We start from the raw sequence: 72,089 nt of genomic DNA, 5'->3' as shown, positions 1-72,089 counted from the left end.
AGAACTAGCATACCCCCCGCAAACTTCCGGGGAATTCGCTAACATTTTACTAAATTACTCACGATAAACGTTCACAAAAAGCATAAGAATTATTTTAAGAATTATAGATACAGACCTCCTCTATGCACTCGATATGTCCGATTTTAAAATAGCTTTTTGGTGAAAGCACATTTTGCAATATTCTAAGTACATAGCCCAGGCATCACGGGCTAGCTATTTAGACACCCGGCAAGTTTAGCACTCACCATAATCATATTTACTATTATAAAAGTTCTTACTTCAATTTCTCAAACATATGACTATTTTACAGCTATTTAAAGACAAGACTCTCGTTAATCTAACCACGCTGTCCGATTTCAAAAAGGCTTTACAACGAAAGCAAAACATTAGATTATGTCAGCAGAGTACCAAGCCAGAAATAATCAGACACCCATTTTTCAAGCTAGCATATAATGTCACAAAAACCCAGAAGACAGCTAAATGCAGCACTAACCTTTGATGATCTTCATCAGATGACAACCCTAGGACATTATGTTATACAATACATGCATGTTTTGTTCAATCAAGTTCATATTTATATCAAAAACCAGCTTTTTACATTAGCATGTGACGTTCAGAACTAGCATACCCCCCGCAAACTTCCGGGGAATTCGCTAACATTTTACTAAATTACTCACGATAAACGTTCACAAAAAGCATAAGAATTATTTTAAGAATTATAGATACAGACCTCCTCTATGCACTCGATATGTCCGATTTTAAAATAGCTTTTTGGTGAAAGCACATTTTGCAATATTCTAAGTACATAGCCCAGGCATCACGGGCTAGCTATTTAGACACCCGGCAAGTTTAGCACTCACCATAATCATATTTACTATTATAAAAGTTTGATTACCTTTTGTTGTCTTCGTCAGAATGCACTCCCAGGACTGCTACTTCAATAACAAATGTTGGTTTGGTCCAAAATAATCCATCGTTATATCCAAACAGCGGCGTTTTGTTCGTGCGTTCCAGACACTATCCGAAATGGTAAAGAAGGGTCGCGCGCATGGCGCAATTCGTGACAAAAAGATTCTAAATATTCCATTACCGTACTTCGAAGCATGTCAACCGCTGTTTAAAATCAATTTTTATGCCATTTTTCTCGTAGAAAAGCGATAATATTCCGACCGGGAATCTCCTTTTCGGCAAACAGAGGAAAAAAATCACAAAGACGGGGGCGGTCAGGTCACGCGCCTAAGCCCAGAGTCCCTTGATCGGCCACTTGAGAAAGGCGATAATGTGTTTCAGCCTGGGGCTGGGATGACGACATTCAGGTTTTTCCCGGGCTCTGAGCGCCTATGGACGACGTAGGAAGTGTCACGTTAGAGCAGAGATCCTTAGTAAAAGATAGAGATGGAAAAGAAGTTCAAGAAATGGTCAGACAGGCCACTTCCTGTAAAGGAATCTCTCAGGTTTTGACCTGCCATTTGAGTTCTGTTATACTCACAGACACCATTCAAACAGTTTTAGAAACTTTAGGGTGTTTTCTATCCATATGTAATAAGTATAAGCATATTCCAGTTACTGGGTAGGAGTGGTAACCAGATTAAATCGGGTATGTTTTTTATCCAGCCGTGTCAATACTGCCCCCTAGCCCTAACAGGTTAAAATAGAAGCCTGAAACAACGTTCTAAAGACGGTTGACATCTAGTGGAAGCCTTAGGAAGTGCAATATGACTCCACAGACACTGTATTGGATAGGCAATCACTTGAAAAACTACAAACCTCAGATTTCCCACTTCCTGGTTGGATTTGTCTCAGGTTTTCGCCTGCCAGAAAACCAGCTAAAATTATGCACTAACCTTTGACGATCTTCATCAGATGACACTCCTAGGACATTATGTTAGACAATACATGCATTTTTTTGTTATATCAAGTTCATATTTATATAAAAAAAAAACATTTTACATTGGCGTGTGACGTTCAGAAAATGTATTCACCCCAAAATTGCCGGTGAATGGGCACATCAATTTACAGAAATACTCATCATAAACGTTGACAAAATATATAACAATTAATTAAAGAATTATAGATAAACTACTCCTTTACGCAACTGCTTTGTCAGATTTCGAAATAACTTTACGGAGAAAGCACATTTTTCAATATTCTGAGTACTGAGCCACATCATCAATCCAAGCTATACAGTTAGTGGTCCAGCCACGGCATCCACAAAACTGAAATATGTTTAAAATATTTTCTTACCTTTGCTGATCTTCGGCTGAATGCACTCGGAAGGACTCCCACTTCCACAAGAAATGTTCATTTGTTCGATAAAGTCCATCATTTATGTCGAAATAAATCCGTTTTGTTGGCGCGTCCTGATCACATTCCAAAATGCATGAAGCGCGTCTATCCACCGTCGACGAAAAGTTATAAAGTTCCCTCAGCGTTTGTAGAAGTATGTCAAACCATGTTCACAATCAATCTTTAGGTATTTTTTTTACGTAGAATTGCGATAATATTAAAGCCAGACAATAGCACATTCATTACAGAAGAAAAAGAAAAATGGCTAACCCTTCGTGACCGCGCATGAGGTAATGAAGTGACTCCAGCCAGACCACTTACTGTTCCGGGTATTATTAAATCAAATTGCATTGTAGAAGCCTCAAACAAGGTTCTAATCACTGTTGACATCTAGTGGAAGCCTTAGGAAGTGCAATATGACATCACAGACACTGTCATTTGAATAGAACATAATTTGAAATGACTACAACCCTCAGAGTGCCCACTTCCTGGCTGGATACCTCTCAGGTTTTTGCCTGCCATATGAGTTCTGTTATACTCACAGACAGCATTCAAACAGTTTTAGAAACTTTAGAGTGTTTTCTATTTAAATCTACTAATAATATGCAAATATTTGACTCTGGGCCCGAGTAGTAGGCTGTTTAATTTGGGTACGTTTTTCATCCAGCAGTGGAAATACTGCCCCCTATACCACAACAGGTTAAACAATGATGTATACCGGTAAAATAGTCTACCTAGCTACATTTTCAGATATGACACATTTCTAATTTTGACAGAAAGTGGTTTAATTTCAAGTGTACTGTTAGCTAGCCAACGCTAGCTAACATTGTGTATGATCGTATTCTTCATCTCTCAGACACATTTGCTTGACTAGTTATAGCCATAGAACCTGGTTGGTTACCCACCTGCAGATTCATGAGTTGTGATTATGGTCCATTGTTTAGCCTGTTAGCTTGGGTGCTTTACTGTCATTGTGAGGTCAGAGCTTTCGGAACAACCCTACTTATTGGTCAGAGCATACGGTGTGCGCTCTGAACGCGAAACGCTCTGAATTTACGAATGGAAAATCTGACAGCACAGTCACTAACCCTCTGAATAACATACTGTAACAGCCTAACCAGCTCTGCTAGGGCTAGTAATGTTCAGTGAGCTGTCCTCGCTCTCTTAGATGTCTGGAAGTAGCTGGCAAGTTGGTACGGATCAACCCTTAAAAGAGATGGGTGGGGCTAAGGCTTAAGAGGGTGTGAACAATGCTGAATGGGTGTAGACAAAGAAGGGCTCTCCAATAGTAGTATCAAAACATTGAAAGACGGTTTTCTCAAAAGTAAGTTTACAACTTGATCAACTTTCAAAGCAGAATTATTTTCCCATTGTTTCCTAAAATGCAGTGTATGATATACCATTTTGTAGCTCTGAGTCTCTACCTTTAGCCAATGTAAAAACAGAAATTCAAATGTTGCAACATAAGACCAAATCCACGTGGTGAGTCACATATGAGTTTAATCACAATATTTGGTGTATTATTTGTTCTGTCTTTTCTGGTGGATTAAACTGAAATTGTAACCAATCATGTCCGGTTGTGATACAGCCAACCTAACTAATACATTTGACGATAGAATTCTCCCCCTACCCTCATTCTAGGCAAGTCTATTGTCCTGCTAATAGCCCTGCTAATACCCATAATGGCGCTGTACAACGTGACCGTGTGTGTGTTTGAAAAAGTATTTTCCAGTAAGCAACAATTTGTTGACCTTCATTAGCCTACTTTGTTCCAATATTTCCGTCATTCAGTGATATTTATTCCCATAGTAAATTGTTATGGATCCATAACTAAATAAACATCTGCATTTTGAAAGAGGGTTTTTATCATCATTTTATTTTAAAAAAGAATAAAGATGCTGATGAAGAAATACAGTAAGTATATGCTTTATCCGACATTTTGTGGTTGCATGAGTTCACCCACACGGACTTTAAACATTTGGATAATATAGCATTTAAAACATTTTGAAGGTAGAAGCCACCTGCATTTGTTAATTAGGCTATTGGCAATTAAGATGGTGCCGGAGAAGGCGGCGGACGTTTTACGTGCCGCCAACCGATTGTGTTTTTTTTTGTTCATTTATTTGCGTTGTTTGTAACTTATTTTCTTACTTATTTTGTACATAATGTTACCGCTACCGTCTCTTATGACCTAAAATAACTTCTGGACATCAGGACTGTGATTACTCACCACGGATTGGCAGAAACCTTTTTTCTTTTAACGAGGCTGACGCGAACGATATACTGCTTTCTCGGGAACAGGCCCACATCCCCGTGATTTGCATGAAGAGGAGGCGGAGAAAAAGAGGCCGGAGGGTGGCTGCCTTCTGAGAACTCGTAGGCAATCGAATAAACCCCCACTTCTTTCCATTCTGCTAGCAAACGTGCAACCTTTGGAAAATAAAATAGATGACTCCACGGAAGATGAAACTACCAATGGGACGTTCAAAACTAATGTCTTATGCTTCACGGAGACGTGGCTGAACAACAACACTATCAACATACAGCTGGCTGGTTATACACTGCACCGGCAGGATGGGGCAGCAGACTATGTATTTCTGTAAATAACAGTTTACAGTTCAATTTTTTCAAATGAAGCAGATGATAAACTACAGGACTGTTTTGCGAGCACAGACTGGACTATGTAATCTCATAAACTTCTGAGATTACTAATGAACACCCAGAGGTTCACTGGTAAGACACATTTGCCTCTGGATCCATCCCAGTTGGTATTCTGTGTCCACTCGTGGTATCTCTCTTCGGTTACACATCCTTGGAATAGCAGAACAGCATAACGGTCCAGACAGCCCTTGCTGTGCATCGTGAGAAGTTGGTCAAGTTGTGTTGTCAGAAGAGGAATGGAAATATCAGGGTGAACTGACTACCTGACGAACCCGCCAGGTACAGTGAGGGAAAAAAGTATTTGATCCACTGCTGATTTTGTACGTTTGCCCACTGACAAAGAAATGATCAGTCTATAATTTTAATGGTAGGTTTATTTGAACAGTGAGAGACAGAATAACAACAAAAAAATCCAGAAAAACACATGTCAAAAATGTTATAAATTGATTTTCATTTTAATGAAGGAAATAAGTACGTTACCTGTATAAAAGACACCTGTCCACAGAAGCAATCAATCAATCAGATTCCAAACTCTCCACCATGGCCAAAACCAAAGAGCTCTCCAAGGATGTCAGGGACAAGATTGTAGACCTACACAAGGCTGGAATGGGCTACAAGACCATCGCCAAGCAGCTTGGTGAGAGGGTGAGAAGGTGACAACAGTTGGTGCGATTATTCGCAAATGGAAGAAACACAAAAGAACTGTCAATCTCCCTCGGCCTGGGGCTCCATGCAAGATCTCACCTCGTGGAGTTGCAATGATCATGAGAACGGTGAGGAATCAGCCCAGAACTACACGGGAGGATCTTGTCAATGATCTCAAGGCAGCTGGGACCATAGTCACCAAGAAAACAATTGGTAACACACTACGCCGTGAAGGACTGAAATCTTGCAGCGCCCGCAAGGTCCCCCTGCTCAAGAAAGCACATATACATGCCCGTCTGAAGTTTGCCAATGAACATCTGAATGATTCAGAGGACAACTGGGTGAAAGTGTTGTGGTCAGATGAGAGCAAAATGGAGCTCTTTGGCATCAACTCAACTCGCCGTGTTTGGAGGAGGAATGCTGCCTATGACCCCAAGAACACCATCCCCACCGTCAAACATGGAGGTGGAAACATTATGCTTTGGGGGTGTTTTTCTGCTAAGGGGACAGAACAACTTCACCGCATCAAAGGAACGATGGACGGGGCCATGTACCGTCAAATCTTGGGTGAGAACCTCCTTACCTCAGCCAGGGCATTGAAAATGGGTCGTTTATGGGTATTCCAGCATGACAATCACCCAAAACACACAGCCAAGGCAACAAAGGAGTGGCTCAAGAAGAAGCACATTAAGGTCCTGGAGTGGCCTAGCCAGTCTCCAGACCTTAATCCCATAGAAAATCTGTGGAGGGAGCTGAAGGTTCGAGTTGCCAAACGTCAGCCTCGAAACCTTAATGACTTGGAGAAGATCTGCAAAGAGGAGTGGGACAAAATCCCTCCTGAGATGTGTGCAAACCTGGTGGCCAACTACAAGACACGTCTGACCTCTGTGATTGCCAACAAGGGTTTTGCCACCAAGTACTAAGTCATGTTTTGCAGAGGGGTCAAATACTTATTTCCCTCATTAAAATGCAGATAATTTTATAACATTTTTGACATGCGTTTTTCTGGATTTTTTTGTTGTTATTCTGTCTCTCACTGTTCAAATAAACCTACCATTAACCTGTTAGGGCTAGGGGGCAGTATTTACACCGCCGGATAAAAAACGTACCCGATTTAATCTGGTTACCACTCCTACCCAGTAACTAGAATATGCATATACTTATTACATATGGATAGAAAACACCCTAAAGTTTCTAAAACTATTTGAATGGTGTCTGTGAGTATAACAGAACTCATTTGGCAGGCAAAAAACTGAGAAGGTTTCATGCAGGAAGTGGCCTGTCTGACAAGGTGTCGTTCTTCTTGTCTCTGTTTATTGAAGAGTGAGGATCTTAGCTGTCCCGTGACACTTCCTACGGCTGCCATAGGGTCTCAGAAGGCGGTAAAAAGCTGAATCGTGGCTTTGCAGGCTCTGGCTGAAAAAAAGTAGCGCGTTTGGGTAGTGGCTGGTTACAGTACTGTGAGACTCAGGCTCGTGCCCGCGTCGACCGAAAGCTTTGTTTACTTTCCTCTGTTTAGCTAAATGGACATTCCCGGTCGGAATATTATCGCTTTTTTACGAGAAAAATGGCATAAAAATGGATTTTAAACAGCGGTTGACATGCTTCGAAGTACGGTAATGGAATATTTAGATTTTTTTTGTCACGAATTGCGCCATGCGCACGACCCTGATTTACCATTTCAGATAGTGTCTGGGACGCACGAACAAAACGCCACTATTCGGATATAACGATGGATTATTTTGGACCAAACCAACATTTGTTATTTAAGTAGCAGTCCTGGGAGTGCATTCTGACGAAGACAACAAAAGGTAATCAAACTTTTATAATAGTAAATCTGATATTGGTGAGTGCTAAACTTGCCGGGTGTCTAAATAGCTAGCCCGTGATGCCTGGGCTATGTACTTAGAATATTGCAAAATGTGCTTTCACCAAAAAGCTATTTTAAAATCGGACATATCGAGTGCATAGAGGAGTTCTGTATCTATAATTCTTAAAATAATTGTTATGCTTTTTGTGAACGTTTATCGTGAGTAATTTAGTAAATTGTTAGCGAATTCCCCGGAAGTTTGCGGGGGGTATGCTAGTTCTGAACGTCACATGCTAATGTAAAAAGCTGGTTTTTGATATAAATATTAACTTGATTGAACAAAACATGCATGTATTGTATAACATAATGTCCTAGGGTTGTCATCTGATGAAGATCATCAAAGGTTAGTGCTGCATTTAGCTGTCTTCTGGGTTTTGGTGACATTATATGCTAGCTTGAAAAATGGGTGTCTGATTATTTCTGGCTTGGCACTCTGCTGACATAATCTAATGTTTTGCTTTCGTTGTAAAGCCTTTTTGAAATCGGACAGCGTGGTTAGATTAACGAGAGTCTTGTCTTTAAATAGCTGTAAAATAGCCACGCGCTATTTAGACACCCGGCAAGTTTAGCACTCACCATAATCATATTTACTATTATAAAAGTTTGATTACCTTTTGTTGTCTTCGTCAGAATGCACACCCAGGACTGCTACTTCAATAACAAATGTTGGTTTGGTCCAAAATAATCCATCGTTATATCCGAATAGCGGCGTTTTGTTCGTGCGTTCCAGACACTATGCGAAATAGTAAAGAAGTGTCGCGCGCATGGCGCAATTCGTGACAATAAAATCATTTACTAAGGAGCAGAGATCCTTAGTAAATGATAGAGATGGAAAAGAAGTTCAAGAAATGGTCAGACAGGCCACTTCCTGTAAAGGAATCTCTCAGGTTTTGACCTGCCATTTGAGTTCTGTTATACTCACAGACACCATTCAAACAGTTTTAGAAAATTTAGGGTGTTTTCTATCCATATGTAATAAGTATATGCATATTCTAGTTACTGGGTAGGAGTGGTAACCAGATTAAATCGGGTATGTTTTTTATCCAGCCGTGTCAATACTGCCCCCTAGCCCTAACAGGTTAAAAAAAAGATATCAATTTTATCACGCAGTATTACTACACATTGATAGGCTAGATACATATTTTTTAAAGAATATGCACTGAAACCAAAATATCTTTAGTTTTGGTGATCCTCTCAGCTCCGGCTCATTTTCAAGTCCTCTGGTGGTTACGGTCCTAACCCTGGAGCGGGTAGCACCATAGAAAGAAGCTAGCTAGCTTGATAAAAACAAATGTCCATTTCGTCTGTTCTCTTTGGTCGCAATGTCTTTTTTTTTTAGATAAACAGCTCGTTTTTGAATGGTAACTGTTAAGGATGGAGTTTGGGGCGGGTGAGGAGTACTGGAAAGGTGTGACTTTCAGCTTACAATAGGCCATAAGTATACAGCAGATTGATTGTCCTCACTTTGATGATTATGCTGTAACAACATACTGTAGCACCATGACCAGGATCTCTATTCATTTGAGTGAGCAGATTAGGGCTTTCAGGAGGAACAGAAAATCTAATGGAGACATTTCAAAAATACTAGTAGACTTGGGGATTTTGGTCACGGACAGTGCTCTTCGCAAACAATATCATCAGATGCCTGTGTTACGCCGAAAGCGCAAGCCCAGGAAAATGAACAGGTACAGTAGGCGACAATACTATAAAGAAGGCCTGATAATGCAAAAAATAATGCTTAAAGAAATCGACTGCTGGTATTTACTATGTGCTGCACATTTTTTACATTGTATTCCATTTCCAGTGAGACTATTCAAGCCATTGACTCACTGACGAATGAAGATAAGCGATCGGCAAAGGCCATCTAATCTGCTGGCATCACGGCACATCAACATCGCTCTAATCACAGTCAGAACACAGTTTAAGAAACTTGCGTGGATTTATGAAAGGCTCGCTAAGACATGATACACACACACACGTTTGGGGTCACTTAGAAATGTCCTTGTTTTTGAAAGAAAAGGAAACTTTTTTGTCCATTAAAATAACATCAAATTCATCAGAAATACAGTGTAGACATGGTTAATATTGTAAATGACTATTGTAGCTGGAAACTGACAATTCTTTTAATGGAATATCTACATAGGCGTACAGAGGCCCATTATCAGCAATCATCACTCCTGTGTTCCAATTGCACGTTGTGTTAGCTAATCCAAGTTTATCATTTTAAAAGGCTAACTGAACGTTAGAAAATCCTTTTGCAATTCAAATCAAAGTTTATTTGTCACGTGCGCCGAATACAACAGGTGTAGTAGACCTTACAGTAAAATGCTTACTTACAGGCTCGAACCAACAGTGCAACAAATGTATTAGGTGAACAATAGGTAAGTAAAGAAATAAAAACAGTAAAAAGACAGTGAAAAATAACAGTAGCGAGGCTATATACAGTAGCAAGGCTACATACAGGCACCGGTTAGTCGGGCCAATTGAGGTAGTATGTACATGAATGTATAGTTAAATTGACTATACATATATGATAAACAGAGAGTAGCAGCAGCGTAAAAGAGGGATTGGGGGGGGGGGGGGGGGCACACAATGCAAATAGTCCGGGTAGCCATTTGATTACCTGTTCAGGAGTCTTATGGCTTGGGGGTAAAAACTGTTGAGAAGCCTTTTTGTCCTAGACTTGGAAGTCCGGTACTGCTTGCCATGCGGAAGTAGAGTGAACAATTATGTTAGCACAGCTAAAAACCTTTTATTGCTTCTTTAAATCAGTACAACTGGCCTTTAGACTGGTTGAAAATCTGAAGCATCAGCATTCGTGGAAAATGGCCAGAAACAAAGACCTTTCTTCTGAAACTCATCAGTCTATTCTTGTTATGAGAAATGAAGGCTATTCCATGCGAGAAATTGGCAAGAAACTGAAAATCTCGTACAACGCTGTGTACTACTCCCTTCACAGAACAGCGCAAACTGGCTCTAACCAGAATAGAAAGAGGAGTGGGAGGCCCCGGTGCACAACTAAGCAAGAGGACAAGTACATTAGAGTGTCTAGAAACAGTCGCCTCACAAGTCTTCAACTGGCAGCTTCATTGAATAGTACCCGCAAAACACCAGTCTCAACGTCAACAGTGAAGAGGTGACTCCGGGATGCTGGCCTTCTAGGCAGAGCTGCAAAGAAAAAGCCATAACTCAGACTGGCCAATAAAAAGAAAAGATTAAGATGGGCAAAAGAACACAGACACTGGACAGAGGAAGATTGGGGAAAAAAGTGTTACGGACAGACAAATCTAAGTTTGAGGTGTTCGGATCACAAAGAAGAACATTCGTGAGACGCAGAAAAAAAGAAAAGATTCTGGAGGAGTGCTTGATGCCATCTGTCAAGCATGGTGGAGGCAATGTGATGGTCTGGGGGTGCTTTGGTGGTGGTAAAGTGGGAGATTTTTACAGTGTACAAGGGATCTTGAAGAAGGAAGGCTATCACTCCATTTTGCAATGCCATGCCATGCCCTGTGGACTGCGCTTAATTGGAGCCAATTTCCTCCTACAACAGGACAATGACCCAAAGCACAACTCCAAACTATGCAATAACTATTTAGGGAAGAAGCAGTCAGCTGGTATTCTGTCTATAATGGAGTGACCAGCAGTCACCGGATCTCAACTCTGTTGAGCCGTTGTGGGAGCAATTGACCGTATGGTACATAAGAAGTGCCCATCAAGCCAATTCAACTTGTGGGAGGTGCTTCAGGAAGCATGGGGTGAAATCTCTTCACGTTACCTCAACAAATTGACAACTAGAATGCCAAAGGCTGTAATTGCAGCAAATGGAGGATTCTTTGACGAAAGCAAAGTCTGAAGGACACAATTATTATTTCAATTAAAAATCATTATTTATAACCTTGTCAATGTCTTGACTATATTTCCTATTCATTTTGCAACTCATTTCATGTATGTTTTCATGGAAAACAAGAACATTTCTAAGTGAGCCCAAACTTTTGAACGGTATTGTGTATATATACAGTTGAAGTCGGAAGTTTACATACACTTAGGTTGGAGTCATTAAAACTCATTTTCAACCACTCCACAAATGTCTTGTTAACAAACTATAGTTTTGGCAAGTCGGTAAGGACATCTACTTTGTGCATAACAAGTCATTTTTATAACAATTGTTTAGACAGATTATTTCACTTATAATTCACTGTATCACAATTCCAGTGGGTCAGAAGTTTACATTCACTAAGTTGACTGTGCCTTTAAACAGCTTGGAAAATTCCAGAAAACTATGTCATGGCTTTAGAAGCTTCTGAAAGGATAATGGACATCATTTGATTCAATTGGAGGTGTACCTGTGGTTGTTTTTCAAGGCCTACCTTCAAACACAGTGCCTCGTTGCTTGACATCATGGGAAAATCAAAAGAAATCAGCCAAGACCTCAGAAAAAAATGTGTAGACCTACACAAGTCTGGTTCATCCTTGGGAGCAATTTCCAAACGCCTGAAGGTACCACGTTCATCTGTTCAAACAATAGTACGCACGTATAAACACCATGGGACCACACAGCCGTCATACCGCTCAGGAAGGAGATGCATTCTGTCTCCTAGAGATGAACGTACTTTGGTGCGAAAGTGCAAATCAATCCCAGAACAACAGCAAAGGATCTTGTGAAGATGCTGGAGGAAACAGGTACAAATGTATCTATATCCACAGTAAAACGAGTCCTATATCGACATAACTTGAAAGGCCGCTCAGCAAGAAAGCCACTGCTCCAAAACCTCCATAAAAAAAGCCAGACAACGGTTTGCAACTGCACATGGGAACAAATATTGTAATTTTTGGAGAAATGTCCTCTGGTTTGATGAAACAAAAATAGAACTGTTTGGCCCTAATGACCATCGTGATGTTTGGAGGAAGAAAGGGGAGGCTTTTGCAAGCCGAAGAACACCATCCCAACCCGTGAACATGGGGGTGGCAACATCATGTTGTGGGGGTGCTTTGCTGCAGGAGGGACTGGTGCACATCACAAAATAGATGGCATTATGAAGAAAGGAAAATTATGTGGATATATTGAAGCAACATCTCAAGACATCAGTCAGGAAGTTAATGCGTGGTCGCAAATGGGTCTTCCAAATGGACAATGACCCCAAGCATACTTCCAAAGTTGTGGAAAAATTGCTTAAGGACAATAAGTCAAGGTATTGGAGTGGCCATCACAAAGCCCTGACCTCAATCCTATAGAACATTTGTGGGCAGAACTGAAAAAGCGTGTGCGAGCAAGGAGGCCTACAAACCTGACTCAGTTACACAGGCTCTGTCAGGAGGAATGGGACAAAATTCACCCAATTTATTGTGGGAAGCTTGTGGAAGGCCACCTGAAACATTTGACCCAAGTTAAGCAATTTAAAGGCAATGCTACCAAATACTAATTGAGTGTATGTAAACTTCTGACCCATTGGGATTGTGATGAAATAAATTAAAGCAGAAATAAATCTTTCTCTATACTATTATTCTGACATTTCACATTCTTAAAATAAAGTGGTGATCTTAACTGATCTAAACAGGGAATTTGTACTTGGATTAAATGTCAGGAATTGTGAAAAACTGAGTATTTGGCTAAGGTGTATGTAAACTTCAACTGTGTGTGTGTGTGTGTGTGTGTGTGTGTGTGTGAGTGAGTGTGGGGGGGATATATATATATATATATATATATATATATATAAAATCCCGAACATTAATCTTGTGTGTTCGCTTGTCTTGTCCTGTACTGTAGTTTTGACCCGATGATTCGTCTGACAAACAAAGAACTTCGTATCCTGCAGGGCCAGGAATGGATCAAAGCTGGCGAGACATTCAATGATGTCATCTTCACAGATGAATCAACCGTGGCCCTTGAGCAATTTGCTCAAAATTGCTACTGACAAAAAGGAAGATCAAGGAAGCCGAGTCCCAAGCATCCGCTCAAACTCCATGTGTGGAGGGTAATTTCTCGCCAGGGACCAGGACCATATTTGATTTTTGATGCTAAGTTTGGCTATTTACAAAGCAAAAGGTACATAAAATATTGTAGCCTACACCTCACAGACTGCTATGTGTTCAACAATAATTCACTGTTGCCTCTGTTTTCAGGTATCATGGCTCGAGATTTGAGGAAGAAATCATCAAGAGATATGCTGGACCCTATGTCAGCGAGGGGTTTCTGTGACCACATCGTTTCGTTCAAGGTAGGATTATAGCAATATTTTGTTATGTTTAGGCCTATTTACATGTATATTTCTAGTATTGCACCTAATGTTGGCTGTTAGGCTAAATGTATTTTTTTCCTTCTCCAAATGTAGACAATGACCCAAAACACACTGCCACACGGGTTTGCATTGCAAATGAGGGCATAAACTGGGTCAAGATGCCAGCAAAGTAAGTAGACATTTATGTAGTAAAATAAAGGTTAAATAAATATAAAGACCTACAGTAGGCCTCGAGTATATCTAAAAATGTTTTTTTCATCTCTACATGTAGGTCTCCTGATTTAAACGAGATCGAACTTGTTTGGCATCAACTGAAAATATTAATCTGTAACTCTGCCAAGCCGACAAGCAAAGATTTTGGCTAGAGAAATTGACGATACAACAATGCAACAAATACATTGATCATCTCAGCAAGGTTTTACCCATGGTCGTGGAGCTGGTTGGAAGTGCAACTAAAATGTAGTTTAAATGAACATCTGCATTTTGAAATACTTTTTTCTCGTTATTTTATTAATGAAATCATAAAGATGAAGAAATACAAAATTCCTTCAGCTGTCCATCACTACTGTAAATAAAAACAGCATCTTGTTTACATTCTTTATTGTAACCACTTTACAAATAATTTGTATCTACCTTTCCAATTACTTTTAGAGTTTGGGCTTCACAAATGTGCGCTTTTCATGTAATTTTTCATTAAATCCAGTTTGGATTTAAGTATAACTTTTGACTGACGGCTTTAGTGAGAGGTCCAACGCTTTAATATTTAATCATTTCTGCCCTCCAAATTCATGTCTATGGGACACTTTTCACGACATTATTAGTTACATTGTTTTAGTTTGAACGTGCAGACAGGCACTAAAAACAGCGGGAATGTTTCCCTAGGCAGCACCATTATTAGTACAATGCCCCTTAAAGTGTTGCTCTGTGCTACCCAGTGGCGCAGGGTTGAAAAACCCTAATGATGAAAAACACTAGATCAAGAACTGAATAATTAACATAGGCCTACTTAATTTTTAACAGCCTAGCATAACTTTCTGTGAAAGACGGTATTGTTCTCGCTTAGTTGATTAAATGCTGTAGCTAACTACCTTCATCGTAATGATGCCTTAGCTAAGGAGCTAACTATAAAATAGTGGTTGTGTGCTTGACTAACATACAATTTTGGGAAAGTATTTGGCAAATAGGGTAGAAAAAAATGTAGAACAAACTTTTCTTACACATCAGTGGTATCAAAGTGGAAGTGGAGAGCTGCCATCCAGCTCGAGGGAGGAAAATACGTCAACGGGGGGGGGGGAGCTATTATTTTTCTGCGTATTTTAGGGTTGTTTTTTGTACCAGCGTAAAATTGCATGCATGGTACACAAAATGTGTGTAGATTGGTAGGCCTGTGAATGAATACTGACGTCCATGGGCGGGGCTAAATGTGTAGCCCCGTCCACATTGAAGCATGCACATGTTCTACGGCTCTGCAGTGAGGTGAACTTGGTTCTTGTACTCATGCCCATCCCTAGTACAGGGAAGCCTACCAAATATAAATGTGACATTTATTAGACAGCTTTTCAAAAGAAAATATTCTCTTACCATCGCCCTGTTCCATTGGTATCTCCCCTTTGAACAGAAACTTGCACATCTTCTTCAGGATCTTCTTGTGGGTTTTGGATGGCTGAAAGTTCAACGAATGACACCTTCACAGAGAGAACAAATCATGTATTAGTGAGTTAGTGGACACCTAAGGTGTGGATGGTAAGTTGGTGGTTGGAGATATCCCTCCAGTGGTGTGGGGGCTGTGTTTTGGCAAAGTGGGTGGGTTTATATCCTACCTGTTTGGCCCTGTCCAGGGGGTTCATCGGATGGGGCCACAGTGTCTCCTGACCCCTCCTGTCTCAGCCTCCAGTATTTATGCTGCAGTAGGTTATGTGTCGGGGGGCTAGGGTCAGTCTGTCACATCTGGAGTATTTCTCTTGTCTTATCCGGTGTCCTGTGTGAATTTAAATATGATCTCTCTAATTCTCTCTTTCTCTCTCTCTCGGAGGACCTGAGCCCTAGGACCATGCCTCAGGACTACCTGGCATGATGACTCCTTGCTGTCCCCAGTCCACCTGTCCGTGCTGCTGCTCCAGTTCCAACTGTTCTGCCTGCGGCTATGGAACCCTAACCTGTTCACCGGACGTGCTACCTGTCCCAGACCTGCTGTTTTCAACTCTCTAGAGACAGCAGGAGCGGTAGAGATACTTTCAAAGATCGGCTATGAAAAAGCCAACTGACACTTACTCTTGTGTTGCTGACTTGTTGCACCCTCGACAACTACTATGATTATTATTATTTGACCATGCTGGTCATCTATGAACATTTGAACATCTTGGCCATGTGCTGTTATAATCTCCACCCGGCACAGCCAGAAGAGGACTGGCCACCCCTCATAGCCTGGTTCCTCTCTAGGTTTCTTCCTAGGTTTTGGCCTTTCTAGGGAGTTTTTCCTAGCCACCGTGCTTCTACACCTGCATTGCTCGCTGTTTGGGGTTTTAGGCTGGGTTTCTGTACAGCACTTTGAGATATCAGCTGATGTAAGAAGGGCTATATAAATACATTTGATTTGATTTTATTGCTTATAACGGAGTAAAGCAGGGGTGTTAAATTCATTCCACGGAGGGCCGAGTTAAAAAAAAAGAAATTCAATTAAGAACTAGACAACCAGATGAAGGGAGTTCCTTACTAATTAGTGACCTTAAATTCATCAATCTAGTACAAGGGAGGAGCGAAAACCCACAGACACTCGGCCCTCCATGGAACGAGTTTGACACGTGGAGTAAAGGGTCATCTGGGTCAAGTTCATTAGGCATCAAATGAAAGAAATCGATAGTTACCGGAGTGTAACTCCAGTTCTGAGTGGAGCGGAGCCCCATAGGGGAGCTCTGCTCCTAGTGGTTTACCCCGCTGCCTAGGCAGCGAATAGCCTGAGAGAAAATTATGCACACACCTGCAGCCAATAGGAGTATATAAGGGTACGCTTCCCCTCAATCAGCCTCCCGAAAAATTATCTTCAGCGAGACTAGGGGTCGGCAGGGCCTTAAGCCCTATGGGGCTCCGCTCCACTCATAGAACTGGAGTTACACTCTGGTAACTATCGTTCTACATCGTGGAGCTCCGCCCCATAGGGGAGCTCTGCTCCTAGTGGTCTAAGGCGGAGCGAAACGCTCCCAAAATGTACTCCCTGCCAAGCCAAACACTTTCCACTTAAGAAAAGGTCAGCTCAGCAATGGCTGCAACCAATTCCCACAGTACTGTAACTTACTGTGAACCACACTAAGTTACAATGTGCTGTGTCTTTGATCTAATCCGCTCACTCAGTCTAAAGGCAAAGCCAATGACTAGTGAGCAGATCATAGAATATGAGTCATACTAACTGTACCACAGATAGATGAACTCAACTCTATTGATATTCAGATTGGTCTAATAGTACTGTAATATCAATTACAAAAATATATCCCTAATCCCTCTGCCCAACACAGTCATAGACTGGTGGGCAAGATATAACACATGACTCAACTGTGCCATTCAGCCAGGAGTCATGTCCTGCAGTCCTTCTAATAAAGGAAAAAACGGACCTGATGGAAACCCTGTCCATTAATCCTGTGTTTTCCCGCCTTAATTCTAGCCTTCACGTCAGCAAAGCTGAGTACAGGCTGAACCAGTTTAGAAGACATGCTCACTGCTTTCTCAGTGTAACCCACCACACTCAATCCATAGGCAGAGCCAATGATTCGTGGGCAGACAATAGAATTTAGGCCAACTATTCTGCCTCAGCAGATGGATGATGCCTCAATATTCCCTCAACTTTAGTGACCGGTCTAATAGTCAAGTAACACTAGGTTACAGTACTATTTCCCAGCACAATGACAGTGTCAAACAAAGGCTGTTACACGTGTCTCTCTCTCTTCTGTCAAAAAAGAGCGGACCTAATGGGAACACAGCCCATTAGTCCTGCAACCTTTCTTAACTCAAGTTCTGCCCTCAACTACGCTGAGTACAGAACGAGCTAGAGAGTTAGACGACATGTCCAATAGGTAGAATCGGATAAAAGGAGACGGTGACGACCACGATGCCGCTGCACAAATATCCTCTACCCCAATTCCTCTGAAAAGTGCCGTAGACGCCGCTACTCCACGAGTGGAGTGGGCTCTTACGCCATGAGGCATTGGTCGCCCTGCCGTCTCATAAGCCGTCTCAATGCCTTCGCAAAGCCAATGAGACAGCCGCTGTTTTGAAAGTGGTCTACCCAGTGCATTAGCACCGTGACACACAAACAACTGAGGTGATGACCTAATCATCGCCGGGCGCTGCACGTAGCACGCTAAGGCGCGCACCGGGCACAGGCGATGAAGTCTCTCCTCTCTTCGCTCCTCATGAGGAGGGGGGAGAAAGCCCATAGCTTAACAGTCTGTGACCTGTATGAGCTCTTAATAACCTTCGGCTTAAACGCCAGGTTAGGACGTAATACCGCTCTGCTCAAGTCACCATTTATGGCAAGGCAGTCGGGTCTCGTCGAAAGAGCACAAAAATCATTGACACGCTTGGCTGTAGTCAAGGCAAGCAACAGTGGTTGATGCTAATTTATGAAACCTTCTTAGGCCTCACTCCCCCCTATCTGAGATATCTACTGCAGCCCTCATCCTCCACATACAACCCCCATTCTACCAGTCACATTCTGTTAAAGGTCCCCAAAGCTCACACATCCCTGGGTCGCTCGTCTTTTCAGTTCGCTGCAGCTAGCGACTGGAATGAGCTGCAACAAACACTCAAACTGGTTAGTTTTATCTCAATCCCTTCATTCAAAGACTCAATCATGGACAGTCTTACTGACAGTTGTGGCTGCTTTGCATGATGTATTGTTGTCTCCACCTTCTTGCCCTTTGTGCTGTTGTCTGTGTCCAATAATGTTTGTACCATGTTTTGTGCTGCTACCATGTTCTGTTGCTACCATGTTGTTGTTATGTTTCTACCATGCTGTGTTGTCATGTGTTGCTGCCTTGCTATGTTCTCGTCTTAGGTCTCTATGTAGTGTTGTGTTGACTCTCTTGTCGTGATGTAAGATTTGTTCTATATTTGTGTTGTATTTATTTTTTATTTTTAATCTCAGGCCCTCGTCCCCACAGGAGGCCTTTTGGTAGGCCGTCATTGTAAATAAGAATATATTCTTAACTGACTTGCCTATTTAAATACAAGGTTAAATAAAATAACTATATAGCTATGTGTCATCATCTAAAATAACCCTAATTTATAAGACAGTTCTTATTTGATTAATGGTGGTCGGACCCATCTATGTGAAGCTAGCCACAATAAGGATAAGCTACAATAGTGGACTTGGCGATCAGCCTTCAAAATAAAAGTATGGCATTCTCCTATTTGTGTTAATTTGCATCACTGTCAATGACACTTATTTTGTAGGCTAACCGCAAATTCCACTATTGTGCCTAATCCTTATTGTGGCTAGCTCCAAAACACATAAACCGGTCCGGTCGAGCGTCACTAGCCAGATTAAGCTAGCTGGCTGCAAATAATGTTAGCTTTGGGCAACAGGGTTAAGTAGCTGGCTAGCTATTTATTTTCATGAACTGAAGTTCAATTTCAATAGGCGAACAACAAGTGGCAACCTAACTAATACTTACTCACAAGGATTCCTAAATCATTGCTAAGAATAATGAAAATGACTGCAGTTCCTACATTGTTTTCAGGCTGATTGTATTGGTGCTAGCTAGGTAGCAAACTAAAGCTAGCTACCTCAGAAGTTGCGGTCAAACAAATTATGCTTTATTACCAACGCGGTATTGTAAGCACATCGTTTGTGGCCGGTGTTTGCTTGTTTGCAGACTTTTTTGTACAGCTTTGACAGTGCTACTGTATCTTTTTTGACACGCAAAGACCCAAACGGCATTCCATAGTATGTATGTCGTGAAGCTAATAGCAGTAACGCTATTACTGTGTAACTCTGGTAGGACAACATCTGAAAAATAGCGCACTTGGTAGTGTTTACCGGTGCTCGACCAGTCAGCGAAAGCCAACATCACCCACGACAGAGAACGGTTGATTGTCAAGGGCAATTAATTCCATTATCTTGGATTTAATGGATTTCACCTTTGAGTTGTCTCGCTGAAAATGTCTTACTCTTTCAAATGACTGCTCAATCCACACAGCAGACATTGTGTGGGCTAGGTTAGGAATGCTGTGTTGCACGTGTAGCACAAAATTTTACGGGGCGTCATTATGTCATGTACCTACATTATATAGGTATGCACGGTAGCTTTGATGTCGGCATTAAACTAGACATCGGGCCGATACCGATGTTGCCATTTTTAGCTAGTCGCTCTGGCTAAGAGCGTCTGCTAAATGACGTAAATGTAAATGTAGCTAATATCGTCCGATTCTGATATGTTCACCGATATATCATGCATCCCTCATTCAGACCGACTTTTTCCACTTTGTTACGTTACACTCTGATTCTAAAAATTGATTAAATTGACAAAGAAAAAATACAATCTACATAATACCCCTTAACGACCAAGCAAAAAACAGGATTAGACATTGCAAATTCATGAAAAAAAAGAAACTGAGCATTCTGGAGCACGTTTTCATCAAGGATCTCTGCTCTCTTCATCTTTCCCTCGATCCTGACGAGTCTCCCAGTCCCTGCCACTGAAAAACATCCCCACAGCATGCCGCCACTACCATGCTTCACCATAGGGATGGTGCCAGGTTTCCTCCAGATGTGACGCTTGGGATTCAGGCCAAAGAGTTCAATCTAGGTTTCATCAGACCAGAGAATCTTATTTCTCATTGTCAGAGTTTTAAGCTGCCATTTGGAAGTGTGTGCCTTCCATCTGGCCACTCTACCATAAAGGCCTGATTGATGGAGTGCTGCAGATATGGTTGTCCTTCTGGAAGGTTCTCCCATCTCCACAGAGGAGCACTGTCAGAGTGACCATTGGGTTCTTGGTCCTCCCTGACAAAGGCCCTTCTCCCGTGATTGCTCAGTTTGGCAAGGCAGCCAGCTCTAGGAAGAGTCTTGGTGGTTCCAAACTTCTTCCATTTAAGAATGATTGAGGCCACTATGTTTTTGGGGACCTTCAATGCTGCAGACATTTTTGGTACCCTTCCCCAGATCTGTGTCTCGATGCAATCCTGTCTCGGAGCTCTACGGACAATTCCTTTGACCTAATGGCTTGTTTTTTTTCTGACATGCACTGCCAACTGTGGGGCCTTATATAGACAGGTGTGTGCCTTTCCAAATCATGTCCAATCAATTTAATTTACCACAGCTGGACTCCAAATCATATTGTAGAAACACACAGGATGATCAATGGAAAAAAGGATGCACCTGAGCTCAATTTCACATCTCATAGCAAAGGGTCTGAATACTTACGTAAATAAGGTGTTATTTTTAATACATTTGCAAAAATGTCTAAAACCTGTTTTTGCTTTGTCATTATGGGGTGCTGTGTGTAGATTGACATTTTTATTTAATCCATTTTAGAAAAAGGGAAGGGGTCTAATACTTTCCAATTGCACTGTATAACAGATTCAATAAATTAAGTAAAGTATGATGGGGAGAAAGGGTGAGTTGAAAGAGGGGAAGCGAATGATGCATAATTATGTAATCACCAATTGTGAATGAAGAACAGGGCAGGCCATTCTACACTGAACAAAAATATAAAAATGCAACAATTGCAAAGATTTTACTGAGTTACAGTTCATATAAGGAAATCAGTCAATTGAAAGGAATTTATTAGTCTCTAATAAATCAGTCAACTGAAAGGAATTTATTAGTCTGTAATAAATGTATTAGTCTCTAAATGACTGGGAATACAGAGATGCAACCATTGGTCACAGATATCTTTAAAGGGTAGGGGCATGGATCAGAAAACCAGCCAGTATCTGGTGTGACCACCATTTGCCTCATGCAGCGTAACACATCTCCTTCGCATAGAGTTGATCAGGCCATTGACTGTGGCCTGTGGAATGTTGTCCCACTCCTCTTCAATGCTTATGGTTGAGAAATTACACTTTCAATTCTCTGGCAAGAGCTCTGGTGGACATTTCTGCCGTCAACATGCCAATTGCATGCTCCCTCAACTTAAGACATCTGTGGCATTGTGCTGTGTGACAAAATTGTACATTTTTAGAGTGGCCTTTTATTGTACCCAGCACAAGGTGCACCTGTGTAATAAACATGCTGTTAAATCAGTTTCTTCATATGCCACACCTATCAGGTGGATGGATTATTTTGGCAAAGCAGAAATGCAAACAATTATGTGCAAAACATTTTAGAGAAATTTGCTTTGTGTGTGTATGGAAAATGTCTTGGATCTTTTATTTCAACTTATGAGACATGGGACCAACACTTTACATGTTGCCTTTATATTTTTGTTCAGTGTACCTATAGCCTACAGTAAAAAACAAATGAAATTGCTAGTGTTATACAAAAAATACAAAATAAATTAGTATTCTAATGGCCTTCTTAAACACAACCATTTTTAAAATCATTTTAGAATGTTGCCATTAGAATGACTGCCCAGTGGTTCTAGTGCTAAATTATATAACCATTTATCTTTTCCACTGATGAAGACATGGATGTCTCATGGTATGGTATGCAAAATGGGTCAACTTTGACCACCTTTATCCCTTGTAGGGCTGACCCCATTTAGTCGACTGGTAGATTGTTTGGGCAATAGGCTGTTGGTCGCCCGAGATTTCTTTAGTTGATATATATATATATATATACACACATGGTGTACAAGACACCTGTCTGATTTGCGCATGTCTGAGTGGACTGATCCATTGTGTAGGCTGTTGGGATGCCACAGTCAATCGGTCTAAGACATGTGCTATTGAAATAGTATATGGTTATATTATGTAAGAACAACAATGGTGCAATACAAATTATATTTTATAACAGTATGCGCTTTCTCCTGCATCGGATAGTGGTCGCTGTCAGAGGTTCAGAAACAGTGCGCTGTTGAATTGGATCCTTTTCCTAGACCTTGTTGCAATATGAATAATAAACAGCATATTGGTGTTGAGAACAATGTGGCGGAGGTAGCAGCAGAATTAGGAGACGAGAAAACAGCTCAGCTTAAATTGTCTAAGAAAAGTGAGGAAACCAACTTAAAATTAGGTCTCTAATCAATAGCCTAACTGTTATGTGCCAGGTTTTATAAATCATCCATATATCTATCTACAGAAATAAGACAGATCCTGCTTCTGTTTGAGTGTTTGGTTGATAGCCTACTGATTCCGTGAGCATCAAGCCTCACGCAACAATTTCACAAAAATCGGCTGTTTTAAATATCTTTGCAATGCTGTAAAGGTTTCGTTAGACCAGCCTTACTGGTATTATTTAGAATGTGTTTAGCATTGTTTACACTGTTCCAAATTGTCAAAAAAATTATATTTATAGGGCCTCCCGAGTGCTTTCATCTGTGAAGAGCACAGGGCGCCAGTGGCGAATTTGCCAATCTTGGTGTTCTCTGGCAAATGCCAAACGTCCTGCACGGTGTTGGGCTGTAAGCACAACCCCCACCTGTGGACATCGGGCCCTCATACCACCCTCATGGAGTCTGTTTCTGACCGTTTGAGCAGACACATGCACATTTGTGGCCTGCTGGAGGTCATTTTGCAGGGCTCTGGCAGTGCTCCTCCTGCTCCTCCTTGCACAAAGGCGGAGGTAGCGGTCCTGCTGCTGGGTTGTTGCCCTCCTACGGCCTCCTCCACGTCTCCTGATGTACTGGCCTGTCTCCTGGTAGCGCCTCCATGCTCTGGACACTACGCTGACAGACACAGCAAACCTTCCTGCCACAGCTCGCATTGATGTGCCATCCTGGATGACCTGCACTACCTGAGCCACTTGTGTGGGTTGTAGACTCCGTCTCATGCTACCAATAGAGTGAAAGCACCGCCAGCATTCAAAAGTGAGCAAAACATCAGCCAGGAAGCATTGGAACTGAGAAGTGGTCTGTGGTCACCACCTGCAGAACCAATCCTTTATTGGGGGTGTCTTGCTAATTGCCTATAATTTCCACCTGTTGTCTATTCCATTTGCACAACAGCATGTTAAATGTATTGTCAATCAGTGTTGCTTCCTAAGTGGACAGTTTGATTTCACAGAAGTGTGATTGACTTGGAGTTACATTGTGTTGTTTAAGTGTTCCCTTTATTTTTTTGAGAAGTGTATTTAAGTACATAACTATAGAGAACATCGAAAAAATAGATATATTTTTTACATTTATACACTCCCAGGAAGGTCATACATGGATAATTAGCTTCCCTACAGGAAAAACACTAACCTTCCCACATCTAGATAGCCGGGCAGGGTGAGGCCAGAAACAGCAGGGGTTCAAACTATAAAACCCAGTTCGTACATTTGAATATAAAAATGGATAACAAATCAGAGCAAGATTACTGAATGTAAATACATTATTTACCTTTACTGGTGAATGTCTCAAACCAGTTGCCGTGATGTGTTTTGCAGTTTTATTGCTTCTTTAATCAGAACAGTTTTCAGGTGTGCTAACATAATTGCAAAAGGGTTTTCTACTTATCAATTCACCTCGTAAAATGATAAACTTGGATTAGTTCACACAATGTGCCGTTGGAACACAGGAGTAATGGTTGCTGATAATGGGACTCTGTACGCCTATGTAGATATTCCATAAAAATAAAAAGCAGTTTCCAGCTACAATAGACATTTACAACATTAACAATGTCTACACTAATTCTGATCAATTTGATGTTATTTTAATGGACAGAAAAATGTGTTTTTCTTTTAAAACAGGACATTTCTAAGGGACCCCAAACTTTTGAACGGTAGTGTATACCAGGAGCTGTGCCAGGCCCGCCACGTCTGTTGACTCATCTAGCTGGTTTGAGAATTGAGTACGCCTACGAGGCTGAGCTGGCCAGCATTTATCTCTCTCAGGGAGTCCATCTATATACCTTCCCTGCTTTTAACTTACTATTTATAAATCAGCCATTGCTTTAAAACCAACCTAGCTCCGTAAAGGTTCCATCATAAGACTTCAAACTCACTATTAAAGTGAAACTCCAGTCTAGCCTAGTTTAAATCTGGTGTTTCTAAGGTCAGTTCTCTGAACAGGAAATAAGGCCTAAACTGGCTAGCTCTTCTCTGAATTATACCTCAGAGGATATAGATTGCGCAAGTTTCTGACCGTCATCATGTCGCTCTAAGCCAGACAGAGGGTGTTAGATGTTCAGGGTTGGCTTAGTGCCATTGTCACCCATGACAGTATGTAGCAGTTGGCAGTGTCAATTAGCCTGGTCCTCAGATGACCAGACCAACCTTTCGGTTCTGGTGACATGCATTGAAACGTGCATCTTTCTTGTGGCTTTTTTTGCGGAATAACTGAGTTCTAAGACTTATTTGCAAATAATGATCAACATAACATTAATGTGTAGGACATTTACTGTATTACAGAGAAGAATAGCAGGTCTATTTTGCTCCAGAGAAGTAGCTCATTGTTCCCTCGTTAGTGCAGACGCTAGCCTAGCTTCTAACTAACGTAAGCTAGATTTCAAGCTAGCCAGGTTTCCTTAGCAGCTTGAGGAGTAAGAGTAGCCTACATTACTTCCATGACCAAAGCTGGTGGGAGTACCGTTAAGGGCAGTGGTGTCTCGCTATCACAGTTGAAGGTTCTTTTAAAATATCAAAAAGAGTTCTACAAGCAGTTGTTACAAGAAAATACACTACATGACCAAAAGTACGTAGACACACGCTTGGCAAACATCTCATTCCAAAATCATGGGCATTAATATGGAGTTGGTCCCCCCTTTGCTACCATAACAGCCTTCACTCTTCTGGGATGGCTTTCCACTAGATGTTGGAACATTGCTGCGGGGACTTGCTTCCATTCAGACACAATAGCATTAGGGAGGTTGGGCACTGATATCAGGCGATTAGACCTGGCTCGCAGTCGGCGTTCCAATTCATCCCAATGGTGTTCAATGGGGTTGAGGTCAGGGCTCTGTGCAGACCAGTCAAGTTCTTCCAAACCGATCTCGACAAACTATTTCTGTATGGACCTCGCTTTGTGACCGGGGGCATTGTCATGCTGAAACAGAAAAGGGCCTTACCCAAACTGTTGCCACAAAGTTGGAAGCACAGTATTGTCTAGAATGTCATTCTATGCTGTAGCGTTAAGATTTCCCTTCACTGGAACTAAGGGGCCTAGCCTGAACCATGAAAAACAGCCCAGACCATTATTCCTCCTCCACCAAACTTTACAGTTGGCATTATGCATTGGGGCAGGAAGTGTTTTCCAAACTCTGTAGAGTGTTGCAGAGAGGACAGACAATTTTTACACACTACGGCACTTGGCGAACCCATTCTGTGAGCTTGTGTGGCCTACAACTTAGCAGCTGAGCAGTTGTTGCTCCTAGAAGTTTCCACTTCACAATAACAGCACTTACAGTTGAGCAGGGCAGCTCTAGTAGGGCAGACATTTTACAAACTGACTTGTTGGAAAGGTGGCATCCTATGATGGTGCCACATTGAAAGTCACTGAGCTCTTCAGTAAGGCCATTCTACTGCCAATGCTTGTCTATGGAGATTGCATGGCTATCTGCTCGATTTAACACACCTTTCAGCAAAAGGTGTGGCTGAAATAGCCGAACCCACTAATTTTAAGGGTTGTCCACATACTTGCGTGTATATTGGCTCTGCCATTAGCTAGCTTGATGCAGTGACATTTTTATAAACATTTTTACGCTGGGGAAGTCCCAGTCCCTATGTAAACAGACATTGATTTCACATAGGCCTAACTAACGGAAAGGCTATACTTTGAAGGTCCGCTGTCAAAGTAGCCAACTTGGCTGCCAAGTCACCACAGTGGTACCAAAGATTTTTACAACTAGCCCAAGATAGATCAGAGCCTGTCGTTTCCAATGGGAGTAAATTAATTATAGTGGGCAGAATAAACAAGGTGGGCAGAGGAAGCATGAGGTAGTGACATCCTATCAGCACGTTCTAGCATTTATTTGCATATTTCCATTAGGGAACACCTACTCTGAAGTGCCTTGTGCAGCAACTCGATTCGCCCTTGCACTCCTAAACAGCGAAATGTACAGAACTTTAGCAAAGGGTAATGTCTACAAAATGCAGTCCACTCTGTTACAGATTATAGTTTAGAGAACAGAAAACTGTATGGAGATCAAATGTTTCATAAATTAGAAAATTTGCAGAATGTCAGCCATAATCCATCTTGCGCCATCTTCTCCCACTGCAGGCCACTGTGATTCCTCGCACCATCATATTCAGTTGTAAGCGAAAACGCCAAATGGATGCTTAAGAGTTTAACATCTGGTGAAATATCTGGCTCATTGTTCCATCTGCGGTGGTAACACAGGTAGAAGAATGATTTACATTTTTGGGGGGTGCTACCGGCGTTAGCTAACTAATAAGGTTAACTTGGTGTGCTTGACTAGCTAACGTTAACAATATGTTTAACTATGAAGTTGTAAACCATGTGTCAAATAACTTGCCAAATATTTCAACTACGTAAGGTTAGCTATGTGTCTAGCTAAAATTATGTGATGGCTAGCTAACATTAGATAGCCAGCCATTTTCCACTAGCAAAGAGTCCGCTAAGAGTTAGTAAGCTAACTAGCCAGCTGTCAACGACGAGGCCTTCACGAAGGACAGTAAAATAAAGTTGACCCAGCAATTTTACAAATCAACACCTACAATGAGAGAAGTTCCCCTTCTAATTTTTACAATAACCACAGCGGTAGCCGTCATCGCCCCCGAAATATTCCACTAATGTGTAGGACCTACCCGCTGACATTTCTGACAATAGATTTGCAGCAAACCACCCGCCGTTTTTAGGAGCGACAGAGCGAGCTGAGCGTGAACACCATAGAAGACTGGAATTATTACAAAGATGGAAAAGGCCTATTGCACCCCGTCTCCTAAAGTGGGAATGCACTTTAGGACTATAATAAACATATTACAGTATGGATAAAATATAGTACTCTGTCTCTACTTTTGTTTGACGTTCTAAATCAATAGAGTCCCGAGATTCAAGTTCAATTATTACATTTTCCACAAAGAGGAAGAACCCATAATGGTTTATTGTATATGTACAGTAACAGAAATATGTAAATGCAGTATATGAGGATATTCCAAGACGGAACCTGAAAACTGTTTACTTGAACAAAGATTATTATACATCCGAGCCCATCATTCAGAATTATTTTTAAAAATATGGCTGTGAGAGTAAAACAGGTGGGGGGCAGACGGGGATGTTTGTGAAGTCCAGTTTTCCAACTAACCTTTTTCAAACCTGTTCTGAGCAATGTTTTCCTCGGGACCAAACACCAAGTGTGCAACTCTATTGTCCGGACCTAGTAAATAGTCTGAATTCCATTGTTATGCAAATACAGTTAATCTAAAGGGAGCATGAGGTTGACATGTGCTCAGTGTCATAGGGGCAGATAGAACAGTTTGTGCTGACATGATAACTCACCTGATTTTAATAACAATGCTCTATCCTTTTTCTCTGACACATAAAAGGCTCTGGGATGAGGACAGGCCTGTCCTGTTGACCTCCACAGTCATGATGGGTAAGGTAAGCAGAACATATCATTTTCCAAAGAAAAAAAACATTACAGACCGCCTTTTCAAGTCTATTGCCGTTCCATTTCAGATTTAGTCATGAGTTTTGTCTGAAATCATAATTGTAGTATGATCCCAGATATTTTTTTGCCTGGTTCTAGATCTGATTGTGCTGTATAACCAACTCCTATGGCCGTTGTTTGGCATGACAATGACGATAGGTGTTGGTGAGACAGCACATTCAGAGCTGGGACCAAGGCTAGGAAAATAGGTGTTCTCCTATCCTTTGTGCCATTCTCAAATATATTTGCAGAGTCAATTTCATGTGTAAACCCAAACACAGCGGTGTTTTTCACCCAGAAAGGTTCTAAGCTAGGTTGATTAAAATGTAGAGATGTGCTTCTGCCTGTATTCCCATTAACTTTAGAAGCTCTCTGTTCAGATCATCTTCTACGAGGGCAGGAATTTTGAGGGACGCCACTATGAGTGCAGTGGTGACTGCGCTGACATGCACTCCCACTTCTCCCGATGTAACTCCATTCGGGTGGACAGTGGGTGCTGGATGGCCTATGAGAAGCCTAACTTTTCTGGGTACCAGTACATGCTGACAAGGGGGAAGTACCCTGACCACCATCGCTGGTCCGGCTTCAACGACTGCATCCGCTCCTGTCGCATAATCCCAGCTGTGAGAACGGCTATATCTTGACCGTCATGACACAACATAACACAAACAAATGCTCTTGAATCTGTTTTACCTTTGTAAACATTTATAACAGCTGGTATAAGTTTTACATGGTAATAGGCAATTGACTTGACACAAACCACTATTTAGGAATGTTTGTAGGAGGTATGCCTTGCCAATTGACCAAAACAACAGTTGTTTTGTTAGCCCTCCATAACATTGCAGGAGATGTCTTTCAGGTGGAAGCTGTCAGATGTTCTCAGATTCAAGATTCCCATAAGCTTACATCAGCTGTCATGACAGTTTACAACAGCTGTTAATTGTTATGACAATATTCTGTGTAGCTAGGGAGTTCATGTAAAGTTTCCCAAACTTTCCAAGCCTTCATACAAAGTTCAGGCCTAAAAGTCACATTGAAAAAACATTATTTCAGTTCTATGAAGTGAATACATTTTCTCCTCGCACAGTACAACGGAAACTACAGGATGAAGATCTTTGAGAGATCAGACTTTGGGGGAAAGATGATGGAGCTGAGCGACGACTGCCCCAACCTGCAGGACCGCTTCCACCGGAGAGACATTTCCTCCTGCAATGTTATGGAGGGCTACTGGATCCTCCACGAGCACCCAAACTACAGGGGCCATCAGTACTTCCTGCGCCCTGGCGAGTACAACAAGCACAGCGACTGGGGCAGCATGAGCTCCACCATCGGCTCAGTGCGTCGCGTCACAGAGCTGAAGCAAAACAACCAATAAAGCTGGCTCTAGATCGCTCTGTCTAGCCAGGCTAGATCTGTCTGACAGCCTGCAGAAGTCTATACATATGTAGAGGGGATGCCAACATGAGTCAATCTCAGAATATGGTTGATATCAGGGAATAATGAGATTGTCCTTCAGTAATTAGACCACTTACTGAGAATATGGCTGGGCTGAAGAAAGCAAGCATTGGATTGGAATCCTGGTGTAGATTTGTATACAAGAACATTTAAAGGGCTTTATGCAGACATAAGTCAATTTATACATACCATCCCCTCACATTGAATAATAAACCAGTGGACTGCAGGGACAGTATATTTCATTGTGTCACTAATGCAGCATGCAGCAGCAAAGACAGTTGCAATTTCTTCCAACTGAGCCTGCTTAAATTGAGGTGTTTTTTTTTTTTTTTTTTACATTATTCTGACCTATATCGAAACAAGTGAACTTCATGTGTCTATGACAAAGTAACTTTGTTAACTTGTCAATGTAGCACTGTTTGGAATATAACAAAAATCTTACCAGTTGATGTTTGAAGTGTGAGGCAATTCAATGTTGGTGTTTTTGACGTTCACTAGAAGTAAATCAAGTTTGAGCAATCAGATATCAATCACAATAATTAATCATATCAACAAAAAAACAAATAAAGGGGTACAAAAATATTTTTTCCAACTGTGATTGTGAAACAAACATGATTGAGAACGTCAAGTACCAAACTGTACATCAGATTTATTATTCAAAGATTTGTGGCATGAGGAACCAAAGATAACAAACTCTCACTATGGACCTGTACTGACACCAAACACGTGACCATAAACATGAAAAACAGAAGGGGGAAAAAGTTTATATAATTTTTTTTTGTCAAAATCAATCAAGGGCCAGATACCAATCATGATTACAAATAATTTTACCATAAACATTTGAGTGGAGGGGGGAGGCATAAATTGCACAAAACGTCCAACCTCTGTGGTCACTATACAAAACCTACTGCCGAGACCTAGTGCAGGGGATTGTCAGACACACACAACGAATGGATGTGTATATATACACTGAACAAAAATATAAAACACGGCATGTAAAGTGTTGGTCCCATGTTTCATGAGCTGAAATAAAAACTCCCAGAAATGTTCTATACACACAAAAAGATTCTCTCAAATTGTGCACAAATTTGTTTACATCCCTGTTAGCGAGCGTTACACCCTTGACAATATAATCCATCCTCCTGACAGGTGAGGCAGATGAAGAAGCTGATTAAACAGCATGATCATTACACAGGTGCACCGCACCTTGTGCCGGGGAAAATAAGGCCAACGCTACAGATGTCTCAAGTTGAGGGAATGTGCAATTGGCATGCTGACTGCAGGAATGTCCATCAGAGCTGTTGCCAGAGAATTGAATGTTAATTTCTCTACTATACGCCGACTCCAAAATCGTTTTAGAGAATTTGGCACTACGTACAACCGGCCTCACAACTGCACACCACGTGGAACCACGCCAGCCTAGGACCTCCACATCCGGGATCGTCTGAGACCAGCCACCTGGACAGCTGATGAAACTGAGGAGTATTTGTCTGTACTAAAGCCCCTTTGTGGAGAAAAAATAAATTAAAATTCTGATAGGCTGGGCCTGGCTCCCCAGTGGGTGGGCCTATGCCCTCCCAGGCACATCCATGGCGCCACCCCATCCCAGTCATGTGAAATCCATAGATTAGGGCCAAATTTATTTATTTCAATTGACTGATTTCCTTATATGAACTGTAATTCAGTAAAATCATTGTGTTTATATTTTTGTTGAGATAAATGTGTTTTCACATACACATACAGTACCAGTTAAAAGATTGGACACACCTACTCGTTGGAAGGGATTTTTTTTATTTTTACTATTTTGTGAAGACATCAAAACTATGAAATAACACATACTGAATCATGTAGTAACCAAAAAAAAAAAGTGTTAAACAAATCAAAATATATTATAGTTTAGATTATTCAAGGTAGCCACCATTTGCCTTGATGACAGCTTTGCACACTCTTGGCATTCTCTCAACCAGCTTCATTGAGGAATGCTTTTCCAACAGTCTTGAATGAGTTCCCACATATGCTGAGCACTTGTTGGCTGCTTTCCTTTACTCTGCAGTCCAACTACAGTCCCTGGTTCAAATCCAGGCTGTATCACATCCGGTCGTGATTGGGAGTCCCATAGGGCAGCGAACAATTGGCCCCGCGTCGTCCGGGTTTGGCCGGGGCAGGCCGTCATTGTAAATATGAATTTGTTCTTAACTGACTTGCCTAGTTAAATAAAGGTAAAAAAAATAAATAATTATAAATAAAAAGTGCAATCATAAAAACCATCAAGTGCTTTGATGAAACTGTCTCTCATGAGGACTGCAACAGGAAAGGAAGACCCAGAGTTACCTCTGCTGGAGAGGATAAGTTCCTTCGAGTTACCAGCCTCAGAAATTGCAGCCCAAATAAATGCCTCACAGAATTGTAATAACAGACACATCAACATAAACTGTTCAGAGGAGACGGCATGAATCAGGACTTCATGGTTGAATTTCTGCAAAGAAACCCCTACTAAAAGGACACCAATAAGAAGAAGAGACTTGCTTGGGCCGAGAAACATGCAATGGACATTAGACCGGTGGAAATCTGTCCTTTGGTCTGATTAGTACAAATGAGGTTTTTGGTTCCAACCACCGTCTCTGTGAGACACAGAGTAGGTGAACGTATGTGTGGTTCCCACCATGAAGCATGGAAGAGGATGTGTGATGGTGCTTTGCTGGTGACACAGTCAGTGATTTATTTAGAAATTGAGGCACACTTAACCAGCATGGCTACCACAGCATTTTGCAGCAATATGCCATCCCATCTGGTTTGCGCTTAGTGGGAATATAATTTGTTTTTCAACAGGACAATGACCAAACACACCTCCAGGCTCTGTAAGGGCTATTTGACCAAGAAGGAGAGTGATGGAGTGCTGCATCAGATGACCTGACCTCCACAATCACCCAACTTCAACCCAATTGAGATGGTTTGGGAGGAGTTAGACAGCAGAGTAAAGGAAAAGCAGCCAACATGTGCTCAGCATATGTGGGAACTCCTTCAAGACTGTTGGAAAAGCATTCCTCATGAAGCTGGTTGAAAGAATGCCATGAGTATGCAAAGCTGACATCAAGGCAAAGGGTGGCAACTTTGAAGAATCTAAAATATATTTCAATTTTTTTATTACTACATGATTCCATATGTGTTAGTTTTGAGGTCTTCCCTATTATACAATGTAGAAAAAAGTAAAAATAAGGAATTATTAGGTCTGTCCAAACTTTTGACTGGTACTGTATGCATGCATGTAAAGTTCAAGTTGGAAGTTTACATACACTTAGGTTGAAGTCATCAACCACTCCACAAATTTCTTGTTAACAAACTATAGTTTTGGCAAGTCGGTTAGGACATCTACTTTGTGCATAACAAGTCATTTTTCCAACAATTGTTTACAGACAGATTATTTCACTTATAATTCACAGTATCACAATTCCAGTGGGTCAGAAGTTTACATACACTAAGTTGACTGCGCCTAAACAGCTTGGAAAATTCCAGACAATTATGTCATGACTTTAGAAGCTCCTGATAGGTTAATTTACATAATTGGATGTATTTCAATGTCTACCTTCAAACTCAGTTCCTCTTTGCTTGACATCATGGGAAAATCAAAAGAAATCATGGTTCATCCTTGGGAGCAATATCCAAACGCCTGAAAGTACCACGTTCATCTGTAAACCATAGTACGCAAGTATAAACACCATGGGACCACGCAGCCGTCATACCGCTCAGGAAGGAGACGCATTCTGTCTCCTAGAGATGAACGTACTTTGGTGCGAAAAGTGCAAATCAATCCCAGAACAACAGCAAAGGACCTTGTGAAGATGCTGGAGGAAACGGGTACAAAATAATCTAAATCCACAGTAAAACGAGTCCTATGTCGACATAAACTGAAAGGCCACTCAGCAAGGAAGAAGCCACTGCTCCAAAACCGCCATAAAAAAAAGCCAGACTACGGTTTGCAACTGCACATGGGGACAAAGATTGTACTTTTTGGAGAAATGTCCTCTGGTCTGATGAAACAAAAACAGAACTGCTTGGCCATAATGACCATCCTTATGTTTGGAGGAAAAAGGGGGATGCTTGCAAGCCGAAGAACACCATCCCAACCGTGAAGCAACGGGGGTGGCTGCATCATGTTGTGGGGGTGCTTTGCTGCAGGAGGGACTGGTGCACTTCACAAAATAGATGGAATCATGAGGGAGCAAAATGATGTGGATATCTCAAGACATCAGCCAGGAAGTTAAAGCTTGGTCGCAAATGGGTCTTCCAAATGGACAATGACCCCAAGCATACTTCCAAAGTTGTGGAAAAATGGCTTAAGGACAACAAAGTCAAGGTATTGGAGTGGCCATCACAAAGCCCTGACCTCAATCCTATAGAAAATGTGTGGGCAGAACTGAAAAAGTGTGTGCGAGCAAGGAGGCCTACAAACCTGACTCAGTTACACCAGCTCTGTCAGGAGGAATGGGTCAAAATTCACTCAACTTATTGTGGGAAGCTTGTGGAAGGCTGCCCGAAACGTTTGACCCAAGTTAAACAATTTAAAGGCAATGCTACCAAATACAAATTGAGTGTATATAAACTTCTGACCCACTGGGAATGTGAAGAAATAAATCCTTCTCTCTACTATTATTCTGACATGTCACATTCTTAAAATAAAGGTGGTGATCCTAACTGACCTAAGACAGGATTAAAAATTCAGGAATTGTGAAAAGCTGAGTTTAAATGTATTGGGCTAAGGTGTATGTAAACTTCCGACTTCAACTGTGTGTATATTTTCACACACACACTACATGACCAAAAGTATGTGGAAAACTGCTCGTTGAACATGGGCATAAATATGGAGTTGGTCCCCCCTTTGCTACTGTAACTGCCTCCACTCTTCTGGGAAGGCTTTCCACTAGATGTTGGAACATTGCTGCAGGGATTTGCTTCAATTCAGCCACAATAGCATTAGGGAGGTCGGGGCACTGATGTTGGGCGATTAGGCCTGGCTCCCAGTCTGCGTTCCAATTCATCCCAAAAGGTGTTCGATGGGGTTGAGTTCAGGGCTCTGTGTAAGCCAGTCAAGTTCTTCCACACCGATCTCAACAAACCATTTCTGTATGGACCTGGTTTTGTGCAAGGGGGCATTGTCATGCTGAAACAGAAAAGGGCCTTCCTCAAACTGTTGCCACAAAGTTGGAAGCACAGTATCGTCTAACGGGGGGTGCGTATTCTGGTTCCCCCCGGAACTTGAATCCGGCCCGCAAGACATAAAAATTCTCACCAATTTCGTGGTATCCAATTGTTAGTTATAGTGTTGTCCCATCGCTGCAACTCGGGAGAGGCGAAGGTCGAGAGCCCTGCGTCCTCCGAAACACGACCCAGCCAAGCCACGCTGCTTCTTGACACAATGCCCGCTTTACCCGGAAGCCAGCCACACCAATGTGTCGGTGGAAACACCGTACACCTGGCGACCGTGTCAGCGTGCATGCACCTGGCCCACCATAGGAGTCGCTAGAGCGCGATGGGACAGCGAAATCCCAGCCTACCAAACCCTCTCCTAACCTGGACCACACTGGGCCAATTACCACGAACAGTGCTTGTGCAGACATTGCTTCAAGAGCCAGTTTGGAACTCGGTAGGGAATGTTGCAACCGAGGACAGACGATTTTTACGTGAGGCCTACCACTTCACGGTTGAGCCGTTGTTGCTCCTAGAAGTTTCCACTTCACAATGACAGCACTTACATTGCTCTAGCAAGGCAGAAAGTTGATGAACTAACTTGTTGGAAAGGTGGTATCCTATGACGGTGCCACGTTGAAAGTCACTGAGCTCTTCAGTAAGGCCATTCTACTGCCAATGTTGGCCTATGGAGATTGCATGGCTGTGTGCTCGATTTTATACACCTGTCAGCAACGGGTATGGGTGAAACAGCTGAATCCACTCATTTGAACAGGTCTCCACATACTTCTGTATATATAGCGTACACACACACGTATACTTTGACCATTCGCTTTCCTGTGCAACCGTTCACCACCTCTTCATTCATTTCCAAGTCATCTTAATGCTTTACACGCTCCGATACTGTAGCAGATACAAAACAGCCTCCTGCTGCTTTCATGTATGTGGTTTGTTGACCTCCACAGTCACATACAGATCCATATATAAGGTTGCAATTTAAGCACTACTAATAAAAATGAACTTTAAGGTTCTCACTTCCCACTTTACATGACAGTTCCTGTATTGGAGGGTTCTATGACTGACTGTGGTTCCTAGCTGGGGAATCTCTGAGGAACAGGGATGTTCTCATGAAGGTACTTCATACTGCCCGCCTCTGAGAACTCTGCCACTGTGTGCCCCTCACCCCGGAGGACCCACTTGGTGGTCAGCAGCCCCTCCAGACCCACTGGGCCCCTCGCATGGATCCGAGCTGTGCTGATGCCAACCTCCGCACCTGCAACACCACAATACGGATCAGTATGTGCTGGACTAGACACACTTTATAATAACTGTTTATCATGAATATGAATTAATAAACGAATATAATTAAATACTGTACTCAACATGAATACACATTTATAAGCATTATAACAAACTAAGCATTACAATTCATAAGTATACAACATTTATAATTTTTTTTAAAAGCATTTATAATTAGATTTACGGTTATGTTTTTGTATGATAAAATTATTTGTACTCACCAAGACCAAATCTGTATCCATCAGCAAAGCGAGAGCTAGCGTTCCAGAAAACACAGGCACTGTCCACCTGCTGCATGAACTGTTCAGCTGTCTTCTCTGTGCAGAAAAACATTACAATATATATATTTCTAGGAAGCAGTTACTGTATTTTAAATAATTTGACATCAACGTTATTTTTTTGGGACCCTATAGTGTAAACATAAAGGCATTTGTTGTAAATAAATGCATGGTAGGCCTATACACTAGGACAGGACAACATTGGAACGTTGACATGCAGTGCTACAGAACTCATTGAAAACTGTGTGTGTATATACATGTGTGCATGTGCGTTGCAGGATTTGCTCACCGTTATCTGTAACAATAACATCTGTGTGGGAGCTGCCGTATTTGTGGATGTGGTCCACGGCGTCCTGCATACTATCCACCACCTCAATGCAGCACTCCAGGTCCCCGTACTCTGTCCTCAGAGACTTCACCTCAGACGGGCTAAAGGTCAGGTAGGAGGCAAACCTGGGGCCAGCATGGATCTTGACCTGTGGGATGACACAAGACATTACATTTTCAATGATGACTGTATTTGACCATGTACACATATCTCTACTGTGTAGTTAAAGGGACATAACATTTCAAATCAAAGAAGGATGTGCACATACAGTATCTCAACATTAGAATACTTTTTACCAATATCTCATTAAACTGACCAGGTAGATGCTTCACTGATTTAACCCTTTCACGTGTGAGTTCCAAATATCTCTAACGGTCGCCCCAGCGTGAGTTTTTTTATGCACGTGATGTTCGAACGTTCTCTCCATTCCAGAATGTGATTGTTACATAAAACAACAACACTGAATGGCTCAGAGTGGGAGTGAGAGGTTACCGTGATTGACTGCCTGCACGCACCATTTGTATCAATAAATCACTATCAGAAAGTGTTGTGTGGTATTATTGATATATTTACTATTTTATTCACGTTTTTCAATTACCGGTGATAACTCATGCGTTCCGATTTTTGCATAAATTGTAATGGGCACATAGTATGTGTGTAAAATAATGTTTTGAAGGTTGTACTGATTATGATGAGCTAAGCTAATTCCAGCTATGTGTATGGAGCCATGTTTGTTGACATACAATGCATTCTGGGTTTCAAGAAATCATCTGTTTGACCTAAGATGTTATAACAAAATGAGGTGAGTAGGAGTTCACTCATTTTTTGAGGACTTCTGGAAATGAATGGTGGGATGTGAACGACAGTAGATGACACACCCCTTCAACATGCATACTATAAACAGACCAAACTCATCTTGTCTTCTCTTATCATCTTTGGTTTCTGTGAGGAACAAAATGCATGGCTGCGCGCTGAAACTAATCGACGGATTACTTTCAATTTCTAGAAAGTGTTTTACCTAATTATTTCGATCAATGGTGAGCTCACCCGTGATGTGATTAATTATACATAGTAATTGCTATTAGCTAATTCATATTGCAGTTTATGTCAGCCGAGAGTTAGAAAATATGACTGCTTGTGTTGGGTCAATCTTTCCTCAGTTAGCGCTAGGACAAATGTAGCCTACATTTTTCCGGTTAGGATGATCGTGTTGTGCTATATATACAGTTCTGTGAATATCTGAACATTGCATCCAAAAATAAACTGCTAACATTCTGGACATAACTTTGTAAGGACTGTGTTTGTGTAAATAGTTTCTGAAAAAAAGTGTGGCCAGCTCAAATGCTAATTGTTGCGTCATTCGAAACTATGGCGTTCTAAATGAGCGTTCTAAATGAGTGTTCTAATCACAAGGGGTGTGATCATACGCTTCAGGGACCACTGTAGAATGATCACACCCCATGTGATGGTACGTGTGAAAGGGTTAAATAAAAAAGACAGTAAGCCTTCCCCCATTACAATTGGTCAGATAGGGTGGCAAGGTACTACATGAATAAGTTATTGTTGGAATTATTAACTATTCTGCTGTGGGGTTCTCCGGTAAGTTTATGAATGGCTGCTTTAGAGATGACAATGCTTTGGATGACAACACCAAAAAGGTCTAACAGAGTGTTGGCCTGGTCTCTCCCTTTATAAATGATGTCTCTATATAGTGCATTAATGCTCTGGGTTGTGTAATGTCTGTCATCTGTATAAGTTACTGAACAAGTCTCAGTATGAGTATGTGTATCGTCTACATGGAGAGATGGTGGGTGTGTATGCACGTCTCACCTGTTCCACTCTAAGCATGTCTATAATCTGGTCAAACAGAGGTGTCCTCAGTAGATCTCTGTGGAGGAGTAGGGTCTCCATGGCATTGCAGGCCGCAGGGTAGTCACATTTAGAGTCTTTGACTGCAGAGAGAACATTTATTAGACTACCGTTCACTTAGAGCAGGTATTCCCAGCAGTACGCGTAATGCCGTAGGGGGTACGCCAAATAAAAATGTGATGCACATAAAAAAAACTTTTTTTTTTCTTTCACATTTTCAAACAGTACATTTATATTTTCCAACGGGGCTATACATTTGGGTGAGTTCCCCCCCCTCACCTGATTAGCCTTGTTTCACTGCCAAAGATTTTATTAAAACCACCTAGTGTAGAGCGAAATAACAACAATGTCAAATACAAGTAGCCTAGTCAAATAATTAACATCCAATCACATTAATCATAACTCTTCAGCAGGAAACCTGAACTTTTGCTCAGACATTTAGAAATGAAACATGACAATTTGAAAAATAAGCAACGGGAGTTTGAGTGAGAATAAAGACAACTTTCGAGTAGTAAGACATGTATAAAAGCAACAGACCATTAAAAAGAAGGGGCTAGAAGCATCTTATATGGTGAGCTACCGAGTGGCTAGGACAGGCAAGCCCCATACTATCGTAGAGGATTTAATTCTTCCTGCTGCTGCGGATATGGCTGGGACAAAAGGCCAAAAAAACTATACAGACAATGGCTTCCTCAAACAACACTGTTTCCTGATGCATCAGTGACACGGCGGGAGATGTTTTGAAACAATTACTGCTTTGCATACAAGCCAGTGAATTATATGCGTTACAGCTGGATGAGTCAGACGTGGCGGGCCTGGCACAGCTCCTGGCATATGTCCGTTACGTTTATGGGAGGTCAATTAAGGATGACATCCTCTTCTGTAAACGAGGACAACATGAGGATATTTTTAAAGTACTGGACAGCTTTGGGCCATCAAATGGACTTGTGATCAAGATGTGTTGGTATCTATACTGATGGCGCAAAAGCCATGACAGGAAGACATAGTGGAGTGGTAACGAGCGTGCAAGCAGTTGCTCCCGGTGCCACTGAAGCATCCACCGAGAGGCTCTTGCTGCCAAGGGAGTTTCTCACACGACTGGCCTATCTAGGTGGTGTTTGTTCTCGCTGAACGATCTGAATCTAGGATTACAGGGACTCTCCGCAACTATATTCAATGTGCGGGACAAAATTGAGGCTGTGTTTAAGAAGTTGGAGCTCTTTTCTGTCTGCATTAACAAGGACAACACACAGGTCTTTCCATCATTGTATGATTTTTTTGTGTGCAAATTAACTCAAGCTTACAGAAAATGTCATATAGCGAAGCACCCGATTGAGCTGGGTGCGCAATTACGCAAGTACTTTCCCGAAACGGACGACACAAACAACTGGATTCGTGTTCCCTTTCATGCCCTGCCTCCAGTCCAGTTACCGATATCTAATCAAGAGAGCCTCATCAAAATTGCAACAAGCGGTTCTGTGAAAATGTAATTTAAATCAGAAGCCACTGCCAGATTTCTGGATTGGGCGGCGCTCAGAGTATCCTGCCTTGGCAAATCACACTGTTAAGACTGATGCCCTTTGCAATCACGTACCTATGTGAGAGTGGATTCTCGGCCCTCACAAGCATGAAAACTAAATACAGGCACAGAATTATTTAAGACAGACTCTCTCCAATACAACCCAACATTGGAGAGTTACAGTTGAAGTGGGAAGTTTACATACACTTATGTTGGAGTCTAGAGGTTGACCGATTAATCAGCATGACCGATTAATTAGGGCCGATTTCAAGTTTTCATAACAATCGGTAAACGGCATTTTTGGACGCCGATGATGGCCGATTACATTGCACTCCACAAGGAAACTGCGTGGCAGGCTGACCACCTGTTACGCGAGTAAAGCAAGGAGCCAAGGTAAGTTACTAGCTAGCATTAATCTTATAAAAAAAACAATCTTAACAATCACTAGTTAACTACACATGGTTGATGATATTACTAGTTTAACTAGCTTGTCCTGCATTGCAAATATTCAATGCGGTGGCTGTTAATTTATCATCAAATCACAGCCTACTTCGCCAAACGGGTGATGATTTAACAAGCGCATTCGCAAAAAAGCACTGTCGTTGCACCAATGTACCTAACCATAAACATCATTGCCTTTCTTAAAATCAATACAAAATTAAATAATGTTTTAAACCTGCATATTTAGCTAAAAGAAATTCATGCTAGCAGGCAATAATAACTAGGGAAATTATGTCACTTCTCTTGCGTTCTGTGCAAGCAGAGTCAGGGTATATGCAGCAGTTTGGGCCGCCTGGCTCATTGCGAACTGTGTGAAGACCATTTCTTCCTAACAAAGACCGTAAATAATTTGCCAGAATTTTAGATAATTATGACATTTTACATAATTATAACATAATTCAAAAGGCACTCGCACATCTGAGCAATCTTATTGCAGGTGCATGGCAACAATTGAAACAGGATGAAGGAAAAAGGAAACCGCACACTGCTCTTGATAGTATCACTGATATTTAATATTTAATAAGCTTACGTATCGGCCTAACGGCCAATCTCAAATTCACTATTGAAAGTGACACTCAACGCGTTCATTACCTCGATATGTGGATTGAGAAATCAAATGGAACCCTGTTTACAACTCTGTATAGAAAAGAAATGGACAGAAATACTCTATTACACGGGGACAGCTTCCATCCTGAGCCATTAAAAAGACGACTTCCAAGAAGCCAATTGTTCAGAGTGCGCCGTATATGCTACTCCACAGATGATTATCTAGAAAAAGCAGCGGAGATGCGCATTATGTTTCTAAGAAGAGGCTATTCGCCACAATGTGTGGATGAAGCTCTTAATTTGGCATTGGGAAAAACACTAGATGAATTGTTACAAAAAAGACCCGCTAAAGCAAAAGAACACTCCGTAATGTTCACAACCACATATACTTTGAATTCGCGAAAAGTGTGAGGTGTGGTCAAGAAACACTGGCATATTTTATCATCGGACCCAGCTTTGCCGGCTGAATTTAAAAATCCACCACTTATTGTGTATAGGAGAGGTCGCAATTTACGCGATAAACTGGTTCATGCCAACTGCCAGCCACGAAAGAAAATCAGCCAGTGAATATTTCTGCCACCCCCACAGAGGAAAACGGTTTCAAATAAATGTTATCATTACGTGTACCACCACCCATGTTATTTACATTATTAAATGTCCATGTGGGCGCTGCTATGTCGGTAAGACATCCCGCTCTCTCAAACAGAGAATTAGTGAACATAAAATTTCAATCAGGCGAAACGACAGGGATTATCCAGTCGCAGTACATTTTAATGACCTAAAACATGACATTTCTACCTTTTACATTTTGTGGCATAGAGAAAGTCAAGATATCAGACAGGGGAGGTGATATTAACAATACTCTGAGCAAAAGAGAATGTTTTTGGATTTCACCCTCCAAACATTATTTCCCAAAGGACTTAATGATGAAATGCCTATGTATGTTATGTTGTGAATTTGAACATGAATTATGTGCCTATTTAAGATTACTCTGATGTTTTCGTATGATGTACCCAATGATTCATGAAAACTTGCTATGTCCTCATTGTGGTTTTATGGACGTATTCAATGCGTCTTATACACTTTTGAAGTGTTTGTGAAATGCATATTGTTATGTTTGGTAGCACTTATTTTTCCTTTGCCTCCAACCCCTTTCCATACGTGGAATGGATGTGGGTGGGGCTAGGTCTACATAGAGGTGCTGTTTTCAGAAAATTCACAAAAGCTCTGACGATACGTAAGCTTATTAAATATCAGTGATACTATCAAGAGCAGTGTGCGGTTTCCTTTTTCCTTCATACATAATTATGACATAACATTGAAGGTTGTGCAATCTAACAACAATATTTGGACTTATGGATGCCACCCATTCGATAAAATACGGAATGGTTCCGTATTTCACTGAAAGAAATAACTTTTTGTTTTCGAAATGATTGTTTCCAGATTTGACCATATTAATGACCCAAGGCTCGTATTGCTGTGTTTATTATAATTAAGTCTATGACTTGATATTGACAGAGCAGTCTGAGCGGTGGTAGGCAGCAGCAGGCTCGTGTGCATTCATTCAAACAGCACTTTCCTGCGTTTGCCAGCAGCTCTTCGCAATGCTTGAAGCACAGCGCTGTTTATGACTTCAAGCCTATCAACTCCCAAGATTAGGCTGGCAATACTATAGTGCCTATAAGAACATCCAATAGTCAAAGGTATATGAAATGCAAATGGTATAGAGAGAAATAGTCCTATAATTCCTATAATAACTACAACCTAAAACTTCTTACCTGGGAATATTGAAGACTCATGTTAAAAGGAACCACCAGGTTTCATATGTTCTCAGCAAGGAACTTAAACGTTAGCTTTTACATGGCACATATTGCACTTTTACTTTCTTCTCCAACACTGTTTTTGCATTATTTAAACCAAATTGAACATGTTGCATTATTTATTTGAGACTAAATAGATTTTTATGTATTATATTAAGTTAAAATAAAAGCGCCAAAATTCATCCAACTTATTGTGGGAAGCTTGTGGAAGGCTACTCGAAACGTTTGACTCAAGTTCAACAATTTAAAGGCAATGCTACCAAATACTAATTGAGTGCATGTAAACTTCTGACCCACTGGGAATGTGATGAAAGAAATAATAGCTGAAATAAATCACTCTTTACTATTATTCTGACATTTCATATTCTTAAAATAAAGTGGTGATCCTAACTGACCAAAGACAGGGAATTTTTACTAGGATTAAATGTCAGGAATTGTTTAAAATGTATTTGGCTAAGTTGTATGTAAACTTCCGACTTCAACTGTAAGCACACCCTTCTCATTAACCTGTGGTGAGTTTGTTCCTCAAATTGTGAATAATAAGGTTTTATATGTAAGATGGCTAAATAAAGAAAAAAAGTATTATTATATTATTATTTGTGCCCTGGTCCTATAAGAGCTCTGTCACTTCCCACGAGCCGGGTTGTGACAAAAACTCACACTCACATTCTCATGTTTAATAAATGTATCGTATAGTGTGTGTGGTAGGCTTACAATGGCGGAAAAAACAACATTTGAGAGTGCGCTGACCCTGGTGCTAGATGGGGTACGCATCTGGAGGTTGAATGTTTGAAGGGGTACGGGACTATAAAAACTTTGGGAACCACTGACTTAAGAGGACTGGGTGTATGAATGAGTTCATAATTTAATGTTAACTAAAGCCGTCTGCTGGTTTTTGGTTTTTAAGACCTAGACAACCAGTTGAGGGGAGTTTCTTACCAATCAGTGACCTTAACTCATCAATCAAGTACAAGGGAGGAGCGAAAACCGGCAGACACTCTGCCTTCCGCGGAACGAGTTTGACACGTGCCATAGACACAAGGACTGACAGTTCATGACATCCACAAGATAGCTTCACCATAAGTTTAAAACTACACATTGTACATTGTTGCTTATAAACAATGGGGTAATGAAGCACTCACTGATGTCAATAGCCTTTTCGATGCAGGCCTCAGAGTCGATGTAGACATGGCAGATGCCCTCACTGTGTCCCAGCACAGGGATGCCCTTGGCAGCTCTCTGGATGTCTCTGACCAGCTGGGATGAGCCTCGAGGGATGATCAGGTCTATCATCTTATCTAGTCTACACAGGTCCTCCACCTCCTCACGGGTACTCACCTACAGCACACACGTTAATAACATACTTTACTACGATGCAAACTAAAATCATATGTACCTACAACAGGGCTGGGGTCAATTCCATTTTAATTCAGTCAATTCCAATTATCTTCTCATAGAGAAGGATTGAGGGAAAAGTGAATTTCAGTTTACTTCCTAAAATGACTGAATTAAAATGGAATTTACTCCAGCCCTGACACAAATGATTTCTCCTCTCTGTAACATAAGTGTATCTAATAAGTGTTATGCATAACCTAAAACTCAACTCCTGCCTCAAATTTCCCATTGATTTGGATCAAGCTCTTACCAGCTGAATAGCATCCTTCACCCCGTGGAGAGAGAGCGCCTCCTGGGTCAGTTGATGCAAGATACGGTTGGTGTTGGCCGCTTCTTTTCCCCCCTTCAGTAACAGAGCATTTCCACTGGCAATAGCCAGAGCTGACACCTGTATTTCATATCGGTACATGTCCATACGACACTTTAGTCACATCAGTACTATCATGTCTCTGAAAATAAAAGACAATAGGGTGCAATCTCAAATCAACCCTTAGACCATATGTCCTGTGTACTTAAAATCTGTGAGGATTTGAGGCCTCCCGAGTGGCGCAGCGGTCTAAGGCACTTTTGCAGTACTGATGCACCACTACAGCCTCGGGTTCGATCCCAGGCTGTATCACAGCCTGGCCGTGACCGGGAAACCCATGGGGCAGCTCACAATTGGCCCAGCGTCGTCCGGGTTAAGGGAGGGTTATGCCGGCCGCGATTTCCTTGTGTCATCGTGCTCTAAATCAAATCAAATTTTATTGGTCACATACACATATTTAGCAGATGTTATTGCGGGTATAGCAACTGCTTGTTGCGGGCCAGGCGCCTGCAAGCTGACTTCGGTTGTCAGTTGGATGGTGTTTCCTCCGACACATTGGTGCGGCTGGCTGCGGGGTTAAGCGAGCAGTGTGTCAAGAAGCAGTGCGGCTTGGCAGGGTTGTGTTTCGGAAGACACGTCTCTCGACCGTCGCCTCTCCCAAGTCCGTAGGGGACATGCAGCGATGAGACAAGATCGTAACTACCAATTAGAAAAAGGGGGTAAAGAAAAAGGGGGTAAAATAAAACAAATGTTTAGATAACTAATAAATTAGAGGATTTAACAAATGTAAGCAATATGGTAATAGCTTCACCTTGCCCTCTAATAGGCTATGTTAAAGTTTCACCATATTGCTTATTTTCCAATCAAATCCTCTCAGATCTCCACAAGTGCCTAGGGTGAAGGGTCTAGTGGTCCATTTGGGATTGGGCCCAGGATGAGCTTTGTGGTTTAGCAGCATGGCCACCATCAGGTGACTGACCTGAGGAAGGCAGTCGGGCCGGGACTCAAAGATGACCAGCAGGACCCCGATGGGCACAGTGATCTGTTCGAGCTCCAGGTTGTTGGCAACTCTGGTCCTGCGGAGCACCTGCCCCACGCTGTCCCTGGATGATACAGCAATCTGACGCAGGCCTATGGCTAGGCTGTTCAGCTTCGATGTGGACAGACTCAACCTTGCCAACAGGGGTTGGGAGAGACGGCCTAGAGGGAAATCATACTAAAATATAAGACCAAAATTCTTATGCCTTATATCAATTGCTGATATCGACAGACAGCTTGTGTCAGCAATATTAACAATATCTGGTGTGATCCTAATTTGTGAGGCCATTGTGACCTGATGAAGCTGCATTGAGTACCTGATGATGCTGCAGTCTCCATGTCTCTCTTGTTGGCACTGAGGATCTCATCCTTCTTCTCTGTCAGCAGGTCAGCCAGACGGCAAATTATCTCTCCTCTCTGGTTGAGTGTGAATGAATACAGACGTCTTAAAAAGATTACTAAAGTACAGCAGAGATAGATCACACATCAGCTCAGATGGGCACTCTATAACCAGGCCAGTCAGTACAGCTCGGCACAGCTCTGTAGGGTGAAAAGGGTAAAAAAGGGAACGCTCACCTCATCTGGGTGAAGAGTGGCCAGAGTCCTGCCTGCCTGCCTGGCCATTTCTGTCTGCTGCTCCACAGTGGGACCTGTGTGTCACATCCCACAACAACATGAACCTGAGTGGGGCATCTCACCAACTTAACTGTTTCAGTGACTCTTTATAACCACTTTCATACATGAGCCATTATAAATGCTTTTTGAAATGTTTATAAATTTGTTATATATATTATTATAAATGCTCATGAATTGCAATGTAATGAACTGCATTTTTACAAATAATGTAGTTTATTAATGAGTGTAACTACTGCTTCTAATCTACTGTAGGTTGGAGTTTATTTCTCTACAAAGCTATCAGTGACTCACCAGCAGGCTTGACCTCAGAGAAGAATGTGCCCACTTTCTTTCCCTCCACTATGTCTGTGATGACGTGGCCCGTGACTTTGGGGTCTGTGCCATTGGCAATGACGACCGACGTGCCACCCTGAAGCGCCCACAGAGCAGACTTCACCTGGGTGAGACAACATGGTTGTAATAAACATTTATAATGAGACATACCCAGTAGCCAGTGGAGGGTGTGTCCCCCTTCTGACCCTGGTTCCTCCCTAGGTTTCTTCTATTTAGGGCGTATTTCCTTGCCTCTTTATTTCTGCTTGCTTTTGACGTTGGGGCCCTAGTCCGAGTTACTGTAAAGGCACTTGTGATAACTGCTGATGTAAAGGGTTTTATAAATGAAATTGATTGATTGATAAAACCTTCTTTCAAATGGCCAACCACACTATTTTAACACCTGGAGTGTAGATGGTGGTTGCTTGCCACTAACCTTTGCCTCCATGCCCCCAATGCCCACTTTGGACTTTGAGCCATATCTGATAGACTGCTGGTCTCCGGGGTAGAAGATATCGATGAGTTTAGCGTCATCTGTTCCTGGGGGGCTGTCATACAATCCTGAGGGATACAACATGGTCAACGCAAATAATTTTTATTTTAGCTGAGAGTAAATGAACAACGTAGCTCATTTCGAAATGCATTACATACCTTCAACATCAGATAGAGCAATAAGAAGGTCTGCTTTCATTTCAACAGCCAGTCTTGCAGCCAAGCTGTCGTTATCCTTGATGTGTATTACCTAAAATGCAAGAAAAAAAACATAAAACAGCATGACCCCATTTAATACATGCTAACAGCTCATCGTAGCCATGTATCATAACTATGCAGTGTACCCTAGCCTAGGATGTAATTTTAAAGTAAGAGCAGCTTGCTGAATAAAACTTGCTACAATAGGCCCCTCTACACTAGCATTGGCTCTGACTTCAACATAAGTCATATCCTAACTTCCACATTAGCCAAGTTTTCACTTAGGTTTGCATTGGCATCAATGGAGGACTAAGTGGAAGTCCGGATTCGCCCCTCAGATGCATGAAGAAGCACTAATAAAAGTAGAAATGATCAAAGCTAATTACATTTAATTTCAAACAGATGCTAAACCAAAATGAAACATTTGTGTGGGTGGAGAAAGTAAAATAAAATATGCCTTATGTAATAAACCATCACAACCACACTATGCATTCCCAGCATGCCCTTCACAATATACCTACATTTACCCCCTGAAGGTCACTGTTTGGAACAGGGGGCGGTACAACTGCGTCATTGGTGTTGATGATGGGCACTATGTTCATGCGCAGCAGCTCGTGGAGGGTGCTGTTCAGGTTGCGACGCTTCTGCTCATCGTGGAAGTCGAGGTTCGTCACCAGGATCTATTGAAGAGGCATACGAAAGATCTCAGATTGAGGGTTTAACGTAGGCATATAGTCATTCTAAAAACATGTACTGGGGCCAAGCTTCCTGCCATCCAAGACCTATATACCAGGCGGTGTCAGGGGAAGGCCCTAAAAATTGTCAAATACTCCAGCCACCCTAGTCAGATTGTTCTCTCTGCTACCGCACGGCAAGCAGTACCGGAGCGCCAAGTCTAGGTCCAAGAGGCTTCTAAACAGCTTCTACCCCCAAGCCATTAGACTCCTGAACATCTAATCAAATGGATACCCAGACTATTTGAATTGCCCCCCTCCCCCCCTCTTTTACCCCACTGCTACTTTCTGTTGTTATCTATGCATAGTTACTTTAATAACTCTACCTACATGTACATAATACCTTAACTAACCGGTGCCCCCGCACATTGACTCTATACCGGTACCCCCCTGTATATAGTCTCACTATTGTTATTTTACTGCTGCTCTTTAATTACTTGTTACTTTTATTTCTTATTCTTATCTGTATTTTTTAAAACTGCATTGTTGGTTAGGGGTTCGTAAGTAAGCATTTCACTGTAAGTTCTACATTTGTTGTATTCGGCGCATGTGACTAATAACATTTGATTTGTCAATACAACTTTGGCTAAGAAAAGGCATACAATAAATGAATGTAGTGAAATCAGACACTATGCAATTCCATCTGCAAAGAATGATACAGTAATACTTTTGTAAGTGTGTTTGTACCTGTGCAGTGCAGGTGCTGTACTGGGTGAACATAGCTTCATACAGAGCCATCAAGCCACTCTGTCCAGCAGCTGCACACGCCCGGGCCTCCAGAACTGGAAGTGACTGAAGCGCAGAGAAATAAAAATCATGAGTAAAAGCCAATATGCCAATAGTTATTGATCGATTGTCCATTATCATCCAATCTGTTGTGAAGTGACTTGGTATACCATTTCTTTGAGTTGGTTCTGTCCAGAGTGCAAGGCTTGTCTGACGCTCTGAGATAGCAGGATCTCGTGTCTCAGTCTCTGCCTTCCGAAAGCAACAGCCCCACTGGTGACAATCATCATCTCCCTGCCTTGGTTCTGCAGCACGGCCACCTAAGGGGCACACACAACAATGAGCTCTTCTTACACACCACTTATTCATCAACTTAATTCTATCTTCAACAAGTATTCTCTAAAGACCCACCCAAAATATAACTGAACATTACCTCAGCAGTTTCTCCCTTTAAATTTTAGAAGATACCTTCAATGCCAATCAAAACCCACATAATCATGTCTTGAATTTCAATATTCTGGAGTCTTCTATTTCTACATTATTTCTGGTTCTCGTTAGTAGTTCCTGGTCATTACAACCTATATCATCAATGACCGGGTCGTGACCTCACCTGCTCCACAATGGAGGCGAGACGCCCGAGGGCCAAGCCACACTCATCTCCCCGCGTCACCACAGCACTGCCCAATTTCACCACAATGCGCTTGGCCTGTCTGAGCTCACTGCGGTGCGCTGCTGACTTCCCAGGAGAATGGGTGACAGGGACTGCAACAGATAACAGGACATTCATTTAACACCAGTCATGTTCATTAGGGCACACCGTAACGAAACATTATGCAACGAAAAACTAAAATTAAAGTTTCTTAGTTCAGATAGTACCCTCATATTTAACTTGTTTGCGTCCGTTTCATACCTACTGAACATGACCCAAAATACCTTTATCCAAAATGTACTGAACAGCAGTTCTCGTCGTAAACCTTGGGTTGTCTGACAACAGCATATGTTAGGCTATTATATGGACAAACGTCTGAGACTGCCAAAGAGGTGTGTTAAGTGCCAAGTGTCATCTGTAGTGGGGTGCACCAGTGCAGTGTGTTTTGGAATGGTGGAATGAGGTTGGCTACTTACACTTGGTTTGGGACACTGCCCTGGCAAAGCGTGGGCAAACATTTGCTTGCAGGCTCCTGGACCGTAGACTGGAACACAAGGCCAGCCTCTGCAACATCATGGCAATGTGACCTGAGGACAGTACACAGCTATTTATAAATCACAATAAAGTGGGCATCCTTTAGGCTGATATACAGGTGTACATCTGCTTGTGAGTAAGCTAAACCAAATTGTCTCGTTGTTGTAGATAATTGGTAGAAAATAGCTGTCAACAGTCTCAAGCGCTGAAGTTAACCAGCTATACTACACACAACAAAAATATAAAATGCAACATGCAAAGTTTTGGTCCCATGTTTCATGAGCTGAAATAAAAGATCCCAGAAATGTTCCATTCGCACATACAGCTTATTTTGTGCACAAATTTGTTTACGTCCCTGTTAATGAGCATTTCTCATTTTCCAAGATAATAAATCCACCTGACAAGTGGCATATCAAGTATATGATTAAACAGCATGAGCATTACACAGGTGCCCCTTGTGCTGGGACAATAAAAGGCCACTAAAATGTGCAGTTTTATCATACAACACAAAGCCGCAAATGTCTCAAGTTGAGGGAGCATGCAATTGGCATGACTGCAGTAATGTCCACCAGATCGGTTGCCAGAGAATGTAATGTTCATTTCTCTACCATAGCCGCCTCCAACGTGTTTTCGAGAATTTGGCTATACCTCCAATCGGCCTCAGACCACATGTATGACGTGTGGGCCAGCAGTTTGCTGATGTCAACGTTGTGAACAGAGTGCACCATGGTGGCAGTGGGGTTATGAATGGTATGGGCAGGAATAAACTACAGACACAATTGCATTTTATCGATGCATAGAAATACCTGAGGCCCATTTTTTTTAAAGGTATGTCTGTGACCAACAGATGCATAGCTGTATTCCCAGTCATGTGAAATCCATAGATTAGGGCCTAATTTACTTATTTCAATTGACTGATTTCCTCATAAGAACTAACTCAGTAAAGTATTTGAAATTGTTGCGTTTATATTTTTGTTCAGTATAGTTACTTGTGGTGTTTTGCTAAAAATTGATAGCTGTAGTTACAGAAATAGTGCCAATTCAGTGCCCACTGCTTTATCCTACGACTAGCTAGTTCGTCCATGGATATCACAAATCGGCCAGGGTTACCATAAATGGAAGCTAAGCTGTCAATTTTGTACAACTGGACAGGGTCATTATGATAACTAACGTAACTAACTAACTATAGTACTGTCATAAATCAAATGTGTAACGTTGGCTAACGAAGTTCTCATGTTAGTCTGTTGATGTGGCTGCTGAAATGTCTAGCTAGAAAATGTTCGTTAAATCAAGCTGTAGGCTACTAGTACAAGCTAGGCTGGGCATAGACCTCCACTATCGTCTGGGCTTGATGTGGCCAGCCGGTAATACACGTGACCCCTTGACCAGTTCGTACTTAACACTTTATCTATTCAGGCTGCAAATGTTTCGATTTCCGCAGCAACTTTACTTAATGACGAGAAAACTGGGGGGAACGATAAAATATGCGGCTAACGTTACTTCAATATGGCCGCTTCTAGCTAACGTTACTATAGTCGATAGAGAACGCTAGCTACAGCAGGCTAGGATCTGACTAGCTAGCAATAGACTAACGTTGAGGCAGCCAAATAGAGAAACACAATAGAGAATTCATTCAAAAGATGTCTCACCAACAGTCAGTACTTATAAAAGGCGAAGGTTCCCGCTGCAGCAAAATTGACAACTGCTGAGTAAAGACACGTCGTCAGAATGCCACATCCACAGACAGCCATAGGCCGTGTTCCCGAAACGTGTGGGTTGTGTTGTGAACAACATAACCGTGAATCAGCGGTTCGCTTTCAAAATAAAGGTACCCCATTGAAAGTGATTCAAACGGATAAAAAAAAAAGTAGAATCCTCCAAGAGCCATAGTTAAGGCTGTACATAGCAATATGAATGTCCGATAGACTGAATAGTGAGGTGATTTATCACGGTTAAAGTCCCGCTATAAGAGCTACGACGCTAATATTTGTGTAAAGTCTTTATAATTGTAATCTGTGTGGCACTGAGTTAGCTAATAAATGTAATGGACCCAAAACCCATACAGTAGCTTGCAATATTAGTATGCCCCCAATGCAATTCTGAAGTCTAATACATCCACAGTGCCATTTCAACAGATGTTTTACTTTATATCAAATTAACTAATTGCTGTCTTTTGATGAATCCAGTGGCGGTCTGTGCCGTTTAAGATTAGGGTGGATGATACATTTTTTTATGAGCACAGCCTTATTTCTATTGCAGCATATGGGATGACTGTCAATCATATTCCATTCACCCAGCTCAATGTAACATTGATAGGTTTAGGCTACTGATACTCGAATTTGCCCTATAACCCCTCATGAGGTTGCTACAACCGAGCCTACAAATTAAAGTTTATAACGTAGGTGCACAGATCGAAAGAAAAATTGGAGTAATCAAGGTGACAGAAACTGAAACATTCAATACCACCTAGCACACTCTTGCCTACATCTAGCTGATCTAGGGTGTAATCATTAGTCCAAACGTTATGTTTTGCAACTAAAAAGTGAGATTCTATTGGACAAATTCAGGTAGGTCCATTCCAGTTTCGCTCCATTTGCTTCTGTTTAAAAAACATTTCTCAACTGAATGAATACACCCCTGATCACCCGCACACACAATTCACTTTCATAGCAGCCATACAAATAGCATAATCACATCTACGTGCTCTCCTCCTCTCACATTTTCCCTTCACTTTTGGAATTCAATGCACAACACAACAGTGGTCTGATCAGGTGAAAAAACTTCTACACACAGCCTACATTGTTGTCACCATATTAGCTAACGTAGGGTGACCATATTTTAGTTTTCAAAAAAGAGGACAGTGGAGGCAGTGGCAGACGGACACAGTGGGCGGTAAATACAAATGCGTTCACAACCATGCAACTATGTTATTGAACTTTAATACATAAAGTAATACATCCTTTCCATTCAACTGTTGGCCCTCAACAATAGAATAATAAAAAAATAAAAATAAATAGTTTAGCTTTTAACACCTTTCTTTTCATGGCCATAGGCTAAAATAAAATAAAAAAACTGTTATAAAAATCCACTATTTCAGTCAAAAATAATGTCAGTCCTCCTGATGCTCTCTGGTATACTTTCCCGAAGATCGAATCTTTCCCAACAGTCCTTGATTACCAATCAAGTAGGCATGAAAGTCTTTGCAAGACATGTTTTTAAAGTTGTATTGTGTACACAGAAGCCCCTTCAGTGACTCAAAGTGATTCCTTTCCTTTGTCCACTGGCTTTGCATTAGTGAAAAAACTCTCTCTACATTTGCATTGTGAGAAGGGATAGCAAAGAAAAACTGTGCAATCTTCAGTAGCTCTGAATGAAAATCTATGCTTTTGGACCTTTCAAAATATTTGGTCCACTTCTTGTGTGCTTGCAGATTACTGAACTCTCCATCACTGTTACACCTTTCTGTGAATTTCTTCAGGTTGGTGACCTGATCAAAGCACTTTGCATCATCAATTGGCACCCCCTTTTCTCCCAGGTGTTTTATACAGGCTTCTATGTCATTCCAGTCAGGTGTCTCACTCAGATCCATCCACATGAAAGAGGAGAACTCCTCCATGGGTGCCATCCATTTCTCCAGATACTTCAGGCATGAACTGTACAGACCCTGTACTTGAGCACTGAAATGGTCACAATTCTTACCAAGTCCATCCTTGTGCTTTTGTGCCAATAGTCCCTTAACTTTAAGGGACATGAAGTTATTGGTCTTGCATTCAAGAAGCATGGTGTGGACTTTGTTCAAAAGTTTCTTCACTTCCACAATTGAATTACTCTCCCTTTCCATCTCCTGAATGTGTGAATGAAACACACACATGAGTGAGTGCATGTGCCAGAGGTAAATTTCACTGAACTCATCTTCAAAAAACTTCTTGATCAAGGAGGGTGTTTTTTCCTGTGACAAAAATAATGCTTTCAAGGCTGGAAACATCTGTAGCAGCCTCTCAATACCTGGGAATAATGACAGCCATCGCGTCTTGCTGTGAGAAAGGAGACTTTTGTATTCAACATTAACAAATTCACAGTACTCCTTCAGATTCTCTGTGCGCACAGTGTAGATGTGAAAGTATTGACATATTTTGAAGATGATGTTCTCAATATCGACATCTAGTGTGTCTGCCCCGTAATGAACACAATTGTTCAAGACGTGTGCTGGGCAGCCCACACCGATTAAAGACTTGTTCTGCAATGACTTCTTTAAGTTTGCGAAAACATTCTTTCCTTCTTCATCACCCCGAACATTGTATTGCAGTTGTCACCTGTAAATGCAATACATTTGGAAAAAATCCCATTATTTTCCAGTGTTTCTTTGATGTATTGTGCGATCGTATCAGCTGTCTCATTTGGAGTGTTTTGAACTTCGACTAATTTACTTTGCACGCCACCATTCTTCCAATCAAAATACTGAATAAGCAGAGGGAATATTTTCACAGCACCGTGATTGCTCCCATCAGTAGAAACACCACAGTAAGGTATGTCTTCTAGTGCTTTCTGAGCAATGTCGACAGAATGCGGTGCTATCACAGCGTTAACAATTGCTTCGGTCTTAGTATGAGCGCTTGAAAATTTTCACGCAGTCTCGGAATCAGGGAAAGCCTTTTTTAATAACAAGGCAGACGTGCAGTCCATTGATCTGTAGCTATTGTGATGCTTTGTGTTGTGGAATGCAAAAACTCCCTCCGCAGCAGTAACAGCATCTTCTGTTTTACCTGCTCTCACAAAATAGTCAGTTAATTTACCTGACGAACTCTCTCCTTTAGCTGCAATTTTGTGTTTTGCGGAGCTTATGTGGGCTTCTAGGTCACTAGCACCTTTATTTGACACTGACACGTACGTGTGTAACGTCTGTTGAATGGAGTAGACCAAGGCTCAGCGTGGTTAGTGCTCATCATGAAATTTTATGGAAAATGAGAACACTTTACAACTAAATAAAAGACAACAGCCAAACAGTTCTGTCAGGTAACAAATGACTAAACAGAAAATAACCACCCACAAAACCCAAAGGAAAACAGGCTGCCTAAGTATGGCTCCCAATCAGCAACAACGATATACAGCTGTCCCTGACTGAGAGCCATACCCGGCCGAAACAAAGAAATACCAAACATAGAAAAAAGGACATAGAATGCCCACCCCAACTCACGCCCTGACCAACCCAAATAGAGACATAAAATGATCTCTAAGGTCAGGGCGTGACAACGTGCCAGCTTTGCAGGTCATGCATTCTGCTTCACATGGATCCCGACCAAGACGAAAACACAGGAATTTTCTCTGTAAATCGTCTGTGAATTTACATTTGAGTTTGGGCATTTTTACGCTGTTCTGGAGCCATGTACCAGTGTTGACGAGCAAGCTGCTGCTCTGTCTCTTGGCTGTTGCCATGGTGAGGGTAATGATTGAGATGCAGTTTGACCACTGTTTGCGTAGCATGACCGACCAATGGTGGCGTGTGAGAAGGCGGGACCTAAAGAGAAAGGTCGAAGCAATGCAAAACCCCAAAAACGCACACAATGAATGGCGACTGTAGAAAGCAAAAGCCGAATCCCGGACATTTTGGGCGATTTAGAAATCCCGGCCGGACGCATTTTTTTAGGTCCAAAAAGAGGACATGTCCGGGAAAAAGAGGACGTATGGTCACCCTAGCTAACGTCATAGTCAACATATAGCTACTAGAACTAACGTGTTAGTAAACTCACAATTCATTCCATTTGTACAATCACTCAGTACAGTGTAAAGCAAGAAGTTTAGCAGTTACACAGATGAGCCCCAGAGGTAATAAATTAATAAAACCAAAAGCCTTACCTTGACTTGGAAGAGTTTGAGTGCTGGATAGACTTAGCCAGCTAGCTAACATAAATGTCATTGCTCTCTGTTTGAGTCAGGTTGTTGAGTAGGCTAAAATGTGACTCGTTTCAGGAAACTAGGCGTATGTTACGGGTCACTACTTCAGAGGAGAGCCATTTGAACGAAAACCTTTTTAACTTAATGAAAATGCGTTTTTTGGTAGAAATGCTTTGTGGAAAATGTGAACTTTCATGTTCCTTAATAACAGACTTGTAATGCCATCTGTAAATACAAAAATAATTGTTAAATTACGAGCCTAGTTGGTTAAGCCACAGAAAAAGTCAGCAACCTTCCCGCTAGCCATGGGGCGGCAGGTAGCCTAGTGGTTAGGGCGTTGGGCCAGTAACCGAAAGGTTGCTCAATCGAATCCCCGAGCTGACAAGGTAAAATATGTCATTCTGCCCCTTAACAAAGCAGTTAACCCACTGTTCCTAGGCCGTCATTGTAAATAAGAATTTGTTGTTAACTTACTTGCCTAATAAAATGAAGGTTAAATAAAAAAATAAATAGCCATGATTGGCTGAGATAATGAGTGGGCTGGACATGCCGAGAGACGAGTTCAGATTGGTCTGCCATGTAGAAGGCTTCTGTATATTTGAGCGGCTCAGTATGTGTATGTAATCCTGTCTAACGCATCTTTTTCAGAAATGTATCGCATAGTAGAACTGCATCATTGTTGCTCTCCACTTTCTGGAATTAGAGTATGATAGCTAAGGAAATGGAGAAAACACCTGTCTCCGGATTAGATCTTCAAACTCAGGGCAACCATGGCATCCGTGACAGGGAGAAGCGTCCATCCATGATGTACAGTACCAGTCAAAAGTTTGAACACACCTACTCATTCTAGGGTTTTTTTCTTTATTTTTACTATTTTCTACATAGTAGAATAATAGTGAAGACATCAAAACTATGAAATAACACATATGGAATCATGTAGTAACTGTCACGTTCTGACCAGTATGAGGGTTATTTTGTTAGTGTAGGCTGGTCAGGACGTGGCAGAGGGTATTTGGTTTATGTGGTTCGGGGTGTGTGTATTATGTAGAGGGTAGTTGATTTATGTATTCCGGGGTTTTTTGGTCACTGCTCTATGTTAGTCTATTTCTATGTTCTTTCTAGTTAGTCTGTTTCTGTGTTTAGTTAATTGGGGTGTGGACTCTCAATTGAAGGCAGGTGTTGTCTAGTTGCCTTTGATTGAGAGTCCTATGTCATGATGTTGGCCTGTGGGTAAGGTTTATGACCCCCCCATAAATACCTTTCTCCCTTCCCCTCTCTTTCTGACCCTACTGAAGGACTTGAATAGCCTGTGTTAAATATAGAGAGTCTGGGAACATCAAACAAATGGGGAAAAGGAACCATATTTTGGTAATAAAACCAGTTGGAAATATGCTTGGGAACGTAATGAGTATGGATGTCAGTTCGGTTGTCATCTGAGACATTATGACTGATGACAGGACGACATAAACTGTAGAAAGTATACACCCTCTAGTTATCAGAGTAACATGGAATTGTTATGCAATTGAAATGTTTGATATTGAAATTGTTTGTTAGGAGATTAAATGTAATTTTAGCTTCCAAATGAGAGAATTGGGTTTTCATAAGGAAAGTGCCCTGCTTGATCAGTGGCCCACCCCTGTGAAGAGATAGGGGTTATAAACGATGAAACACATCCTTCCCCCTCTCCACTATATACGCCTTTGACGAAAAGATAACCACAGGTACCAGTACGTGAGGTCTGCAGCCTCTACGTTAGAAGGACACACGTCAAGTACAGAACTAAGCCAACCTCGGCGTGAGCTTTGGTGGCGAATGGTATGAACTTTGAGCTTATTCACTACAGAAGTGATACTTCCTAGCCGTTGAGTTAGCAGCGGCCGCTGTAGACGGGGGCTAGGAAAGGACGGACGACGGATCCAGTCTAACAGACAGACAAAGATACCACCACGTATCCAATTTACCACCAGAGACATTCTTCCGAGGACAGGAAGATCTGTTGGCCAACCCGGCCAGCATCTACGACCAATCTACCGAAGCGCAGCTCAGAGTAAATATTTATTGCATTTTCCTTTTCCAAATGGGCGGTAATTTAGAATGCATAAGATAATGTATTTACGATAGCATAGCTGCTGTTTCTTTGTTCCTAAGTCTTCCCGCTCTTTCATTCAAGCCCAACCCCCTTTCCTTTGTGTAACCAGCCATCATGTATGACATCATTTGTATTCAGTGTATTTGTAATTCTGTGTGATTAGTTTAGGTATTTAGTAAATAAATAATTAAATCCAATTTTGTATTGCTGATTCAACTTGTTAGCCAGGGTTCGTGAAGATAACCAAGAATTTACAACTTTCATTATGAGACTGAAAATAAGATAAGGGTTAATATTGACTGCTATCGATGTAAAATATTACTAAGTATTTTAAGAGTTTATTCGGAAGATAACGGCTCTATAAACGTTCTTCCGTGGTGCCCCGACTTTCTAGTTAATTACATTTACATGATTAGCTTAATCAGGTAATATTAATTACAGAGAAAGGATTTTATAGGTTAGCATGTCATATCACTTAATCCGGCATAGCCAAAGACACGACACCTATATATTAGGGTGTGTTTGTAAATTGTGGGAGGTTGTCTCTTGAATTGCTGTCTGTGCCTTCAAGTCTGTATTCGTCGTCCATCGGTTTATTTTGTTTAGTGTTTTTCTCATTAAAGTTTATTATGAGCACTCAACCCGCTGCGCCTTGCTCCTCCATTCCAGACGACAACCGTTACAGTAACCAAAAAAGCGTTAAACAAATCAAAATATATTTTATATTTGTGATTCTTCAAAGAAGCTAGCCTTTGCCTTCATGACAGCGTTCCACACTCTTGGCATTCTCTCAACTAGCTTCATGAGGTAGTCACCTGGAATGCATTTCAATTAACAGGTGGGCCTTGTTAAAATTTAATTTGTGGAATGTCTATCCTTCTTAAAGTGTTAGCGCCAATCAGTTGTGTTGTGACAAGTTAGGGGTGGTAAACAGAAGATAGCCCTATTTGGTAAAAGACCAAGTCCATATTATGGCAAGAGCAGCTCAAATAAGCAAAGAGAAATGACAGTCCATCATTACTTTAAGACATGAAGGTCAGTCAATAAATAAAAAGTCCAGTCGCAAAAACCATCAAGCGCTATGATGAAACTGGCTCTCATGAGGACCGCCACAGGAAAGGATGACCCATAGTTACCTCTGCTGCAGAGGATAAGTTAATTAGAGTTACCAGCCTTATAAATTGCAGCCCAAATAAATGCTTCACAGAGTTCAAGTAACAGATACATCTCAAAATCAACTGTTCAGAGGAGACTGCGTGAATCAGGCCTTCGAATTGCTGCAAATAAACCACTACTAAAGTACACAAATAATAAGAAGAGACTTGCGTGGGCCAAGAAACACGAGCAATGGACATTAGACTGTTGGAAATCTGTCCTTTCGTCCGATGAGTCCAAATGTTAGATTTTTGGTTTCAAACTCGTGTCTTTGTGAGACACAGAGTAGGTGAACGGATTATCTCTGCATGTGTGGTTCCCACCGTGAAGCATGGAGGAGGATGTGTGAGGGTGTGGAGCAGGTTTTCATCAAGGATCTCTGTACTTTGCTCCGTTCATCTTTTTCTCGATCCTGACTAGTCTCCCAGTCCCTGACGCTGAAAGAAATCACCACAGCATGATGCTGCCACCACCATGCTTCACCGTAGGGATGGTGCCAGGTTTCCTCCAGGCGTGACACTTGGCATTCAGGCCAAAGAGTTAAATCTTGGTTTCGTCAGACCGGAGAATCTTGTTTCTCATGGTCTGGAAGTCTTTAGGTGGCTTTTGGGAAACTCCAAGCGGGCTGTCATGTGCCTTTTACTGAGGAGTGGCTTCCGTCTGGCCCCTCTACCATAAAGGCCTAATTGGTGGAGTGCTGCAGAGATGGTTTGTTCTTCTGGAAGGTTCTCCCATCTCCACAGAGGCACTCTAGAGCTCTATCTGAGTGACCATCGAGTTATTGGTCAAATCCTGACCAAGGGCTTCTCCCCCGATTGCTCAGTTTGGCCGGGCGTTCAGCTCCAGGAAGTCTTGGTGGTTCTAAACTTCTTCCATTTAAGAATGATGTAAGCCACTGCGTTCTTGGGGACCTTCAATGCTGCAGAAACACCCACTGACGTCACAGTGATCCCACAGCAGCTTCCGGCCTGTTCCTATGAAGCACCATGGCTGAGTGTCACCATCTGGGTTTCTGGACCAGAGTCAATACACGACATTTAACAGTTGTAGGTGTATACAACAATATGTTTGAATGTGAGAAAGTTAAGTATATAAGGTGTCTTTTTATACAGATACTCTATGTATTCTGTGCCAAATTTGTATTTGTCTTAAAGGCTATTTAAATGTAGGAGTGCTGTTCTAGGATCAGCCCCCCCCCCCCCCCCCGTCCATATAATCAAATGAATTATCTAAAAGGCCAAATTTATCACATATCAGTACTGGTACTCTGATACTCATAGTGAATATGAGTCCTGACCTGAATAAGTTATGAGGGCCCAGTCCATCGGCATCCTCAAAGTCATTGAAGGGATCAGCGCCTTTCTCCAGCATAAAATGGGAGTTCCAGTGGAGACATTAATCTCCATCGTCTTTCTCACTCACCTTGATGCGATACGACATCCTGTCATACTTAAGCTTGTAAAAGTTGTTGTGACTTTTACTTTAATTTATCTGATGACTTATTTATCTGATCAACTTACTATGTTTAATTGTTACCCAATTAAATTAATAATGTAATAATTAACTAATTAGGATTTGGGGCACCACGAGAGCGGTTCTTTAAAGGCTTACCTTCTCCCGAATTAAACTCTTGAGGTCTTTACCTATCACATTCATAGTCAATGTATTAATCATAACCTCGTATCATATTATCATTCTGAACAGTCAAAACCTCCTGCATCTGCAGAAAACCCAGCCTTATGATTCAGTACTACACAAATTGGTTTAATTATTTATTTCCTAGCTAACAAATTGATAAGACAGAATAAACATACACACTTAATACATGACAAAAGGTCCCTAGTGGACTGACACAACATATGGTGGCTTGTTACAAAGAAGATGAAGGGGAGGGAGAGAAAGAGACAGTTATTAGTGATACATTTGTGACCCAATTCATGAAACTAGGCATATGTCTCAAGTCACGACTTCACAGGACAGCCGTTTAAACGTAAATATTTTTTTTAATCAAAATGCATTTGTTGGCAGAAATGCCTTCTTGAACATGTGAACTTTCATGTGCCTTAATTACAAACTTGCATGCCATCTGTAAATAGGAATAAAAATGTTAAATTACAAGCCTTGTTGGTTGAGGATCAAGGTCAGTTGATCCTGAAATCAGTTGAATTATAGTATGATAGCTAATGCCGTACCCTAACTGGCAGCGCGCCATCATGCGCAAATTGATTTTGTCCCCCCACACCAAACGCGATCACGACACGCAGGTTAAAATATCAAAAAAACTCTGAACCAATTATATTCATTTGGGGATAGGTCAAAAAGCATTAAACATTTAAGGCAATTTAGCTAGCTAGCTTGCAGTTGCTGGCTAACTTGCCCTATTTAGCTAGCTTGCTGTTGCTAGCTAATTTGTCCTGGGATATAAATGTTGAGTTGTTATTTTACCTGAAAAGGACAAGGTCCTCTACTCCGACAATTAATCCACACATAAAACGGTCAACCGAATCATTTCTAGCCATCTCTCCTCCTTCCAGGCCTTTTCTTCTTTGGACTTATATGGCGATTGGCAACTAACTTTCATAACGTGTATTACCACCACCGACCTCCGTTCGTCTTTCAGTCACCCACGTGGGTATAACCAATGAGGAGATGACATGTGGGTATCTGCTTCTATAAACCACTGAGGAGATGGGAGAGGCAGGACTTGCAGCGCGATCAGCATCACAAATAGAACTGACTTCTATTTTAGCCCTTGGCAACGCAGACGCTCGTTGGCGCGCAATAATTGAATAACATTTATGTTTGAATTTATTTTGCAACGCAAGTGCATGCAATGCGAGCGGTGTAGTCAGCATGTAAAGAGATGGAGAATACACCTGTCTCCGGATTACATCTTCAAACTAAGGGCAACCGTGGTATGGCATTCCTGACAGGGAGATGCATCCGGCATCATGCATGATGATGTATACAGGTAAGATTGTCTAGCGTTAACTAGCTACATTTTCAGATATTACACGTTTCTAATTTTGACAGAAAATATACTGTTAGCTGGCTGGCTCCCTAGCTGACGTTATTAGTTATTTCCCAGAGCCGTTTGCTTTTCTAGTTAGAGCCTAATGTTAGCTAGCTAATATTGGACCTGGTTGGTTAGCTTCCAGCACTGTGGCATTGTTGGCACTTTGTTCATTGTTGTTTAACTAGCTAACGCTACATGACTTGTGTGATCTTAAATGTTGTTTACCTAGCTGGGTTCATTGTTTACCTAGCTAGCTACATGTCTTAAGCTAAAGTGTACTGTTTAGCTAGCTAGCTAACGTTAGATGGCTGGCTCCCTAGCGGACGTTATTATTCATTTCCCAGAGCTGTTTGCTTTTCTAGTTAGAGCCTAATGTTTGGCATTGCTGGCACTTTGTTCATTGTTGTTTAATTAGCTAACGTTAGCTGGCTGGCTCTTTAGCTAACGTTACGTGACGTGTGTACAACACCCATTGAATATGGCTGGTGTCAGTAAACGTCTGAAAAAAAAAGTGTAATGAAACTGTTGCCCGCAGAGCTGGTTAGGCTGTTTTCATGTTATCCAGAGGTAAACTAACCATCAGCCAGAGCGTCAAGTGTGCACTCCGAGAGCAAAACCAGATGGGTGGGGCGGCGGTACCAAAACATTCAAAGGCGATTTTCTCAAAAGTGAGTTTATAAGTTGATCAACATTGAAATCAATATTACTTTCCCATTGTTCCTCAAATGCAGTGTATGATATACCATTTTGTAGCTCTGAGTCTCTACTTTTATCCAATGTAAAAAATCTAAATTCACATTTTGCTACATAAGACCGAATCCAGGTGGTGAGTCACATTTTAGGAATTATTCTCACAGTAATCATTATTTTGCACATGAACTGCCGCCCGTTTGGAGTAAGAAATCATGAATGTATTTACTTTTAAATGTCTTCGCTCACCGTGGATCTCTGTTGGAACCAGCCCTCCTTAGGAAGGGTGTTGGGACTTTCAGCGGCACGGTTGTAAGGCTCTGATTGTCCAAAAGGGGTCCCCCCTCCCCAGTCTTCTACTGTTGTTTACTCTGGAAGATGCTCCTTGGAAGATAGGCTAGCCAGCCCTGTCGACAGTTCCCATTGGTGATAAGAGTAGTAGAATACGGTGATTCGAGAAGAGTAGTAGAATAGGATGGTTTGAAGAGTAGTAGAATGGTCCTACTTAAATTCATTTTTCTAGATATTTAACTAAGGACAGCTAATCAGCCATACCAGTGATTGTCCGGGAGGGGAGCTTTTCGCGTCTTTCGGGGCTTGGCTACTTACTGTGCAAATTTTATAGGAGACAAATTATCTCTTAAAATCACATTCTTATCTTAACAAAAATACTTTCAAAATGTTTCATTTTTCATATACGAAGTATAGGATGGAGACTTTGTACATGTAGTGTATACTGTCTATACAGTATTTCATTTATAACCTTTAATGACATCACAAAATAACAACCTATATGACATTATTATTATTTAGATTACCCCTGACCATTCCCCACGTTCTTATGTTAGAAATATTGTTCCAGTATTCGCTTTAGAATGTGTTACATTTTCGGGTAGACAAAGGAACATTCTGGTGTGGATTTGGAGAGGGATGTTCTCAGGATTTCCTCTCCTTTAATTTACAACAGGGCGGAAGGTGTCAACCCTCCACCAGCTCCCTCCTCTATGGGTGAGAGAGAGTCTGGTTACTGTCATCCATTGCCCAGCTGATCTGACCCATTCGGAACATCACAGGACAGTCATGACAGTCCCCTTCTGGTAGGTTCAATCTTGGAAGGATTCTGCAAGTTGAAATTAACACAAAAATGACCACGGGATGTCCTGGCTTGTGGATCATCGTGGTTTACCCTGATTGGATTTCTGCAAGCTGCAGACCACCACAAGAATGGCCAGGGGATGTCCTGGTTGCGGATCGTCATTCTGGACCCATCGTCCGGTTGTCCAGGCTGGTGGATCTAGGCAGTAACTTAGACAGACGTTAATAACGCACAACACTCAAGCAATACATCATTACATTTCTTCCCCAAATGAGTGGCGTTGTTGCACTAACTAGTGGTTATATGGGGAACTTGTTTGTGGCAGTATCACTTCCTAAGTGTCAAAGAAAATGAAACAAAAATGAATAAAAATACAGAGAAAATATATACAAAATATAGTTACCACACCCTAATTATGTAATTGGACTATATTCTATATACGTCCACGGTCGTGGCTAAATTCCATTTTCATGGCATTTAATCTCATGTCACATCTACAGTACAGCGACCCTACTTAGTGGTGTGTTGCTGAGGGCACTATCCTAAATTGATAAATACATGATAAGTCTACAGCTGTAAGGCATTAGCTTCAGACAGTCTACAGGGATGACCTATGCACCTCTGGGAAGAAATTGGTGATTCATGTAGCTGTTGAGTCAAAGGGGCGTCAGGGTAAATGTTCAACTTTACCAAGGCTGGTATTTTGCTCGTACCCTTAAGTGATCCTAGTATAAATCCTCATTAAATGTTCCGTTGTGCATGTGTGTTTATGCTTAGACAAGTGCACATGCCAAGGGAAAGAAAACCAAGTATCCTGGTAAGCTGCTACCTGTTCAGAATGAGTCTGACATCATCAGATAATTTCCATGCCAATGACCGTGTGTCAGTAAGAATTGGTGCCGACCTTAAGCCATATGCCAAGGGGAGCTGTAGTGGTTTTACTAGAAGTCAATGTGTCTTACACCATTGTAGTGGCGATAGGTATGAAGGAGTCTATTTCATAGCTATGTTTTCCACTAAGTGATCACGATGATCATGACTTCTAAGAACTTTCCTCCTGAATGGAGGGTTCTATTTATTAGCGGCACGTGTGTTAACCATCAGAAGAGTGTTTTGGAGATTCACTTCCACGTGTTGCAATCTGAGTGACTACTACATCCTCTGTTGCTGTTGTCAAGGGCAATTTGAATTGTTAGGTCTAGTTGCATTGAAGTTGAGACTGCACATGGCAAGGAATGATTATTGTTAAAACATTTTGGGGGAGAGATGGAAAGTCCACTGGACTTCTTTTACGACTAGTGTGGGACACCACAGTGATATCTCAGATGTATTCTAAGGTTATCCCCATCGAGGGGCTTGTCCACTCCTCTCTGTTATCATGGGGAAGTTTACAACGTGATTTGTTTCCTGATCGGGCGGCCTTGTACATTGTTGCATGTTGTCTCGACTCCCCCACTGGCCTCGATGAGGCTCATCATGGGTCTGGGCTAATATTCCCCCTTTGTGTTTTGGGACCTCCCCACCAGTGGTTGTTGTTGGTGTCTGAGGCACAAATGAAAAAGGTCGGACCCTTTGTACGAGTTGTCAGCAGCTGCGTTGTTAGTAGATTGGTTGTAACCTTTCAACCAAATCTCCTGGTGTTTGTGCTTCAAAACGCTCAGTGGCTGTCGTGGCCTGCCATTCACCACAGCGTCCTTGTGTGGCAAGCGTTTCTGTACCTGCGAACTGAGACAAGGATATCTTTCTGCGATATCGCACAGTTTCACCAGTGGGAGTCATCCAGTCAGTGGCGGGACTGATGCCGTTAGTTTCATTGTAAGGGGTTTCAGTCCCCCTTAAAGCAGAAAATGTATCATCGGAAGCAGAGACCAGTCTGAACGTTGATACAATATTTCCTGAGACGACCGTGGTGCTTGCGGAAGTGTCTGAAGGACAAGAGAAGTTCATCTTAGCTACAGTATTGCATGACTCCAAGGAGGAGGGAAGTTGCTCACTCACAGAGACTACTTGCTCGAAATCATGAGAAGAATAGTCAATCAGGTTTGAATGTGATGAGATGTCGTAATATCTGCATGAATCAGATTCTGCAACAAGAGGTTTTCGAAAAGTAATTTTCCCAAGGGGTCCTTTCGACAGATACTCCTTGTGGATGACTGTGTTTCAGCCAGCGAAGTTACTTGTGACCATACTTAGTGAGATCAAACGATCCATCAAGTCTGCTCCGAGTAGCAGGTGTTCAGTTTCGAGGCTGGTAACATACACAGGGTGAACAAGCGATACGTTTTGGAAGTGTAGATTTAGATGCACTATTGTAAAGTGGTTGTTCCACTGGATATCATAAGGTGAATCCACCAATTTGTAAGTCGCTCTGGATAAGAGCGTCTGCTAAATGACTTAAATGTAAATGTAATTGTGAGAGAGGAGGTAGTCTGAGTGAAACCTCAAAGTTTAGTGTCGCATCGTTTTGTGGTAGAGACCGTTGTTGTGCAACATCTCTCAACGCTCCTATCCCTGATAACACACCCCCTACCTGGAGTGAGTGCTTCTGTTCAATCTTCAAAACTGAGATGTCAGGGCTCTTAGCGTGGCTCACTTTAGATGCCTCAAAAGCTGTGCTCGCAAGCTCTCTGAGTTTTGAGATTGACAAACCAACGTGGGCCGTAGGGCCCAAGTAGTTAATGAAGTGGGGATACATGTTCGACTGAAACATTTTTTGAATGGCAATCGCTCTTCCATTCCTGTTTCAGTGAGTAGGCCAAAGTAAGCTGAACGAGCCTATGATAGTATGCTTGTGGGTGTTCATTCCAAGCTTGTTTGACAGTGTTAGCCAGCGAGCTGTTGTGTTTGGGAGTCGCAGAACCACTGAATTCTATTTTCAAAGCCGTGGCAAGTTTCGCATAGTCGTTTTGCACGTGCTGCTGTTGTACACGGATTAACCTTGTCACATGTCTATTTGACATTTGCTTCAACAGGTAAAGCCTGTCAGTACCAGTAGCGTTTGGGTAGCCATCCAAGGCGTACTCTGTCTGCTAATAACGTCTCCGTGTCATTTGGCTTCCCTGAAATGGGGTCAAAGGTGTGGAAGTTTTTGACGATTTTGTCAAGGCGTTTCTTGCAAAGTGCACAGAGAGGGTTGGCTTCATCCTGTGGGGAAGTATGGGCCGAAAGGCCAAGAGGTGAAGCCAAGCTTTGGCTTTGTTGGCAAGGAGGCGCCATATTACTCTGTGCCGAATGGCCAAGAGGAGAAGACTGAGGGACACCTGAGAGAAGCAAAGTCTGAAACCTTCCATTGTCTACACTCCTTTTTGTACCGAGCTCCGGTTGCGAGCTTGATTGGGTAGGGTAGTCATGCTGTAGCACGTGACTGTTCTGGAATTCCTACAGATGGTACCTAAGGGTGGTCTTCTGCTGCATCGCAGAGTCCACTTGGGTGCTTAGAGTACTTATTTTAGACACGTGAGTGTCGCAGTTGCTTCGTTCGGCCTCATACTTATCTGTCATGGTTTGCAGGTAGAGGTCTTGAGTGCGGAGCGAGAGATTCAGTGATGAGATTTTCTCTGCTTGCTTAGAGATCATTTTGTTCACCTGGGTTCTCTCATCGTTCATTTGGTCAGCGACTTCAATGAGTTCTGCGGTTTAGTCATCCAACTTGGTAATAGTGTTCATAAGCTGATCGTCTTTGGTCTGCAGCATTTGGACTAGAACATTATTGCTTTGAGTGTTGTTTATCAAAACTGCATGCATGCTATCAAGTTGCGTGCCCCTGTTCATAGATAACTCAACAGATTTATCTAGTTTGAGGATTGTGTTCCTGCAGAAGATGATTTTGTTGAAGAGTTTGTGCTCGTTCGTTGTCATAAGTTTTTGCTATTTCTTTTAAATGTTCCGTTTTCAAACAGAGTTCCTCAGTTAGCGGTATTTTTCCCTTTACTGCGGTTGTCATTAGTTTCCTGGTTCTCTCCACCTGTCCCTTCATGTCAACTGTGTTTTTCTTTTGCTTCTGCTGTGCACTGTGGTACTGGAACGATGTCAATCTCTGCTGGCGGCCATATATCAGGGCTGAACTGGAGAGAACCATTACAAGGCTTGCGCCTTGTAAGAGAGAGATGTACTCCTCCCACCGGGGTCCATCCGTTAGCACTCAGAACTTACCAATAAAGCATGGAGCTCACCCAACCTCTTCATGGAAGTAATCGCTACCAAGAAAGCCACCTTCATAAAGAGGTGTTTCCAACGTTTCGAAAGGCAGCTTTGCCAAAGCTGAAAAGACCACATCCAAATCCCAGCTCGCCATTGACCGGGTCCTAGCTGGACGCAGGCGACGAACCCCCTTCATAAACCTGGAGACCAAGGGATGGTGCCCCACTGGCATGTCCATCCACCCCACATGGCAAGCAGATATTGCAGCCAAATACCCTCAGTGTAGAGGCTGCTAAGCCCTCATCCAAGCGAGACTGCAGGTATTGGAGGACATACTGCACCCTGCATGACTCAGGCACCACCTCAATACCAGTGCACCAAGAGCAGAACAATCGTCAGCTCAACTGGTATGACGCGGTTGTATCCGGTGCCCTTGCACTGCATGGAGTTCATTACACCCTCCTGTAGTCCTAACATGGACCATTGGTGCCGTTTAGTGGCCAAGCCCACCAACTGAGACAGCAGGTCCGGTCTCAGGGGAAGTTGCCAAGGTGTCCCAGACAACAGGGACAGGAGAAGGCTGAACCAGGGTCGTCTGGGCCAGTATGGGGCCACCAGAAGCAGATGATGCTCTGCCATCCTGGTCCTGTCCAGCACAGCCTGGAACAGGGGAAAAAGGTGGGGGGGAATGCGTAAACCTCCAGCCCTCGCCAATCATGAGCCAGAGCATCCAAGCCCAGAAGCCCAGGTGGCTACAACATGGAGTACCTCAGGGGGCAGTGCGCATTGTCCAGGGAGGCAAACAGGTCCACCTGCGCCCTCCCGAACTTGCTGCACCACCTGGGGATGTCGGCTCCAGTCCCAAGGTGGTGGACCCTCCCTTGAGAGCACATCCGCTGCCACATTCAGGATGTCAGGTATGTGCGCTAGACATCCCTGGGCCCAGAGAAGGAGCTCACGTGCCATAAGATGTAGGCAGTGGGACCTCAGTCCACCCTGATGGTTGATGTAAGCCACCACTGTGGTGTTGTCTGTTCTCACCAGGACATGTCTTCCCTTCAGATGTGGAAGGAAAGACTGCAGGGCCAGCAGTACAGCTCAGAGCACTTGTGTATTGATGTGCCTGCCGCTCCAAGGGGGTAGCCAACAGCTGCTGGCTGACCTGCCCTTGGTCACACACCCCTAGCCGATCTGGGAGGCGTCTGTGCTGACCAGCTCCCGGCAGCACATCCTCAGCATCTCCACCCCACCTGAGAGAAAGGAGTGACAGTGCCACCTCAACAATGCCCTGAGGCACTGTGTGGTCATCCGCAGCTGGCGGTGACAGCTGTGCTTCGGTTGCAGCCGGTGGTAGTTGAAACACTGTTGAAGAGGCCGGAGATGGAGAAGGCCCAGGGGATCAACAACGAGGCTGCTGTCAGCAAGCCCAACAGGCGTTGGCAGGTTAGGGCGGATACCACCCGCCCCTGCCAAAAGTGATCGAGGCAAGGTGAGATTGCCTGAACCCTTCTGGTGGACAGGCGTGCTCTCATGAGGACTGAGTCCAGCTCCATGCCAATGAAGGCCACCCTCTGGGTGGGCGTCAGACAACTGTTCTTGTCGGTTACAGTAATACCCAGCCCGCCGATGTGGGTCAGGAGCATGTCTCTGTCTGATAGGACCTGTGTCCTGGTCAGGGCACAAATCAGTCAATCGTCCAGGTAATTGAGAATCAACACTTTGTGAAAGTGCGGGGTGCCAAGGAGAGGCTGAAGGGAAGAACTGTCCCTTCGAAAGCGAATCGGAGGTACTGCCACTGAGCTGGGTGAACAGGAACATGGAAGTACGCAACCCTCAGGTCCAGCGTCACAAACCACTGGTCCCTGGACACGGCCTGCAACACATGGCTGGGGACAGCATGTGAAACCTCAGTACCTTCAAGGTTGAGGTTGCAGAGGTCCAGAATTGGTCAAAATCCTCTGTCTCTTTTTGGGACCACAAAATAAGTGGTCAGAGTGGGGTGTTCTCTCATTATGTGTCTGGAAGTAGCTAGCAAGCTAGCCAATGTTAGCCAGTTAGTTTGGGTGATTCACTACTGTGAGGTCAGAACGTTCTGATCAACACTACTCATCGGCCATAGCGCCAGTGTGCGCTCTGAACGCTCCGAGAGCGAAACGCTCTGAAGAATGGACAATGTGACAGCACAGTTGCAGTCACCAAAGCTCTGGATAACATAACAGCCTAACCAGCTCTGCTAGGGCGAGTAATGTTGAGTGAGCTGTTCTCTCATTTGTGTCTGGAAGTTACTAGCAAGTTAGCTTGGGTGCTTGATTGCTGTTGATAATACAGGAAGCTTGGATCAACCCTTAAAACTAGTTGGGGCTAGGGGGCAGTATTGAGAATTTTGAAAAAAATATGTTCCCATTTTTAACTGCCTCCTACACCAACTCAGAAGCTAGGATATGCATATTATTAACAGATTTGGATAGAAAACACTCTGAATTTTCTAAAAACTTTTTGAATGGTGTCTGTAAGTAAAACAGAACTCATATGTCAGGCAAAAACCTGAGAAAAATACAAGCAGGAAATGAGAATTTTGTGGCTGTACTATCTTCGAGTCATTGCCAATAGAACACACAGTGACAAAGGATTCATTTTGCACTTCCTACGGCTTCCACTAGATGTCAACGATCTTTATAAAGTTGTTTGAAGCGTCTATGATGAACAGAGACCGGATGAGAAGGAAGGGAAGTTGATGTCCCTGGGATGTCGTCACTTCATTATTGCGCTGCACATGCGCGTTCATGTGAGATGAGACTTTGTATTTCAAACGTTTATCAAGACACAAGAGAGGTCCTGTTGAAATATTTATCCGTTTCACGTTCTCAAGGCCCTAAAGCTTGATGCTAAACAACGTTTCACATGTTTGAACGAACGTAAATATATATTTTTTTTACTTTTCGTCGTGACTTTTCCCTCCCCCGCCCTACATTTTGAGTAGCCTACCGAACGCGCTAACAACATGGAACAACTTGGAGTTATTTGGACATAAATTATGAACTTTGTCGAAAGAAACAACATTTGTTGTGGACCTGGAATTCCTGGAAGTGCCTTCTGATGAAGATTATTAAAGGTAAGGGAATAGTTCTAATGTGATTTATGATGTTAGATGACTCCAACATGCCGGCTAACTGTATAGCCTAGTGTATTTTTCTGAGCGCAGTAGTCAGATTATTGCAAAGTGTGCTTTCCCAGTAAAGTTATTTTGAAATCTGTCCATGCGGTTGCTTTCACGAGATATTAATCTATAATTCTTTGAATAACAGTTTAATATTTTATCAACGTTTTATAATGAGTATTTTTTTTAATTCACCGGCAGTTTTTGGGGGAGATACATTTTCTGAATGTCACACGCCGATGTAAAATGCTGTTTTTAGATATAAATATGAACTTGATGGAACAAAAAATGCATGTATTGTCTAACATAATGTCCTAGGAGTGTCATCTGATGAAGATTGTCAAAGGTTAGTGCATAATTTTAGCTGGTTTTCTGCTTTTGGTGACGCCTGTCTTTGCATTGACAAAACATTACACACAGCTATTTTCAATGTTCTCTCCTAACATAACCTAACTTTATGCTTTCGCCATAAAGCCTCTTTGAAATCGGAGAATGTGGTTGGATTTAGGAGATGTTTATCTTTCAAATGGTGTAAAATAGTTGATTGTTTGAGAAATTGAAATTATTAGAGTCTTGCAGTTTTGAATTTCTCGCCATGGTATCTTGTCAAGCAATCCCGTTAACGGGATCAGAGCGGGAAGGGGTCCCCAACAG

General features: G+C 42.1%; 2 protein-coding genes across 4 annotated transcripts; one reads left to right on the top strand and one right to left on the bottom strand.

Annotated features, from left to right (window-relative positions):
* Positions 1-26,995: 26,995 nt before the first annotated feature.
* On the top strand, positions 26,996-30,417 carry LOC106579425 (gamma-crystallin S-1). 2 transcript variants are annotated; one of them, XM_014159328.3, is made up of 4 exons: positions 26,996-27,110; positions 28,277-28,331; positions 28,761-29,003; positions 29,468-30,417. In XM_014159328.3, exons 2-4 carry the CDS (start codon positions 28,320-28,322, stop codon positions 29,753-29,755), a joined length of 543 nt encoding a protein of 180 aa, XP_014014803.1. In that variant the 5' UTR covers positions 26,996-27,110; positions 28,277-28,319; the 3' UTR covers positions 29,756-30,417. The 2 variants fall into 2 exon arrangements, with proteins under 2 accessions (XP_014014803.1, XP_045558580.1); XM_045702624.2 differs by having other exon boundaries at positions 26,999-27,110; positions 28,277-28,326.
* Positions 30,153-52,003, bottom strand: p5cs (Delta-1-pyrroline-5-carboxylate synthetase). Of its 2 annotated transcripts, NM_001173831.1 has the most exon segments (19): positions 30,153-30,329; positions 36,055-36,292; positions 36,540-36,635; positions 36,886-37,072; positions 38,755-38,876; positions 44,322-44,517; positions 44,825-44,962; positions 45,861-46,081; positions 46,237-46,336; positions 46,496-46,569; positions 46,847-46,991; positions 47,304-47,428; positions 47,519-47,609; positions 48,079-48,237; positions 48,979-49,083; positions 49,188-49,337; positions 49,628-49,779; positions 50,143-50,253; positions 51,850-51,939. In NM_001173831.1, coding segments are annotated over 17 exon segments (2,343 nt in total). In that variant the 5' UTR covers positions 50,243-50,253; positions 51,850-51,939; the 3' UTR covers positions 30,153-30,329; positions 36,055-36,110.
* Positions 52,004-72,089: the final 20,086 nt, after the last annotated feature.

The sequence above is a fragment of the Salmo salar genome, chromosome 19, assembly GCF_965601325.2.
Source record: "Salmo salar chromosome 19, fSalSal1, whole genome shotgun sequence".
NCBI classification, from domain to species: Eukaryota; Metazoa; Chordata; class Actinopteri; order Salmoniformes; family Salmonidae; genus Salmo; species Salmo salar.
The sequence above is the reverse complement of the archived record's forward strand: the minus strand, read 5'-3'. Positions and strand labels throughout refer to the sequence as shown.

Bases quoted from the DNA above. Each gene is read 5' to 3' on its own strand.
- LOC106579425 (XM_014159328.3), top strand. The intron at 29,004-29,467 runs GTGAGAACGGCT...CTCCTCGCACAG, and splicing joins CCTGTCGCATAATCCCAGCT to TACAACGGAAACTACAGGAT.
- p5cs (XM_014159244.3), bottom strand. From the start codon at position 50,242: ATGATGTTGCAGAGGCTGGCCTTGTGTTCCAGTCTACGGTCCAGGAGC. The intron at 37,073-38,754 runs GTGAGACGTGCA...GTCATCCCACAG, and splicing joins ACATGCTTAGAGTGGAACAG to GTCAAGATCCATGCTGGCCC. The intron at 36,293-36,539 runs GTGAGTACAAAT...GTGGTGTTGCAG, and splicing joins TGGATACAGATTTGGTCTTG to GTGCGGAGGTTGGCATCAGC.